Source organism: Impatiens glandulifera, chromosome 8 (genome assembly GCF_907164915.1).
Source record: "Impatiens glandulifera chromosome 8, dImpGla2.1, whole genome shotgun sequence".
Classification (NCBI taxonomy): domain Eukaryota; kingdom Viridiplantae; phylum Streptophyta; class Magnoliopsida; order Ericales; family Balsaminaceae; genus Impatiens; species Impatiens glandulifera.
This window is the reverse complement of record NC_061869.1, coordinates 45,182,033-45,254,121: the sequence shown is the minus strand read 5'-3', so window position 1 is coordinate 45,254,121 and position 72,089 is coordinate 45,182,033. Positions and strand designations below refer to the sequence as shown.

The 72,089-nt window shown below is 33.4% G+C and overlaps 1 pseudogene; it reads left to right on the top strand.

Moving 5' to 3' along the window:
* The first annotated feature begins 24,718 nt into the window (after positions 1–24,718).
* On the top strand, positions 24,719–47,268 carry LOC124913382 (annotated as a pseudogene).
* The last annotated feature ends 24,821 nt before the right edge of the window (positions 47,269–72,089 follow it).

The following is a 72,089-nucleotide window of genomic DNA, read 5'->3' as shown; positions in this document are numbered from 1 at the left end:
CGACAATATGAAATTTTATCTTACAAGATTATAGTAAGTCGTGATGTGGTGTTTGAAGAAGATGCAAGATGGCAATGAGATAAAAACAAGAAAAGGTTGCACTTATTGATTTAGAATGGGAAGAATAAGAATCAACTACTATTACACATGAAACAATTGTGCAAGTTGAAACTGTAGAAGAAACTACTAAAAGTACTTCACCATCAAGTTAGGCTTCAAGATCTAGTGAGAGTTCTCTTTCACCAATTGCTCAAATAAGAGAAAGAAGACAGCCAATGTGGATGGGAGATTACATTAGTGGAGAAGGTCTCTCAGATGAAGAACAAGATGCTGATGATGTGTTCTTTACAATGATGCAAACCTCAACTGATCATGTTTACTTTGAAGATGTTGTAAAGAGTGCATCATGGAGAGCTGTAATGGATACTAAGATTGTTGTTATTGAAAAAGAATACTTGGGAGTTGACTATTTTACCAGCTCATGCAAAGAAGGTGAGAGTAAAACGGGTGTACAAAACAAAGTTAAATGAACATGGAGAAGTGATAGCAAAAGGGTACACTCAAAATCATGGAGTGGATTATGATGAAGTATTTGCTCATGTGGCACGTTTGGAGACACTTCGTATGGTGATCTCTCTTGCAGCACAAAAGGAGTAGAACATTTTTCAACTTGATGTTAAATTAGTTATTCTAAATAGAGAGCTCAGTGAAGATGTTTTTGTAGCACAATCACCTGGTTATGTGGTAAAAGTAGAAAAACATAAAGTCTACAAACGAAAGCTCTGTATGGACTCAAGCAAGCTCTACGAGCCTTGTACAGTTGCATAAAAGCATTTTTTTAGTAGGGAAGGTTTTCTTCGATGTCCTTATGAACATACATTTTCTTTTTCAAGATGGGAGGTGAAGATAAATTCTCATTGTTTGTATCTATATTGATTATCTTCAATTCACTAGTAATGATAAAGTGGTGTTTGACAATTCAAGAGTTCGAATGATGCAAGAATTTGACATGACAGACCTTGGGAGGATAAAATATTTTCTTGGGATAGAAGTGATGTTGAAGATAAAAGGAAATTTTATATGTCAAAAAAGTACATAGAAGAGATACTAAAAATTTTGGAATGGATAGCAATACAGTTCAAAATCCAATTGTTTATAGTTCTCAACTTACTAAAGATGGGAGTGGAAATAAGGTTGATAGCAGTTAGTACAAACAATTAATTGACAGTCTCATGTATCTTACAACAACACAACCTACTATTATGTTTGTCGTAAGTCAACTTATTCAATATATGGACTGTCCTACAGAAGTTCATCACAATGCAACAAAAAGAGTATTACGGTATTTGAAAGGAACATATGATTATGGTATTCTCTACAAGAAGGGAGGAGATGTAAACTTGAAAATTACACAGATAATGACTATGTTGGTGATTTGGATGATCGTAAGAGTACATCAGGATATGTTTTTCAGCTGAGTTCTGGTGTTGTGTCTTAGTTATCAAAGAAACTGACAATTGTTACATTGTCCACAACTGAAGCAGAATTCATTGCAGAAACTCAGACAATCTGGTTACAAAGAATTCTATAGTATCTTCATCAGTTAGAGAATGATAAGTGCACAATTATACTCTACTATAACAGTTCAAGTATTGCTCTATTTAAGAATCCATTTTTACATGGTCGTAGCAAGCACATTGATGTTAGGTTTCATTTTATTCGCGATCTTACTAAAGAAGGAGTTGTTAAGTTAGTTCATTGTTCAAGTCAAAATCAAGTTGCTGATATAATGACAAAACCACTAAAACTAAACGTGTTTGTGAGACTTAGAGGTTTGCTTAGCATGTGTTCTGCATCATTTTTAAACTGAATTCCATTTTCAGTTTAAGGGAGGAAATGTTGAAGTGGTTAGTCTTAGTCAATTTTTACCTAGTATATCCTCTTAGAATTAGTTATGTTTAATTAGTTTTTTTTATGTAAACACCACTAAGTTAGTGTTAATGGTGATTTCTATTTTCTTGCTTTGATAAGTAACACCACTAAGTTAGTAGTGGGTTAGTAGTGATTCCTAATTTCTTGCTTTTGTAAGGCTATAAATAGTCTTATCTTTTCAGTTATTATTGATTAAAGAATATAGGCATTTCCTATACACTATTGTCTCTAGAAAGAGAGAAATCTTGTAATTCTTCAATCCCTTCTCCAATTGACACTCTTCAGTTGGTGTGTAAAAGAATCCAAATGTGTCATGATCATTCTGAAACTGGGCAGTGAATAACTTCATGTTCACCCAACTGGCTTTTAATTTCAGCATATGTGTGTAATTGAACAATGTAATTTGAATGATGTTAATATTCTTATGTAATGCACTATTTTTTTGTGTATGGTGATAGGTATGTTAGTTAATATGAATATCTGTGAAAAAGAATTGGTTTCCAAAGGGTATTAGGATTAATTTGTGCAGGTCTGTCTTTGATCCTAACCATTGCAGGTCTCAAATCTTTCATAATATATTCAACATGCTTTAGTTGGGTTGAAAATGATGAATTGAGATCCTATATAAAAAAAGGTATTTTTGTTTACCCGAAAGGTTATTGTATACCTCACTCGAGACTCGAGAAGAAGGTGAGTTATGGGCGCGACAATTGAGTAAAGAAAATCTCTTCTCGGGAAGGGTCAATTTTTGGCGTTACAGTAATATATAATAAAAAAGTAATAATTTTAAAAAAAATGTATTTAAATATTTTAATTGATAAATTAAGTGATGTGAATTTTAAGAGACAATAATTTTTTTATGGCTCAGCTATTAAGGACTATTTTTTATGAGGAATGATAGAGGAAAGAAATTTGGGAGAGGTAATGAGAGAATGACTGTCACCATTGAAAAATGATAAAAGGGAAGAAAGAGGTAATGAGAGAGAGAAGAAAGAGAAAATTTGTTAATTTTTTAGCGAATCAGATTGCGCCACGTAATTTACTCTCCCAATTTTTATCCAACAATCATTTCTCTTATTTTATGGCTCAACTATTAAGAGTTTGTTCAAATTTGGGTTATTTATAATAACTTAATTATTTGAAAAAATAATGATTGATGATAATTTTGAGTAAGTGAGTATTTATTTTGATAAAAAGAATTAAAGGGTATTAATAAATAATGATAAAATAAAATAATAATAATTTAAAATATAAAATATTTTAATTAATGAATTAAATTATGTAAGAAGAATGAGATAGAGACCAGGGTTATATTTGTTTTATTATGTTATTGAAAATCTAAAATGAACCTACCTAAAATATTAATGAACAATAAAGGGTTTAGGGAAAAGTACACAACCTTTGAATTGAAATTTAACAATACACTCCTTTGAATTCAAATTTAGCAAATGAGATTATCTAACCCATGCTCCCTTGTTCTTTCTCCGCGCACGGGGAGGGAAAAAAATATTTTTAAAAAAAATAATAATAATCTAATTTTACTTCTTGTCTGTTAAAACATCCCTATCAATAACTAATTTTTTGGTAATGATCATAGTCATGATCATAAAAAGAGCTTTATGACCAAGATTTTGGTCAAGGTGCTTATCCATGATAAAAAAATCTTAATCATGAATTAAAATATATTATTTTTATTTTTAAATTAAAAAAATAATAAATAATTTTTAAATATAATAATAATATTTAATTTCTAATTTTTATACATAATAATGTTTTTTAATTTTTAAAAATAATAATTAATTTTTAAATGATAATAAACACAAAATTAAAATACATTGTTAACATAGCGAAAATTACAAACTAAATATAATAGAAATCAAAACAGACGGCGATAATTAAGAGAACAACACCAACAACCATATTTCACATATCAGTCGCTCCATATAATTGCCATATGTTTTCGACCAAGTCTGATTTCAGTAGCAGGTGCGTGTTTTTATCTGCAACATCTTCCTTGTTGGCCAAATACGTATTGATATCCACAATGCGTTCACTCGAGAACTCAAAATCACCGTCTTGTTCAACATACAACCTGCTTAACTTCTTCTTTTTGTCGGTCTTACTTGCATGCCTCTGCGGTTTGTTTGCGGAATTATCTTCCACGAATTCATGCGGGTTATCATAACCATCATATGTGTCTCTTTCATCTTCAACTATCATGTTGTGCATAATGATACAAGCCATCATGATTTTGCTAATAAGTAATAACATCTCGATTCCATGCGAGCGATGACTTACGAATTATTGCAAATCGAGCTTGAAGCACCCCAAATGCACGCTCAACATCTTTTCTAGCAGCCTCTTGGTGTGTTGCAAACAATTTTTCTTTTGGTGTCTGGGGAAGGGTTATTGACTGGATGAATGTTCCTTTGTGGATAGATACCATCTGTGAGATAATATACCTTAACATAATAATTACCATTCACCACAAATTGGAATCTGGTACTCGACCTTCTAGAACATCATCGAACACCGGTGATCTATGAATGTCGTTAATGTCGTTATATGATCCTAGCATTCCAAAAAAAGCATGCCAAATTCACAAGTCTTAAGATGCAACTGCTTCTAATATTAGTGTCTTCGGGACTATGGTGTATGACTGGAAATAGCTATCTTCGGAATTCTAGTAATTTTGTGGGTAGGTATCGAAATTTGGTTGGGAGTTTTGATTGAAGTTTTGGGGCAAATTATGAGATATACCGTAATTATCTCCCGTCGACATCATATTTTTCCACCCGGTTGGATTATTACGCTTGAACTATTGAAAACTTTCATATTCAGGATCAAAATCAGCGGAAGTGTTTGGATTATTGTTGTAGTTATCCATAATAATTCAGTATTAATTATGGATAATTATAAATATAGGAGAATAATTAGTAAGAAATGGAAAAAATAATGATTTTTTTGTGCTCTTAAATATAGCAAGAGTGGTCTCTATTTATAGATCTCGAAAAATTATGAATTTTAGTATATTTTATTTATTTTTTAAAATTATAAATAATGTTAAAATCAGGTTTTAAAGTTAAGAGATAAAAAATTTTTGGGCAACCAATCAGATGCTGACAAATGACAACATTTTATTGGATGAGTTTGGTTGTGAATTTGACAAAAATCAAAACGCAATGAACAGATTGTGCTTTTGGTCATTGAATGACCAACCAATTGGTCATGATAAACTCACAAAATCAACGACAACCGGCATCATGACCCATTTTTTTGTCATGGATAGCCATGCTCTTAAAGGATATAGGATTAGGTGGTAGTAGAGAATTTCATTGGAAATTTAGTGGATTGAAAATATGCTCAGATGTATATAGAAATTAAAAATAGAAAAAAGTCTAAGGGATAAAATTAAAAAGAAAAAAATAAAATAAAAGAAGAACAAGCGCTTAAGCTTTTTCTAAAACAAAACTTAAGCTTTTTTTTTTTCGGAAAAAAGCTCACTTAGACGTATGTACTTGTACAACTAGCTCAATTAGACGTATGTACTAATAAAAGGTCATTTAAACATATGTACTATCAAAAATTGGCTCATTTAGCCTCTTTTAATAACAATGGTTAACTTTTATTTTTAAATTTATATATTTATTAATTAAATATTAATATATTTTCTCACTCCTTCTTTTTCATTAATTAAACTAAGTAATTTATTTATTCTTAAATTTTTTATTATTTTAATATTAATTTCTCTTTTATATTTTATTTTTTTTATTAGTTTTTATTTTTTATATTTTTTAAATTCTCATTTTTTTAAAACAATTTAACAACTTAATTATGAATTTTATGTTTTCCTGTAATATTTTTTTTGAAGAATTTTTTCTTATTTAATTTAATATAATAAAAATGAAAAAGGGTTTTTTTCTTATTTAGTTTAATATAAATAAAAATGAAATTAATATTTTTTATTTAATTTTTATTCACGACTTATATTAGTAGTAAATGAATTGTTTTGTCTAATATTTGATTATTACTCTTTTGGTGTTTGATTAATGAGTTTTTATTATTATTCAATTCTTAATTATTAATTAATTTATTTTTGTGTTGAAGGATTTTTATTGTTGAAAGAATTTTCATTGTTATATTCAATTATTGGGATCAAACAATTTTAAAATAATTAATAATTAATGTGAATATAAAAAAAATATATAAAAAAGAAGAAGAAATATAGAGTTCAAATAATTGATGATGAATGCTCATATATATATATATATATATATAAAAAATAAAATTAAAATAATCAATCATAAATACTCATATAGAAATAATAAAAAATTAGAAATAAAAATAAAAATAAAAGGTTCATTTATTAGTAATAAATGAAATAATAAATGAAAAGGAAAGAGAGATAAAATATATTAATATTTAATTAATAAATATATAAAATTAAAAATAAAAGTTAACCATGGTTACTAAAAGAGGCTAAATGAGCCAATTTTTGATAGTACGTACGTTTAAATGAACTTTTATTAGTACATACGTCTAAGTGAGCTAGTTGTACAAGTACATATGTCTAAGTGAGCTTTTTTCCTTTTTTTTCGGCAGGTAGCCGCGGCCTGAGGCTGCGACGCTGGGGGCGACCGAGGGAGAAGTGGCTGGAGATTGGAAAAGACTCGAACCGCGCCGAAACAACGGCATTTTTGGTAGTTCAGTATTTTCCTATCTCTAACCAAAATGGTGCCAGTTTGAGCTGATCTGGCAATCTGCGTGAAGAAAAATAAAAATGAAGAATTGGAGGTGAATCAACGGGAAGGGAAGAGCTGAGATTTTGTATAATAAGATGATCAGGATTACAAGTTTTAATTCCAGCTTTTCCAACTACTAGAGTTCTTCAATAGGAAGAAAAATTCACTTCATTTAAGAAGTTGGTCATTTTCGCAAATGGAGAATTCCATTTATTTTCTTTCAGAATAGAAGATAGAAATCCAGTCTCTTTCTCTATATGCTTCCAGTGATCGGAGAAAATGACGGCGTACTGTAGCTGTATAAAGCTATAAGACATTAAGACCAACGATCTCTTGTAAGCTTCTGCAGCTGCTAGCAGTTCTTCATCCAGGTTCTAATCAATTCCAATGTATTGATAATTTAAAGTGTATTTGAGTTTGTAATGCAAATGGGAGTTGATATTGAATTTTGCAATCTGATAGAGAAAAATCTGGAAATAAAATTGAGTTTTGATTCATCAAATCATGACTTATTCAAGCCTTAATATTGATTTAAAGATGGAAGAACAAAATAATTTCAAAAGCAAATGTAGCAGCCTAATTAATTTTAGAAAATCCTTATTTGCCATTATACTATGAAATCGATTTGAACTTGAGACTCAACTTGATGGTAGATCTAGGAATCAATTCTAAACTAGATTGTTGAGTTATGATTTGAATTATGAAAATCATTTTGACATTTGGACACATGGAGATTTCGAAAATGGACAAAATAATATCTTCCTTGTTCTTGATGATGCTTTAGGATTCCTTTCCTAGTTGTGCATCTATTGAGAATCAAAGTTCCAAATTACATAAGGTTGATTAACCAAATTTGGTTTAAATTGAATTTCATTTCTTTTGAAGTGGATTGGATTTGTGACTAGGTGTTCAAATGGTTTGAAATGAAATGAATTTGATGATGTGATTCACGATAATTCTAGATGCCTTTGAGTGATAAATGAACATGCTTAAATGCTTAGGTTTGCCAAGCTTGATTTCATACCTTGATATGATATTCATGTATGTTGCTAGGCTTTGATGATATTCCATGAGCATGTTTTGAGTGGTTTGATATTATGAACATGATTACTTTGATGGGATGAATCAATGATGCTGTTAGAACAGAACGCGTGAGAATGACGTAAACAATAAAAAGGACATAAATTTACTGTGGTTCATCAAGATAGAACTTGGCTACTTCCACCCATAAGAGAGAGATTATCATTGAAAAGATTGTTTACAGAGATGATATAACAAACAATGGTTATAACACAAGTTTATATATAACACTCGGTCCCCTGAAACCCTAACAAATAGAGAATTTGGGCCGGCCCATTAAGAAGGCCCTATTATTCAAGTCTATTCAACAAATCTTCACCTTGACTTGAATTATCTCAGATGTCCCATGTGCATTAGTCAATATCCATATCTCCCAAATACATTCGTCAATGTCAGATGGCCCAGATGCACTCGCCGGTTCTGGATGGCCTAGATGCACTTGCCAGTGTCGGATGGCCCAAATGCACTCACTGGTGTCGGATGGCCCAGATGCATTCATCAATACCAGATGGCCCAAATGCATTAGTCAATGCCCAGATGACCTAGATGCATTAGTCAATGCCCAGATGGCCTAGATACATTAGTCAATGCCCAGATGTTCAATCTTCTTTATCTCTCTCTTCTAAAGTTTCCCCTAGGGCAACTAACAGTTTCTGACGTTAAGAAAGTCCAAACAATGTTGGAACTTTCTACGAGGAACTGGCTTGGTGAACATATCAGCAGGATTGTCAACTATTCATACCTTTTTCACATTTATCCTCTTCTTAGTCCTTAGGAAATGATATCACACGTCAATATGCTTAGTCCGTTCATAATGAACTTGATCTTTGGCTAAGCATATAGTACTCAGACTGTCACAAAAGACAGTTGCTTGATCCTGATGTAGGCCCATATCACTAATTAATCCTTTCAGCTATCTTCCCTCTTTAGCAGCTTTTGTTAATGTCATGTACTTTGCTTCTGTTGTAGACAAAGTCATAGTAGGTCGTAAAGTCGCTTTTCAAATAACAACTGAGCCCCCAAAAGTAAATACATAACCAGTCATAGATCTCCTACTATCAACGTCTCTAGCATAATTAGAATCTGAATACCCAGTAATCAGACATTGTGTACCACCTCCATATATGAGACCAACATCAAAATTTCCCCGTAGATACCTGAATATCCTCTTCACAGCTTGTCAATGCTTCTTCCCTGGTTGTACCATAAATCTACTCACAACACTCACTTCTAGTGCCAGATCTGTTCTTGTACAAACCATAGCATACATCAAACTCCCTACCGCACTAGAATAAGGAACTTGAGTCATATACTTTTTCTCTTCATCTGTCTGAGGAGCAAACAAAGTAGTAAAATGAATATTAGCAACACAAGGTGTATCTATAAGTTTAGCTGATGACATCCCAAACCTTGACAGTACTTTCTCAATGTAACCTTTTTGTGATAAGAAAAGTTTCATCTGGCCTCTATTTCTAAGAATCTCCATTCCTAGAATTTTCCGAGCTACTCCTAGATTTTTCATCTCAGACTCAGCATTTAGAAGATCTTTTAGCTTTTGAACATATATTTTGCTCTTTGCTGCTACCAACATGTCATCTACATACATGACTAAGTAGATTAATGAGTCATCCTTCAACTTGTTGTAGTACACACAATAGTCAAATGCACTCTTCTTGTAGTTAAGAGACATCATAAAGTTGGCAAACCTCTTATACCACTGTCTTGGAGACTATTTAAGTCCGTATAAAGACTTCTTCAACTTACAAACATATTTTTCTTTCCTGAAACTTGGAAACCTTCTGTTTGAGTCATGTATATTTCTTCCTCTAACTCTCCATGTAGAAAGGTTGTTTTCACATCAAGTTGTTCGAGCTCTAAATCTTGATATGTCACTATTTCTAGTAACACCCTGATAGAAGTATGTTTGACTACTAGTGAGAAAATTTCGTTATAGTCTACTCCATCCTTCTGATTGAACCCCCTTGCAACAACTCGAGCCTTAAACTTGACTCCTTCAACAGCTGTTATACCTTCCTTTTTCTTGAAAACCCATTTGCAAGTAATAACCTTTCTTCCTGTAGACAAAGAGACTAACTCCCAAGTATGATTTTTTTGAAGTGATTCCATCTCATCTCTCATTGTTGTGAACCACTACGCAACTTCAAACCCGGATACAGCTTCTTTGTAAGTGGATGGTACAAACATATTCACTTCCTCCTCAGCAACCTGTAGTGCATAACCAACCATATCTTCATAACCGTATCTCTGAGGTGGTCTAACTCCAATCCTCCTTAACCGACCTTCAACTACACTCTCATGAATAAATTCAGACAATTGAGAATCTAATTGTATTGGTTTAGGGTTTTGTAAAGTAGTTTCTAACTCCACCTGTTTATTAGCACTACTACTTTCTACTGCAGATTTCTCAATAGAGTTAAGTATAGAATTCTCATCAAATATGACGTTTCTACTCAGATTAACTATTTTTTCAGATGGAGACCATATTTTGTATCATTTTACACCATCTCTATAGCCAACAAATACTCCTTTCTTCGCTCTTGGCTCTAGTTTACCGTCACTAACATGATAATAAATTGTGCAACCAAAGACTTTTAGACCCGAGTAATCAGCAGATTTTCTAGACCATACCTCGTAAGGTGTTTTGCAGTTAATCCCGGTGTAAGGCCCGAGATTTATCAAATAACATGATGTAGTCACCGCCGCTGCCCAAAAACTTTTATCAGGCTTTGCATTAGAGAGCATGCACCTTGCTCTTTCCAGTAATGTCTGATTCATTCTTTCAGCTATACCGTTCTGTTGTGGCGTATGCCTTACCGTGTGATGTCGATCAATCCCTGCATCTTTGCAGAACTGATTGAAATCAAATGAACAAAACTCCAAACCATTGTTAGTTCGCAACCTTTTGATTTTCTTTCTAGTTTGATTTTCCACCAACGTTTTCCATTCTTTGAAGTATCTAAAGGCTTCTCCTTTATTTCTCATGACAAACAACCAAGTCATCCTTGAGAAATCATCAATAATTGTCAAGAAGTATCTCTAACCTGCAATAGATTCAACGTTGGCTGGACCCCAACAATCTGAATGGATATAATCAAGTGTGTCTTTTGTCGTGTGAATAGCCTTTGGAAACTTGTTGCGATGTAGTTTCCCAAAAACACAATGCTCACAGAAGTCAAGACTCGTGAAGTAAACGACTTGTCACGTTTCTTCTCTTTCCCTCGCCCATTACTTTCGCTGGTAAACAACCCTGAAGCTTGACTATCTGTAATTGTACCAGATGCCATATGACATAGATCCCTTGAATGAAGGGTAGACCTAACATCTTCAAGACTTACCGTATCTTTCCCAACAATGAAAGAAATGACAAAATTTTCATATGATGGAGGCAAATATACTAACAAGATTAATGCAACATCTTCATCATCAACCTTAACATCGATATTTCTTAATTCTAACATAATAGAATTTAATTGATCTAGGTGTTCTCTGATTTGCATATCTTCATGCATTCATAAAGTGAATAAACGTTGTTTTAGAAGCAACTTGTTGGTGAGTGGCTTCGTCATATAGAGACTCTTTAACTTCAACCATAACCCATTGTCCTTCTCCTCCTCTAAGACATCGATAATAACATCGTCTACAAGACACAACATTATTGTTGAATGCGCCTTCTCCTCCAGAATGGTCATCTCATCGGTTATATCTGCTCCTGATGACACTTTCAGTGCCCCCCATAAGCCCTGTTGTTTCAGCAAAGCCTGCATCTTGATCTGTCATATGCTAAAACTCTTTCTCCCCGTGAACTTGTCGATTTTAATGTTCACTGTTGCCATCTCAGTTGAAGAACAAACAATCGAATAGCCTGAAGCTCTAATACCAGTTTGTTAGAACGGAACGCGTGAGAATGACGTAAACAATAAAAAGGACAGGGATTTAACGTGGTTCCCCAAGATAGAACTTGGCTACGTCCACCCAGAAGAGAGAGATTATTATTGAGAAGATTGTTTACAGAAATGATATAACAAATTAGGGGTTATAATACGAGTTTATATAACATTCGGTCCCCTAAAACCCTAATACAGAAACTCTAACAAATAGAGAATTTTGGCCGGCCCATTAAGAAGGCCTAACTATTCAAGTCTATTTAACAGATGCACTGAATGAAATGCATGCTTTGAGTGCTTTCATTAATTGATTGGTTGAAATTAATGTGTTCACCAAGTACTTTCTGAATTGATTGGTTAAAGTGAATGTGTTCAAATGATTAAGATGAGTTGATTCTAATGGAGTGAATATGTTTAGACATCTTAATTTGATAAACAATGTTTGAATGATGATCACGATGGATGTGCTTGCATGCTTAGAATTGATGAAATCACGATTGAAGTGACGAGCTAGCTTTGTACTTGTATTATTAATTGGGTTTACCTATTGATAAAAACAGTAAAACTCAAATGGGTGTTCTTTGAGTAATTTTTCAATCCTATATTTTTAGGAGATTTTGATTTTTCTTTTATACAATAACAACAAATTATAATTTCAATTTATCTGTCATTATTTTATGGTCAAATAAAACATAATGAATTAATTTAATCCATTTTTTTTATTATGTATTATTTTAAAATAAATTATTCTAGTAGTCTTATATACTACTCCTTTTCTCATACAAGAAGATTTCATGACAAGAAATTTGTAGAGAAAGATAGAGGAATGAGAGGAGAAGGACAAGATCATAGCATCAAATCTCCTCTAATTCTTCCAAACCTAGAACCAATCCTACATTACCATGGGGATGGATCAACAAAGAAGAGATCATTGTTGAAGCAAAGCAGCAGCTATTACTAGTTGGGCCTCTCATAGCAGTCAGTTTGCTTCAGTACTCCTTGCAGATCATCTCCATCATGTTCGTCGGTCGCCTCCGTCAGCTTTCCCTCACCGGCGCATCCCTCGCCACTTCCTTCGCTTCTGTCACCGGTTTCAGCTTCTTGGTACGTCCAATATCTCTTATAATATATCTCCTTAATTACATTCTGTTAAAAATGTTTATTTCATCAAATGCAATTGTGATGATCTTCCTTGTTTAAGAAATTTCAATTTTTATGTAATTAGGGTTGTCAAGTGCTTTGGAGCCTCTTGGTGGACAAGCCTATGGAGCAAATCAACTACATATGATTGGAATCCAAACCCAAAGAGGAATTCTAGCTCTTTTAGTCCTCAGTATTCCTCCAGCCCTCATTTGGTTCTACACCACCTCCATCCTCATCTTCTTTGGCCTAAGCCCCGAGATCTCAGTCGTGGCAGGGTCTTTCAATCGATGCATGATTCCCAGTCTGTTTGCCTACGCAATTATCCAATGTCTCAACAGGTTTTATGGCTAAAGTCAATCATTACCATGCAGAAAATACTTTTATATCAAGAACTGTTTTTTTTTTTTTTTTTTTTTTTTTTTTGTCCTTTTGGCAAAAGTATTTAGACTTTTTAAAAAGGAAATCTCTTTTACAAAGAAAGTGATTTATTTAAGTCAAATTACCAAAACATTTTAGTAGTTAATATTTTAAATATTGTAAATAATCTTTACTTCATTTGGATTATACAAGTCAAATTATTAAAATATTTTAGTAGTTAATATTTTAAATATTGTAGAAAGTAAATATATTAATATTTTAGTTGATAATTTGAATTGTTTGATAGAAGGAGTGATTAAATGTTATTAAGCAAGTCCCAAGTATAATCTATTTGTATTTAAAAGGAATAAACACATTTTGGATACCCAACTTGCATAAAATGTTTATTTTTCTTTCACACCTAAGTTGGCCTATTCTTCCTTCAGGAACTTTTATAAATTACAAGAATTATTTATCGTAATTCTTTCTTGGTTAAATCCGTTAAGTTCTTACCACGAATCTGCACAATTGATGTCTCAGCTCCTTAATCCTAATCATTGCACAACAATAACTTATTGGATTTAAAAATGAAATGATTACCATATATTAGTAGAGTAGGGAATTTCCCTCTTAATCAATCAAAAAACTAAGAAATATAAATGCAAGAAATCATAAAGAGTAAAACAATACAAGATTGATATTGGAGTTCAACCCAAAAATGTCTACGTCTCCGTCGAGCTCTGTTAGGAACTCGATTCCACTATCACAATCAAATGTTTCAGTTACACCCTTGTTCTTTATATATATCAATCACACATATATAAAATCTCTAACTATCTTGTGTGAATTACTTATCTATATATAATTAACTTGTCCTAACTAACTTAACAAACTTAAGCCTTAGACACTTTATTTAATTGGACCTATTTAATTGGGTCTGACCCATTCAACTCAATATCAACAATCTCCACATTGGGTTGAAGGGTCGTTCTCTTGTTCTAGTGAAATCGAATATGTTCATCACTTAATTGCTCGAAGCATTTATTGCACTACGTCTCTTGAACTCTAAGTAAATCCAAACAATGTCTGAATTTACTTAGAGGTAGTACCTTAGTTTTAACATCAGTTGTGTTATTTTCTATTCTAACTTAGCTGATTGAAACCACCACTTGTGCTATCTTCTCTCGAATGAAATGGTGCTTGATATCCACGTGTTTTGTTCTAACATGGAACACGGGATTCTTGCACAAGTGTAGTGCACTTTGACTTTCTGTGAACACTGTTGCAGGTTCTTCTAACACCTTCAGTTCTTGCAGCAGACCCTGAATTCACATTGCTTCCTTTACAACTTCAGTTGCTGCGATATATTTGTCTCCAACAGATACAGTTACCAATAACCAAAAAATAAAAAGTCGAAGTTGATTTCCTTGAGTCTTTATCTCCTACATAGTTTGAGTCCACGTAATAATTACACTAACCTCTGCACCACTTCTTTTCTTGTAACATATCCCCACATTAGTAGTTGAGGCTATGTATCTCAGTAACCACTTCATTGTGAGCCAATGTTTATGGCCTGGACTCGCCGTAAACCTGCTCAAGACACTAATCACATGTGCTAAGTCTGGCCTGGTACAGAACATTGAGTACATTACAAACCCAACTACACTTGAATACAGAACCTTTTCCATGTAAGTCTAATTTGACCTGGTTTTTGCCGAGTTCATAGTCGACATCCAATACTAATTTTTTATCGGCAACTTTGCTGGCTTGGCTCCTCGAATTTTGAACTTGTCAATCACCTTCTCGAGATAGCCATATTGGCTGAGAGTCATTACACCATTCTTCATGTCTCTGCTAATCCTTATCCCAAAAATCTTATCAACTTTTCCTAAGTCCTTCATATCGAACTCGAAACTTAAAATAGTCTTCAACTTCTTCACACTCGAAACTTAGCATATCATCTACATATAGTTGAAGATAATTAGCTTCAAGTATGTTCTTCCCTATGAAGTATAAGCAAGTATCATACTTGCTCCTCATAAAGCCTTGTTGAGTAATAAATGCATCAAATCTTAAGTAATATTGTCTTGGTTATTGTTTGAGTCCATACAACGACTTCCTAAGCAAACACACCATATTTTTATATTGCTGAACTTTGAACCCTTCTAGCTGCTCCATGAAAATGTTTTCCTCTAGATTTCCATGAAGAAACGCAGTCTTAACATCCATTTGTTCTAACTCAAGATCGAATTGAGTTACCAGTGAGAGCATGATCAGAATGGTTTTGTACTTGATAACTGATGAGTAGATTTCATTATATTCCACTCCTTCTTTTTGAGAGAACCCCTTAACAACTAATTTTGCTTTGTACTTGACCCCTTCCTAAATCGAAATACCTTCCTTGATCTTATATATCTATTTGCACTTGATCACATATTGCTTGATAGGCCTCGGAACAATCTATCAAGTTGAATTCTTATAAAGAGAATTCATTTCTCCCTTCATAGTTTCCATTCACTTGGATCTATCACTAGAACTCAAAACCACTTTGAAATCTTCCGGCTTAGTTTTGTCTAACTGAACTGCTGTCATAAACGAATATGCCAACATATCGATATAAGCTGAGAACCCATACCTCTAGATGAATTTTGGTTGCCTCCTTTCCATGTCCCTTGCGAGTTGATAACTAGCTTCCAATTAAGCTGTAACTTCCTCGTAGGTTCAACATTTGTACTAGTAAACTCCTCATGATTATCAGTAACCATTTTAGCGTCTTGATCTGAAACCAATGGCTCCACCTGACCATAATCCCCTGTATTACTCTCTATTTGACTAGTACCACTGACTTGCTGAAACATTAATGAAATTGAATATGCATTTGTCCCCTGCTCGCTTATACTCGCTTGGTTACTGGCTAAGAATTCGAGGTCTGGTTTGGCTTTCAATCGAAAAGCCTTCTTTATGTTTGTTCCTCCATTTGACTGAAGAATCTAGGCACGCGACCGACCATCGCGACCATCGTTGTGAGGGAAGAGTCCCTACTATACCCCCTTTTCCACTAAGTCCACCTATTTACCACACCTTAACTCGCCCTCGCCTAAGGATGTCAATTATAATCCACCCCGCAATTTCCGATCTGAATTGTCCCGATAGGGGCGGTTTTCTCTAGTTTGACCGATAATTGATTAGGGATGAGGCGATAATGATATTTGTATCCCCACCCCGATCTTATCTCAATTCTTCTCCAAACACTAATAAACATAATTAAATATATAACATCACCAATATATATTTTTCACATTTTATTAAAGTTCTTTAAGTTTATTTATTTAGAATAATATAAATTTTTAATATATTACAATATATATAATATTAATAAATAATAAGTTTTTTATTTTTTCTTAGAGAATATGGTATAACGGTGTCTCGCGTGGATTTCCCGAAATCGAATAGAGCGGTGATGGTTGTAAAAAAATAATCTCCAGAATAGTATGAAACGTGGATGGTAAATGCATTCTCCGTTTCGATCCGTCTATTGTCATCCCTACCTGTACCTTGCCGATTCAAACCGTCCCGAACTCGGCTCTACTAATAGATGTTCAACTCTAACCGCGACTGAAGATGCCTAATCCCAACTGTTTAGGCCCGTATATTTTTTTATTTTATTTTTTAAAGTTTTTATTTTATTTTATATTTAGGTGTCTTATTTTTATTTTAAAAGAAACATAAAACTTAAAAAATTATTGTAAAATTTGAAAAAATAAAATAAATAGTTTAAAAGGATTAATTATAAAATATTTTAAAATAACATAATTAATTAAATAAAGAAAGAAAAAAATTAAATTAAATTTTAAAGGTAGTAAAAAGAGATCTATTCTCCTATTAAGTTTACAAACTCGGTAGTGAGGTAAAATAACTAGATGTTGATTAATAATTCTTTTTATATTTTTTTTTTTCACATATAGAATTAAAACTTGTAATTTTGATTTTGTTTGTAGTAGGGCTGAAAAAAAACATTAATTAATAATAAAACAATATTTAAATATTAAATTTATTAATATTATAATACGTACCTATCTTGAATATGGATAATTTCATTCCTCATAGCGGATAATTACTCTCTTGACAAATACCAAAATCCCGAATATAATTAAATGCTTCTTTAGCTGAAGCTGTATAACAGCCTCGAACATCTACTTTTTTAGGATTTATTCTTAAAAAATCCAATAACTCCTGAGGAGCTAGCATTACAAGAGGTTTATCAGGATTTTTAATATTGTAACATGTCTCTACCACTGCCGATATTACTATAGCCTAGCAACAGTCTGAAAACAAAAGAGTAAGAATATTCATTTTCAAATTAATCTTTAATAATAATAAAAAATAAACTTACTGCATTTGTTTTGTAATCTGATATGACCAACCATGCAGATGCATCTTTCTCTCCAATCAACCTTCTAAAAACTAAAAATATAAATAAAATTAGTTAATTTAATTAAAGACGTGTATTTTATAATAAAATATAAATAAATAATTATGTACAAAAGTTATTAACAATTTATAAATGTCAATAATTAAAAACTATATATATAAACAAGTAATAATATATAAGGAATGATAAATTTATATAAATACTTGATAAAAAATTGAATAAAATGACTATAAATAAATTTTAAAAGTAAAAAATGAAAATATAATTTTGTGATATATACATATTATAATATACGATGATTAGATAATTATATTTCACAAAACTAGTGCATCTTTTGATTCTCACTTCTATTTTCAGTGTTGTGTGTTAGTAAATGAAATTATTTTACCTTAGAAATATCAGACATCTTATTATGAAAACAATGAAAAGAAATAAACTGAAGTTGAAATGAAAAAGTTAAAAGTGTGAATATTAAGATGGAGGGATGGTAGATATTTATAGTAAAATTTGGATAGAGATAGAAGAAAGAGAGTGAGAATGATATTTGAGAATGTGTAGAGCAGAATAGTTTATTAATTCATTTCAATTTGATTATATTTATTAAGAAATTATATTCATATACTGATAATTTGAATTTATAATATATAATATTGAGTGTTTTTTTTGAATAAATCTTATTTATCATAATATAATATAATCATAAATGCAACCATAGTATATTGTTAGGTTCGTATTATTTTCATATAATGGTTGTGTGGAAGTTAGATTGATTTAATTTATCAACCCAATCAAGTTGATTTATTTTGAAAAAATTAAAATTATGAACCGAAATAATTAAGTTTATCAAATAATAGAACCACCTATTAATGATTCTGATTCAAATAGGTTGAATACTAACCTATCTAAGGGTTCGTTTGTTTTTGTTTGATGTAGGGGTTAGGAAAAAAATTATATTTGATTAAATTTAAAAAAATAAAAATTAATTTTCTAATGGCAAAAGTCAATAATATTATTTAAATTTTTATAGATAAATTAATTTTATATAATAAAGAGAAATTTTAGAATTTAAATATATAAAATGAATGATTAGATAGTTGAAACGATAATAAAAAAATGGTTAAATTTTGAGATAAAATCCTTGAAAAATTCAAAAAAAACATATATCAAATTAGCCTAAGGTGTTGTTCGGATTCCGATTATTTTAAAAACCCAAAGTAATTATTACGAATAGGGCGCAGGTACTCTTTAATACTAAAATAATATTTTCTCTTTTTTTTCTTTATTTACCCTCATTGTTAATTGCAGTTTTCTTTTTTCCAAATTTAGATCTTCTTCTTTCGTATCATTTATCTTCTCTCTCAATCACTTCTCTCTTTATATTATTTGAATTTATTTTTAAGATTAAATATAATATAATAAATAAAAATAAGATGCATTTATAATAATATAATAAAATATACTAAAATAAATGAAACTAGGCCTTAGTAAAAAAAAATATAATAAAAATAAGATGTATTTATTAAATTAATATAGAAAAAAATAAATGGAATGAAAAAAATAATTTTTTTTATTATAATTTAATATGTAGTATTTAAAATGAAAGGAATATTTTAGTATTTTGTAAATTGTTTTAAGTGATGTAATGAATAAGATGGGATTGATTTGAAAAGTGATTCTATGGAAATTAAAAAAAAAATTACAGAAATCCGGCCTTAGTTAAAAATATAAACTTATACAATCTAGGTCTAATAATTCAAAATTATAACTGTACTCAGCATCGTCCACGAGTAAAGAGATGAGAAAACTGAATATTTCACAAAGGAGAGAATTCAATATATTTTTAAAAAATATATTATTTTTCTTTAAATGACTTGATATCTTTATAAAGGAAGATTTTGATTCAGATGGATCATCTTGTATAAGTTTGAATATTATAAAATATATTTTATGTTTAGTAAAAACAAAAAAAAATGGAAAAATACTGAATCAAATTATATATATTTATGAATTTAATTACAATAAAATAAAAGAAAAAATAAATTTATTTAACCGGACGATTTCTTTTCTTTTACTCTGACCACAAAGACTACAGAATTTTCCTTACATAGTAATTTTCTACACATCAATCATTTCTTACCCACTACACAATTTTGTGTAAAAAAATAATCAGTAACTCTAAAAAAAAAAAAAATAACGTGACATGTCATGAGAAAAAGAAAATAATGATTCTCCAATGGAATTATGGGATAAGGAGAGAATAAAATCAAAGATTAAAAAAAAAACACATGTACATCATGTCTCTTATTTTTTTAAATATTAGTTATATAATTAAAATTTTAAATATAATATATTTTCATTAATAATTAAATTTAAATATTAAATATTTGTTTGTACTCAATCCACCTAGATAATTCAAGTATTAAAAGTGTCTATCATTTAATTTTTACTAATACCAAATTAAATTAAAATGAGTTATTCTAGCTACCTAAATTATATATATATATATATATATATATATATATATATATATATATATATATATATTATAATTATTATCAATAATTTAATTTATGAACAAAAATAATTTTATAAAATATAATTTTTTTTATTATAAATCCATTAAAAACTAAAACATGGTCCATAAATAACTTAATATCAAATAATTTATGTTAAGAACTTGTTTGATGTTGAGTTATTTAAAGGTATTAGTTATTTTTTTTACCAAAGAATTGTTTGATAAAAAATAAGTTATTTAAAATTTTAACTTAATGAATTATTATAATATATATATTTTTTTTATTTAAAGTTTGTATAATTAAATTATTTTAATATTTTAATTAATTAAATAATTAAAAAGAAATATATAATGAAATGGTTGTGTTTTGGTAAGATCTAAAAAAACACAACAAACTTATATTAAAAGAATAAAAGCACAAAAACAAGATTAAAAATATCACATTATAAAATCAAATCACAAATCAATGATTTATTTTTGTATAATTTTGAACATGTAACAAACTTCATTCAATAAGTCAACAATATTAAAACATGTTAGATACATACAAACCAAATTAAATAATAACAAATGTAACATGATTTTTTGGTTAAAATTTTCAAATAAGCAAACTACAAAGCAGAAAATTACAATCATTTGTTATTTCTTCTAACAAGCTAACATTATACAATGTTGCTACATTAATAAAACATAAATTTATTGTGCTAACCGATTTCATGGTACTATGTATCAATTGTGATTTATTTAAACATAAACTTTAAATTCATTCTATAATTGAAATTGAAATTTAATAGAGTATTATAATATTAACACATAAATTTAAAAATAATAATAATAATAATAATAATAATAATGAAAGATATATTTACTCTTAAATTTGTGTCATTTAATTTATTAGATATCAACTATTTTCATTTGAGCTAATAAATGAAAAAAAAAAGTATAATACAAAACTGGCTTAAAATCACTGACAAGTAACGATATATCAATGTAGAATAAATTACTATTTTTGATAAATTATAATCCATGATTATTTTTAAATAATAAAATAATTGATGATATTTTAATAATGTAATAAAAATAACTATAAACATAAAATAGTTTATTATAATTGACTATTTGTTATTCTAAATAACATCATTTAATTCATACCTAAAATATTTGTTATAATTAGGGACGATAAAAATTACTAATATTAAAGGTATATCGAAAATACCCTACCGTAATATATCGAAAATATTGACTTTTAAGGTATACCGAAAAAAATGTAAGGTATGATACCGATACCATAATTATTGGTACGGTAAAGGTATGAGATTTTTAAAATTTTGGTATATCGAGATATACCGAAATACTGAAATAATTAAGTTAATATATATATATATATATATATATATAATACTTATAAGGAAATAATTAAATAGATTTGAAATTAATTTAATTATAGAAATATAATTTTTGAATAATATCAAAATATAATTATACTGAAATATTATTCAATATATTCAATATCTAATTTACCGATGTGATTGATTTTTTTTTAAAATCAATATATTTTTTAGGTATCAAATGTATAATATCGACCGTACAAAAAATAAGGTATACCGAAATTAAGGTAAGGTAAATGTATGAATTTTTTGTATACCGAAATTAAGGTATATCTAAACAAGGTATATCGAAATCAAGGTAAGGTAAATGTATGCATTTTTTGTATACCGAAATTTTAAGTAAGATATAAGGTGTGGATAAAATATTAAGGTATACCGTACCGACTCACCCCTAATTATAATTATCTATACCATTTTAAAATAAAAATAAAATAAAATCATGAATCAACTCATACCATTTTAATCAACCTGTCAAACAAATATTTAATAATAAAATAACACAATAATATGCAAAATAAAAAAAACCCATAAAAACTGATCATAACCAAATTGACCAGCAAAATAATAATTAAACAATATAATTCCCTCTAACTCTAAAAATAGTAGTTAAAAACAAGAAAAAATAATTTTAAAAAGTAGATAAACTTTCTAGAAGGTTGGGTCAAATTATTTTGACTAATGAAATTTTGATGATGTGTTAGTATAAAACTTAAATTAAGTCGTCTAATTGTTTTTGGTGCAGGTGTATCGAAAACATGTTATATTAGACTAAGTCTGAATGAAGCTCATTAGACTGATTGACTATTAGACGCATTGAGTTAGACGTGCAGTCTAACGTATACGTAGTTAGACGTGCAGTCTAACAGACGTAGTTAGACGTGCAGTCTAACGGATACATAGTTAGACGTGTAGTCTAACAGATACGTAGTTAGACGTGCAATAACAGATACGTAGTTAGACGTGCAGTCTAACAGACGTAGTTACACGTACCGTCTCACAGATGAGAGTTAGAAGTGCAGTCTAACTTCTTCAGATTAGTCTGAAGAGAAACGTAGTTAGACGTGTCGTCTAACAGATAAGAGTTAGACGTAGTTAGATGTGACGTCTAACAGATGAGAGTTAGACGTGCATTCTAACTCCTTCAGATTAGTCTGAAGGGAAACGTAGTTAGACGTGTCGTCTAACAAATGAGAGTTAAACGTGCAGTCTAACTCCTTCAGATTAGTCTGAAGGGAACCGTAATTAGACGTGTCGTCTAATCCCATTAGACCAAGTGGTCTAATAGATTTTGCTATTAGACGGGAGCGTCTAACTTCATTAGACTTGTCAGTCTAAGTGAAAATCGCCTAATGCCATGCTTAAGCAGTTGCTTGAAGCTAGCATCTGTCTACCCACGATCAACTAGTTGTATGCTACTCCTACTCTACTTTTCTGTGCAGATCAGTATGACAGCGAATTGCAACCAATCATCTAATGCCACGTAAGCAAATATTTTTATCACTACTTGTTTCTTGAAGGAATATCCTAGAAGAATATTTGACGCACTACCAGATTTGTACGGCCACGATCCTGATGCTCAGAGTCTACTGTACTTGTGTACTATGGAGGCGTTCTAATGGAAGTTTGCCACCTATTATTATAGAAGATTCGATCGTTGGTACTTACTCTTTATTTAATGATCTTCAAGGACAACGGAATAACAGCTGGACAAAATTGCTAAACACTGATAAATAGGCATACGAGAGATCTATTGAATTTACAATCTTAAGAACTACTTTTTTGCTTTACTGTGTGTTTATCAAAAGAGAGATAGAATCAAAGTATTGTCTAGTTGAGTGATATTCTTCAATATACTGTAAGTTGAACAGAGTCTGTTCTGTTCAACAGTGAGCTAGTCATGCAACTGTATTTGATTCTAATAAACGTATAGTGAATCCTTCTGGTGGTTGGAAGAAGGGTTGACGTATGAGAGTTTTGCTCCGAACATCCATAAACAAACTGCTGTGTCATTTATATTCTTTCATCTTCTCATTCTTTGGTTCTTAGCTTCAAACCTGAGCAAACGTTTCCGTACTTGAATCGTTCAAGATTTTGCAAGGGTTTGTGAAGAATAGAAAGTGATTTAAATCCCTAACATGATTTCTATCAAATCGTTTATCCGAAGCCGTCATCAATAGTCAGACCCCGTCTCTATCGATTACGCTGATCCTATCAATTGGTATCAGAGCTCTGTTTCTATTCACAAGCTTTCACTAAGAATGTTGACCATAACCAAAGATGCCAGTGCAACTATTATCCCCACATTCTCAAGAGAAAACTATATTGTGTGGAAAAAGAGAGTTCGTGCTCATCTCTCTTCTCTTCATGACGACATGTGGAGTGTTATCACAGATGGTCCCATCAAGATCGATAAGGAGAAATCCGAATGGACTAGTGAAGACAAGAGGAAGAACAATCTCAACAACATGGCATTAGACGTTTTGTACAGATCTCTTGATGATATCATGTTCAACAAAATCATCGAGTGTGATACTGTCAAGGAGATCTGGGACAGACTTACCCAACTGTGTGAGGGAAATGAGCAAACCAAGGAAAACAAGATTATAGTTGTCACTCAACAGTTTGACAGTTTAAAAATGCATCCCGGAGAAACGATGAACGAGTTCGACACAAGGTTCAGCCAAATTGTCTCCACTCTATCTATTCTTGGCAAGACGTATATCAATAGGGAGCTTGCTATCAAGGTCATGTGTGCTCTTCCAAGGGAATGAGACATAAAGACGATGGTTGTGAGGGAATCCAAAGACCTCAACAATATCTCGCTCTTCGGTTTGTTCGCTGATCTCAAGGCCTACGAGTTCGAGTTGAACTCTTGGATTGAAGAAGATCAATCCACATCCATTATCATTGTCAAAGCTTTGGTGACTTCTAAAGAGCCTCCCGCCGCTCCTGATGTGCAGACATCAGCTTAGCAGCGATGCTATGTCTCTCTTCGTGAAGAAGTTTGGCGACTTTATGAAGAAGAGAAACTTTAACTCAAGCTCTTTAAATTTTAATTATAATAAGAAATCCAAAATTAATGTTAAGTGTTATAATTGTGGCATTTTAGTTCATTACCAATCGGAATGTCAGAATCCGAAGCGTGAAGAGAAGAAAAATGACAATGAAAAGGAGCTGAAGGCTCTTATGGAAAGGGACGGGAAGAACAGACGAAACTATAGTGAATGAGAGGAGAAGGACAAGATCATATCATCCAATCTCCTCTAATTCTTTCGAACCAAGAACCAATCCTCCATTACCATGGGGATCAAAGGATCAACAAAGAAGAGATCATTGTTGAAGCAAAGCAGCAGCTATTACTAGCTGGGCCTCTCATAGCAGTCAGTTTGCTTCAGTACTCCTTGCAGATCATCTCCGTCATGTTCGTCGGTCGCCTCGGTCAGCTTCCTCTCTCCGGGCGCATCCCTCGCCACTTCCTTCGCTTCTGTCACCGGTTTCAGCTTCTTGGTGCGTCCAATATCTCTTATAATATATCTCCTTAATTACATTCTGTTAAAAATGTTTATTTAATCAAATGCAATTGTTATGATCTTCCTTGTTTAAGAAATTTCAATTTTTATGTAGTTAAGGTTGTCAAGTGCTTTGGAGACTCTTTGTGGACAAGCCTATGGAGCAAATCAAGTACATATGGTTGGAATCCAAACCCAAAGAGGAATTCTAGAACTTTTAGTCCTCAGCATTCCTCCATCCCTCATTTGGTTCTACACCACCTCCATCCTCGTCTTCTTTGGCCTAAGCCCCGAGATCTCAGTCGTGGCAGGGTCTTTCAATCGATGCATGATTCCCAGTCTGTTTGCCTAATGTCTCAACAGGTTTTATGGCTAAAGTCAATCATTAGCATGCAAAAATACTTTTATATCAAGAACTGTTTTTTTTTTGTCTTTTGTCAAAAGTATTTAGACTTTTCAAAAAAGGAAATCTCTTTTACAAAGAAAGTGATTTATCTAGGTCAAATTACCAAAACATTTTAGTAGTTAATATTTTAAATATTGTTCTTTACTTTATTTGGATTATACAAGTCAAATTATTTAAATATTTTAGTAGTTAATATTTTAAATATTGTAGAAAGTAAATATATTAATATTTTAGTTGATAATTGGAATTGTTTGATAGGAGGAGTGATTAAATGTTATCAAACAAGTCCTAAGTATAATCTACTATTTGTATTTGATAGGAATAAACTCATTTTGGATACCCAACTTGTATTAAATGCTTACTTTTCTTTCACACCTAAGTTGGCCTATTCTTCTTTCAGGAACTTTTATAAATTACAAGAATTATTTATCGTAATTCTTTCTGGGTTAAATCTGTTATGTTCTTACCACGAATCTACACAATTCATGTCTCAACTCCTTAATCTTAATCATTACACAACAATAACTTATTGGATTTAAAAATGAAATGATTACCAATATATTAGTAGTGTAGGGAATTTCTCTCCTAATCAATCAAAAAACTGAGAAATGTAAATGCAAGAAATCATAAAGAGTAAAACAGCACAAGATTGATATCGGAGTACGACCCAAAAATGTCTACGTCTTCGTCGAGCTCTATTAGGAACTCGATTCCACTATCACAATCAAATGTTTCAGTTACACCCTTGTTCTTTATATATATCAATCACACATATATAAAATCTCTAACTATCTTGTGTGAATTACTTATCTATATATAATTAACTTGTCCTAACTAACTTAACAAACTTAAGCCTTAGACACTTCATTTAATTGGACCTATTTAATTGGGCCTGACTCATTCAACTCAATATCAACTATCTCCACCTTGGGTTGAAGGGTCGTTCTCTTGTTTTAGTGAAATCGAATATGTTCATCACTTAATTGCTCGAAGCCTTTATTGCACTACATCTCTTGAACTCTAAGCAAATCCAAACAATGTCTAAATTTACTAAGAGGTAGTACCTTGGTTTCAACATCAGTTGGGTTATTTTCTGTTCTAACTTAGCTGATTGAAACCACCACTTGTGTTATTTTCTCTCGAATGAAATGGTTCTTGATATCCACGTGTTTTGTTCTATCATGGAACACGGGATTCTTGCACAATTGTAGTGCACTTTGACTTTTTGTTAACACTGTTGCAGGTTCTTCGAACACCTTCTGTTCTTGCAGCAGACCCTGAATCCACATTATTTCCTTTACAGCTTCAGTTACTGCGATATATTCGGCTCCAACTGATACAGTTACCAATAACCAAAAATTAGAAAGCTGAAGTTGATTTCCTTGAGTCTTTATCTCCTACATAGTTTGAGTCCACGTAATAATTACACTAACCTCTATACCACTTCTTTTCTTGTAACATATCCCCACATTAGTAGTTGAGGCTATGTATCTCAGTAACCACTTCATTGTGAGCCAATGTTCACGACCTGAACTCGCCGTAAACCTACTCAAGACACTAATCGCATGTGCTAAGTCTCGCCCGGTACAGACCATTGAGTACATCACAAACCCAACTACACTTGAATATAGAACCTTTTCCATGTAAGTCTCATTTGACCTGGTTTTTGCCGAGTTCATAGACGACATCCGATACTGATTTTTGATCGTCAACTTTGCTGGCTTGGCTCCTTGAATTTCGAACTTGTCAATCACCTTCTCGAGATAGCCCTACTAGCTGAGAGTCATTACACCATTCTTCATGTCTCTGCTAATCCTTATCCCAAATATCTTATCAACTTTGCCTAAGTCCTTCATATCGAACTCGAAACTTAGAATAGTCTTCAACTTTTTCACACTCGAAACTTAGCATATCATCTACATATAGCAAAAGATAATCAGCTTCAAGTATGCTCTTCCCTATGAAGTATAAGCAAGTATCATACATGCTCCTCATAAAGCCTTGTTGAGTAGTAAATGCATCAAGTCTTAAGTAATACTGTCTTAGTGATTGTTTGAGTCCATACAACGACTTCCTAAGCAAACACACCATGTTTTTCTATTGCTGAACTTTGAACCTTTATGGTTGCTCCATGAAAATGTTTTCCTCTAGATTTCCATGAAGAAACGCAGTTTTAACATCCATTTGTTCTAACTCAAGATCGAACTAAGTTACCAGCGAGAGCATGATCCGAATGATTTTGTACTTGACAAATGGTGAGAAGATTTCATTATAGTCCACTCCTTCTTTTTGAGAGAACTCCTTAACAACTAATTTTGCTTTGTACTTGACCCCTTCTTAAATCGAAATACCTTCCTTGATCTTATATATCCACTTGCACTTGATCACATATTGCTTGATAGGCCTCAGAATAATCTCTCAAGTTGAATTCTTATAAAGAGAATTCATTTCTTCCTTCAAAGTTTCCATTCACTTGGATCTATCACTAGAACTCAAAACCTCTTTGAAATCTTCCGGTTTAGTTTTGTCTAACTTAACTGTTGTCATAAACGAATATGTCAACATATCGGTATAAGCTGAGAACCCATACCTCTGGATGAGTTTTGGCTGCCTCCTTTCCATGTCCCTAGCGAGTTGATAACTAGCTTCCAATTGAGCTGTAACTTCCTCGTAGGTTCAACATATGTACTAGTAAACTCCTCATGATTATCAGCAACCATTTCAGCGTCTTTATCTGAAACCAATGGCTCCACCTGACCATAATCCCCTGTATTACTCTCTATTTGACTAGTACCACTAACTTGCTGAAACATTAATGAAATTAAATATGCATTTGTCCCCTGCTCGCTTATACCCGAGTCACCATGATTAGTTGTAGATTGATTTTGAGAGAGACACACAAACTTCTCTTCATTGAATATTACGTTTCTGCTGATTATGGTTTTAAAACCACCATATTGTCTCAACCACAACCTATAACCTTTCACTCCTTGAGGATAACCAAGGAACACACACTTCACCCTTCTTGGCTCTAACTTGCCTTCTTTTTTATGAGCAAAAGTTGTGCATCCAAATGGTCTAAGATGAGACAGATCTGGAGGCTCACCTGAAAAGTCCCTACTCATATAATATACCTACTGCTCTAACATTTATATCTATTTAACATTGAGATTCCTAGCTAAAGCTATATACAACTTGTCATGTTTAAAAGATATACTTTATATATACATTCTGCATTAAACAGCTACAAGAAGCTACAACAAGATAACCTATACTCCATCATACTAACATGTTTCTGTATAAGTCTTATATACATGCATCATTAGACAGTAGGAAAGGACCCAAAATAAAAGTCAAGTGTTTATACAAAAAGACATGTAAATCTAGCAGTATCGGTCCCTCCTCCCACACTCTCTCTAATAGCCTGCTCCTCTCCAAGCCTCATTTCCTTCAAGTGTACAAAAGCTAAGGTTGAGTACCTACACCACACATAAGCATAGTGAGTCTAATGACTCAGCAAGTAATTAAGTATTTTAAAACCTGCTGGAATGATTTGCTTTTAAAAGGAAGATATATGCATAAAATGTTCATCATTTAAAAAGAGATGATCAGTCCATAAAAAAAATCATTGGCATGTTTAGAAAATATGAGTTCATGGGGCCTGTACAGTAACATCTTGAGCCATGTTTGACCCTACACCATTCAGAGTTGATCCTGAAGGCAAGGAATCCGTTTGAGCTGTATTTGGAAAGGCACAATTAGGAGTCCATTCCTAAAAGCCCTTAACCTGTTTGGATCGTCTTTTAGTTGGGCAGCAATAAATAGAGCTCATGTTAAATACTCTGGTACCTTAAATAATCAGCCAGTACATTTAGAATCAACTTACAAGAGCTCATGCCAGCTAGTCTCCTTCTGTTTCCGTCAATACTCATTCATCAATAATATGCGCCCATGTATGCATAAATCATAAGGGTTTATGTTTTATAAAAGTATATACTTAACAAATCATGGAAACCCTATCATTTGTGGAAAACATGATGACCCTTGTCATACTTGAGAAAAATAGATTGTTTATAAACCAAGTTTGTAAATAAAACCATATTTTGCCATAGAAACATGTATTTCAAACATATATAAAAATTATACAGAAAGTACTTGAGATACATAGCTATGGGTGGAGTTTAAAGTGAATTTAAGAAAAGGCTTGCCTTAATTTCGAAACTGAAAAAAGAAGATGATCTTTGCTAGGGTTTGCTCTTGCTTTGAAGAAAAGCTCCTAAGTCTTGCTTAAATAGAGAGAGAACTGAATTTCCAAATGAATCAAGGTAATGGGGGTAAGGTGAGCTAATGGTTGCTATGCTAAGTGTGAAGCATGCAGCTGGGGCAAGTGGAGAACATGTAATGGGTTAGGATGGAATGTTATTAAGCTGCTAAGTGTTCAAATTAAATGATAAGCAAGTGGGTTTAATGTAAAGTTAAGTTATTTAAAATAATAATAAAAAAAATAAAGTAATGTGATTTTTGGATAAGATAAGGAATCTAAAGAAGTCAATGAGGATAGGCCACGTCATCACCTCTCTTGTTGTTAAATGGGTATGCAGGAAATTAAGCAAAGAGCTTTCCCTATGCCTTCTTTATCCTTCCATCAGTTTCTTCATCTTCAACATCGAGTAGTAGCATTCTTCATCTAATCATCTGTCCGTCTTCTTCATCAGATCCACGGTTCATTTATGTTCATCTTCTTTATCAATTAATTTCATTTGATCAGCAGGTCGTCTCCATCAACTTCATTTTTATTTGATTAGTTTATCTTATTAGCAGATCATCATTCCATCAACAGATCACCTCTTTCAATAAATTAATTCCTTCATCAATAACTCATTTGAATTAAAGGTAAGTAAATGGTGGATTTGATAAGGTTATGGATGAATTATGGTTTTAAATGAAATGGAGTTTGCTGGTAGAAATAATGAAGTTGATTTGTTTAATATGGTTGAATGATTTAAGGTTGTTTATTGTTTAGGAAGGAGGAAGAGAAAACAGAGAATGAAGGAATATGGATTATTTGGTTTTGGATAAACTTGAAGATGAGAAAAGGTATTTAGGGTTTATGTATAAATTTGAATGTTTATTGGAAGAAAATGAAAAGGATTATTGGATTTAAGAATGTTGGGTTAAGATTTTTAATTTTTAAACTAGTTTTGATAATTTAGCTTAAATAATCAAAAAGGGAGAAATTGTTGGGTTAAGATTTTTAATGTTTAAACTGGTTTTGATAAGTTAGTTTAAATAATCAAAAAGGGAGAAATTGTTGGGTGATTTTTTATTGATTTGAAGTAACTTAAAAATTTTGATTTGATGATTGATGAAATATTTTTTGATAATAAATGGATAAAACTAAGTTCAATAATTGTTAGTCATATGAAATATAAAAATAAATATTTAGATATCAACAAAGTATGTGGTGTAGTGATAAGTACATCTGCCTGTCATGCTGGTGACCTGGGTTTAATTCTCACCAGACACATAATTAATAATTGGATTTTTGTTAATTTGTAGGCACAACTAAAATCAACGCGCGCGAGCAAAGTCAACGCACGGTGTTAGACGTGCAGTCTAACTAGTGGGGTTAGACGTGGGGGTCTAACATGTGGTTAGACGTGTGGGTCTAATGTTAGATGGGGCATCTAATGCAGATTGCGTCTAATCAGATGAACGACTGAGATGAGGCATCTAATAGACTGTTAGATAGGGGCGTCTAAACAGATGGACGACCAAGATGATCAGATGGGCATCTGATGGCAGATGCTCTTCCAGACAGCTAGTAGCCGGCAGCAGAGTCTTCGAGCCAGTTGACAGTAGAGCTCAACAAATGAATAACCGCCACATATGCCATAATTCAAATTGCCTGTATTGAATTGTACTACCACGATCTCAAGAATATTTTTCTGTTGTACTACCTAGTACCTCATGGATAGTACATCCAACGGAAAGATGACATGTGTCCAAAAGAAGGATTTGACCGTTGAAGCTTTTCAAGAATAAATTGCTGCCAAAGACAACGGACAAATTGCTGGCTGAAAATACAAGAAAGAGAGAGCTGCTTCATTTTTCATTCAAGAAAGTTTCTGAAATGAAACATCTCACTTATCATCTAGCTGTGAATACATTGTATTACATACTGTCTTTTCTATGAGAAAACTTCAGTGCTGTAAGTTGAACAAAGGTTGTTTTGTTCAACAGAGAGTTAGCTAGATTAGTGAATTGTATTTGATTCAAAGAAGTATAGTGAATCCTTCCGGTGGTTGGAAGAATGGGTGACGTAGGAGAGTTTGCTCCGAACATCCATAAACAACTTCTTGTGTTCTTTACTTTCTACCACTCATCTTTCATTGGTTCAAAGCTTCAAATCCAATGAATATTTCTGCACTTGAATCTGTTTCAAGAGTTCGAAGGATTTGCGAAGAATAGAAAGAGATATTAATCTCTAACATAATTTCTATCAAACCGTTTATCCAAAGTCATCATCAATAGCCAGACTCCCATCTCTATTAGTGCCGCCAATACTATCAGTTGGTATCAAAGCCTCGTTTTCTATTCTCAAGCTTCTAAGGAATTTGAATCATGTATATGGCTGTCATCAACAATGTTCCTATGTTCTTAGAGGAAAACTACGTTGTGTGGAAGGCGAGAGTGCAAGCTCATCTAGCTGCCATAGATGATGACATGTGGTTTGTCATCACCGACGGTCCGATAAAGATTGAGAAGGCTAGATCTGAGTGGACCGGTGAAGATAAAAGAAAGAACAACCTCGACAACATAGCAAAAGACATCCTCTACAAGACATTGAATGACAACATGGTACGCAAGATCATCAAATGTCCCACTGCCAAAGATATTTGGGAGAAGCTGACTAAACTGTGTGAGGGAAACGAGTAAACCAAAGAAAACAGACTCATGGTTTCCACACAACAGTTCAATAACTTCAAAATGCGTCCTAGAGAGACGTTGACTGCGTTCGATGAAAGATTCAGTAATGTTATCACTTCTCTATCCACTTTGGGCAAGACTTACAGCAATAGAGAGGTTGTGATCAAGGTCATGCGTGCTCTTCCTAGAGAGTATGATATCAAGACGATGGCGATGAGGGAATCTAAAGACCTCAACAAGATGGAGCTCTATGATTTGTTATCCGATCTGAAGGCTTATGAGTTCGAGTTGAACTATAGAAATGAAGAGGAGCACCCCATATCCACCATCATAACAAAGGCATTGGTGACGGCTGAGGAGCCATCTACTACCACTGTTGTGAAGGTTGTTGCTATGCAGATTAGCAGCGATGCCATGGCTCTTTTCGTGAAGAAAGTCTGCAAATTCATGAAGAAGAGACACTTCAAGGAAGGAAACAGCAAGCCGAAGCGTGATGAGAAAAAGAAAGATGAGAAAAAGAACAAGAAAGAGCTGAAGACTCTCATGGCGGATGAAAACAAAGCCAAGTGGGCCGACAGCGACTCAGATGATTCATCATCCAACGTTAGTGATGATGAAGAGGTTACTTGCTTCATGGCAAAAGAAGAAGTTGACTCTGAGGTATTTGATTTCTCCTCTAAAAAATTCTCAAGAGATGCGTTAATTACTACACTCAATGACATGGTCATTGAGTACAAGAAATTGTCAGACTCTTTTGATGAACTAAAATTGAAAAACAAATCTGACAGTTCTTCTTCATCTCAAAATAATGATTCTGAAGTTTTTAAAAACAAAATGGTTGAGCTCCATCTTAGAATGAAAAGCTCAAGGAAAATGTTCAAACTATGTTTTCTAAAAGCCAACGTTTGACATATGTGGTCGATTCCTGGACGAAGTCTGGAGATGCAGTCAGACAGCAAATAAGTATGATGAGGCCTATCGGATGCAAATCCGGTTTAGGATTTGATGGCAATGACTCAGACAAGTCTTATGAAAAGTTAAACCCAAAAACTAACAAGTTTAAGTCTATAAACTTTGTCAAAGGGAGTTTAACTAAGAATGGAACTAATCCAAGTTGTGATGAGATAACCTTAAAGGATGAGATTACTTATGTTCCGCCAACTGTTGGCTGGATAAAACTTAAGATGGAAGCAGGCAGCAAGTCTGGCATATTAAAATCTGACAGGAAGTCAAGGAGTTTTAGACAAAAACCATCCTCTAAGGTTAAGAGTTCAGCTATTAGCAGGAAGACGTCTGTTAAGCCTAAATCATACGCACCGATCACAACGCAACATGGGAAATCTATAAAAATAATCAAATTATGGATTCCCAAGGGACTAATAAGCCATGGACCCAAAGAAAATTGGGAACCAAATTTATTGTTTTTAAATGCAGGTAAAACAGGAAAGCAGCTTGGAAGAGCAAGACGACATCTGGACAGCCGGCTGCTCAAACATAGCATATGACAAACAACAACCTGAAGTGGCTGACATCTCCATAAAGCCACTTCTCGAGTCTAAGTTTTCTTACCTTGGAAATAATTTTAGGATTGTTAGATTATGATAATGTCTAGATTATGTTTAAATCATTAACTCAACTAGTTTTCATAATTTAGCTTAAATAATCAAAAATGGAGAAATTGTTGGGTTAAGATTTTTAATGTTTAAACTAGTTTTGATAATTTAGCTTAAATAATCAAAAAGGGAGAAATTGTTGGGTTAAGATTTTTAATGTTTAAAATAGTTTTGATAATTTAGATTAAATAATCAAAAAGGGAGAAATTGTTGGGTTAAGATTTTTAATGTTAAAACTGGTTTTGATAAGTTAGTTTAAATAATCAAAAAGGGAGAAATTGTTAGGTTAAGATTTTTAATTGATTTAAAGTAACTTAACAATTTTGATTTGATGATTGATGATATAGTTTTTGATAATAAATGGATAAAACTAAGTTCAATAATTGTTAGTCATATCAAATATATAAATATATTTTTAAATATCAACATAGTATGTGATGTAGTGGTAAATACACTTGTCTGTCATGTTGGCGACCTAGGTCTAAATCTCACCAGACGCATGATTAATAATTTGATTTTTGTTAATTTGCAGACACAGCTAAAAGTCAACGCACGGTGTTAGACGTGCAGTCTAACTAGTGTGGTTAGACGTGGGGGGTCTAACGTGTGGTTAGATGCGGGGGTCTAATGTTAGATGGGGCATCTAATGCAGATTGCGTCTAATCAGATGAACGGCCGAGATGAGGCATCTAAGAGACTGTTAGATGGGGCGTCTAATAGACTGTTAGATGGGGGCGTCTAAACAGATGGACGGCCAAGATGATCAGATGGGCATCTGAAGGCAGATGCTCTTCTAGATAGCTGGTAGCAGAGTCTTCTAGGAAGCTGACAGCAAAGCTCAACAAATGAATAACCGTCACGTATGCCATAATTCAAATTGCATGTACTGCATTGTACTACCAAGATCTCAAGAATCTTTTTCTATTGTACTACCCAGTATCTCATGGATAGTACATCCAACGGAAAGATGACATGTGCCCAAAAGAAGGATTTGACCGTTGAAGCTTTTCAAAAATAAATTGTTTCCTAAGACAACGGACAAATTGCTAGCTAAAAAATACAAGAAAGAGAGAGCTGCTTCATTTTTCATTCAAGAAAGTTTCTGAAATCAAACATCTCACTTATCATCTAGATGTGAATACATTATATTACATACTGTCTTTTCTGTAAGAAAACTTCAGTGTTGTAAGTTGAACAAAGTTTGTTTTGTTCAACAGAGAGTTAGCTAGATTAGTGAACTGTATTTGAATCAAAGAATTATAGTGAATCCTTCCGGTGGTTGGAAGAAGGGGTGACGTAGGAGAGTTTGCTCCGAACATCCATAAACAACTTCTTGTATTCTTTACTTTCTGTCATTCATCTTTCATTGGTTCAAAGCTTCAAATCCAACGAACATTTCCGCACTTGAATCTGTTTCAAGAGTTCGAAGGATTTGCGAAGAATAGAAAGAGATATTAATCCCTAACAGGATTACTATTAAACCGTTTATCCGAAGTCGTCATCAATAGCCAGACCCCCTTCTCTATTGGTGCCGCCAATCCTATCAAAGGAAATAAATTATATGGATTATTAGTAAGTGGAAATATAAAGGCTAATTTGAGTTTAATTTGATAATTGAAGGAAGAAAGTGTCAAAGGCCCATTTGAAAATAGCAAAGGATATTTGGTAGAGCTTAAGAGTGGAAATAACTAGATATTGGGGGGTTAGGTAAGAAATCATACCTTCTTACAGTTTATTTTACTAAAATGTGATTATGTTGATAAAATAATTTTATTAAAATGTGTTTCTAAACTTATGGATCAAGTTGACATGGAGATGTTTTTATAAAAGGATTTGATAAAACCTTTGACAGAAATGACTTGATAATGTGATTTATAAATTGATTTGCGAAACTAGTTGATAAAGTATTTTTGATAAGCTTATGCTAAATGCTTTGTGAAAGAATGATACATATGTATGGATTTGATTATGTGAATAATACAAGAATGATTTTATTACTCTGGATAGGATTCTGTACTTATTTAGTTGATAATGGTTATTAATGCCTCGAGTTCTTATACCGGTAATGAGTCAACGCGTGACAGTCACGTCCGATTGATGGTTAATAAGTCAATGCAGGACCCCCAAATCCTGATTGATGGCTAATGAGTCAATGCAGGACCCCCAAATCCTCATTGATGGTTAATGAGTCAACACATGACATTAAAGTCCTAGTTGATGGTAATGAGTTATCACAATAATATAGTCATTATCACTATCCCAGAGTTATATAGAAAATGTATATTGGTTATTAACAGTACGTATTATATTTTTAATACAGGTTTGATCTTTATATACTTATATTAAATGTCTATTGATCCAACTGTAATGAGATAATGATTTTCTTACTAGGCAAGTTTAGCTCACCCATTTTAATGGGTCCCCTCTTCAGAGAATGATCCAAATCAAGTAATAGAAGCTGCTGGACAATGAAGACTTGGATATCGATCTACTTTTGGTAAAAAAAGTTAGTCCTCTCCTTAGAGTAGTGTATTAAGGGAGAATTAGAACGATGTATTTTGTAAACCTTAAGATGGTAGAATTGTCACCTTGTATTTTTGGACTTTTGATGAGGTGGCAAGAACATATTGTAGCTAAAAGAATTTTTGGTTAATGAAAGAAGGGTAGTATTTTGATTAAGAAAGTTAGTAAGAATTATGTTAGCTTTGCATGTTATATTTAAGTGTATTTCAAGGAGATGACATGCGGCGGCTGGTCACGCCGTCACGACTCGGTTCGGGGCGTGACATTTAATTAGTGACTAAAGAGGGAATTAAATTAGGATAATACTTATCCTAATTTTCTTCTACATATTGTGGAATAATTGACACAACATTTTAAATCTCAGCCCCTAATTATAATAACAAGTCTATTCCTAAAGATGACTTATAAGTGAGTATATAAGGGTGAACATTTCAGCAATGCACCCTTGACCCTACTAGCCTTTCATAACAGAAAAGGATGAGCTTGGGAATAACATTACCAGTCCACATTTTTTCATAAGTTTTGAACTCAATTGTTGTTGATGGACATCGATTCACCAAATATTCTATTGTCATTACCGCTTCACCCTAGAAGGACTTGGACAAACCTGCCCTGAAAAGCATGCACCGAGACTTATCCATCAAAGTTCGATTCATGAAAAGCTCAGCAACTCCGTTTTGCTAGGTTGTGGATCGAACTGTTCTATGCCTTTGAACCCCTAGCTCACAACAGTGACTATCAAACACTTTGTTACAAAACTCTAACCCATTATATGTTCTCAAGGTCTTTAACTTTCTATCTATCAGATTTCAACCAAAGTTTTCCATGCTTTGAACTTTTCAAATGCATCACTTTTGTGTTTTAAGAGATAAACTCAAAATTTATGAGAATAATCATCTACAATTGACAATAAGTATGAGTTACCTCCATGCGTAGATGTTTTCTCAGGACCCCATAGGTCTGAATGGACATACTCTAACATGTCCTTGGACTTGTGAATCTCGGTCTTAAATTTATGTCGATGTTGCTCCCCTAACCCGCAATGCTTGCAAAAGTTTAGACCTTTTACTCTATCTGAGCCTAATTTATTCTTGTCACTGAATCCGCAAAACTTTTTCACTGATGTGACCGAGCCTCCGATGCCACATCGTGGCCTTCTTGTCTTTATCTGAAACTACCAGTGCATAGTCTCACCACTCAGTTGATACAAACCATCTTGCTTGATGCCTTGCATCACTAACCTTTTTTCATTCATGATCTTCATCTTCCCATACACTATTTGATTTGTGTATCCCAAGTCATCAAGAACCCTAAGAGAGATGAGGTTTCGTGACAACTGAGGCACGAACCTGACTTATTTCAGAACCCTCACAACACCATCGAATATTTTTATGCTGACATCTCCAATTCCTTCCATTTGACATCCATTGTTATTTCACATTAACACCCTGCAACCACTCAGATTCTAAAATTTAGAAATCCATTCTTTTATGTATGTCATGTGAAAAGTGCAACCAGAATCAAGAACCCAGTCTCTCTTAACATCTTCTATTGACGCCATTAAGACCTCTCCACTATCATAACCATCACCATAATTCACAAATTCTTTAGTCTCCACTTGCTTTTTCTTGTTATCTCTCAGCAAAATATAATAGTGGTTTCAAAGATGACCAACCTTACCACAATGATAGCACTTTCTTGTTTTCGTGGATTCTGATTGTGATGTTTTACTTTTATTCTCTTTCGAGTTGTTGTTGGTGCGAGGTTGCCCTTTGTAATTGTTTTTCCCTTTGGCCATGTAATTTTCACCATTCGAGCTCGCTTTCTTGTTTGTCCTTAATTCCAACTCTCTCGACTTCAATTCTGAAACCACCTCTTCAAGAGTGATACTTATTCGTCCATACTTGATCGCATTACAGACTTCCTTGTAGGATTTGGGAAGAGAGTTGATGATGATTATTGCCTGGTTTTCATTGATCATTGCTCTGTTCTCTCCTGAGTTTGCCAACTCGATATTTTGTTTTAAGAACTAATCAAGATTCTGAGTAAGAGTCTATCCTGGCATCATCTTATAACTGAACAGCTTCTCCTTCATGTAAATCTTGTTGATCAGAGATTTGGATTGGAACAGCTCGTCTAAGCGCCTCCACATCGATATCAGAGTCTTCTCATTGTCTATCAACCGGATCATAGAATCTGAGAGATGAAAAATGATTGTGTCAATCGCTGTCTTTGTCATCTCGATCTTTACTCATCTCTAGTGGTCACGAGACTGGTTCTTCTAGAGTTCGTAAAAGATACTGTTGTGCAAAGACAGCCCTGATTTTCCGCTGCCAAATGCGAAAATCTCCATTGCCATCGAACTTGTCATTGTCAGTCTTCATGCTTGAGATTGGCCGCCACTAGAATTCCCAAGGTGCGTATTTCCTGTGTTGTTCTCTTTCTTGTATATTGTTGAACCTTGTCAACTTTGTCTCTACCTGCGTTTGAGCCGGACTCTTCCTTATTCGTATCACTAGCCAGTATTAAAGACTTTTCCAAGATTTTTAAAATTTTTTAAGATTGATTTTAATCTTGCCCAAACCGAGCTCTGACACCACTGTAGGGAATTTCCTTCCTAATCAATCAAAGAACTGAGAAATATAGCAGCAATAAACCATAAAGATTAAACAACACAAGATTTGATATCGGAGTTCGACCAAAAATGGTCTATGTCTCCGTCGAGCTCTGTTAGGAACTCGATTCCACTATCACAATCTAATGTTTCAGTTACACCCTTATTCTTTATATATATCACTCACACATATATAAAATCTCTAACTATCTAGTGTGAATTACTTATCTATATATAAACAACTTATCCTAACTAACTTAACAAACTTAAGTCTTGACATTTAGTTAGTTGGGCCTATTTAATTGAGAAAAAAAATTGATGTATGTTAAGGGGAGTTGTTTTCTATATAAAAGACTAAGTCCCATAAGAATATGGTTTAATTGGCTTAGTCTCTCAGCCCTTCATACATAATTAATATTTTGAAGAACTTTAAAAACTACAGAAAAAAAACAGAAATTAAAATTTTTTTTTTCTAATGGAATGAATTTATTTTATGTTTGTAAAATGGTCCGGCTTCGAAGACTCGAATCCATGACCTTAAGGACATGAGTGTTTGCGCCTCTAACATTATTCAAATGAATTTATTATTATAAAATTAACAGGTTCTTGCAATCGCAGAACATTGTGATTCTTCTCATGGTCTGCTCTGCAATCACGGCTTTGTTTCACATTGTGGTGTGTTGGGTTCTAGTTTTTGAGATAGGTTTGGAGACTAGAGTGTTGGGTTTTGCAACAACAAAACTATGGATCTTCTTCAAAATTAAACCTGTAACAAATCAGTTTCCAAATCGTTTATGACGACAAACAGATTACGAAGACTGAAATAGCATAAAGCAATAAACGACAACACAATATACGTGGTTCGGTCAAAATCGACATACGTCCACGGGAGGGATAAGTTTCACTAAATCAAAGAAATGTCAATAGTAGAAACTTACATGCCCTGCTCTCAAATGAAAGAAATGATTACACTAGGAATGATTGGACTACTCCACAATCAAAAGCTCCCCCAATCTTTCTCTCTAGATCAGCCAAAGAACAAGAAGAAGAAGGAAACTAGAAAATCCCAGATCTGTAATTCACTCTTTCTCAACCTTACTGTATTTTATGAGAAAATACCCAAAAGAAAGTATTTATGCTCTAACCCGTTTTCATAACAGAAAACCCTGACCCGTTTACCCGGAATTTAAAAAACCCGCCCGCAATGGCAAGGAACACCTCAACAGTTCTCCCCCTTCCGAGCCATAGGAGAATGTTACTATAAACATTCATCATCGTGAAGCTTCTGCCAGAACCATTCCGGCTTTGGTACAACATATCTCATGCTTGCCTCTTGGCAAGCCCTTTATCATCATATCTGACATGTTCTCATTTGTATGCACTTTCTCCAAGTATAACTCCTTCTTCTCGAGCACTTCACGGATCCAATGGTACCTTCTTTGGATGTGTTTTGAATGTGAATGGAAACTTGGATTCTTGCTCACATGTATAACACTTTGTGAGTCACTAAACACCACAAACTTGTCTTGTGCAATGCTTATTTCTTTCAACAATTCTTTCATCCATCTCATTTCCTTACAACATTCAGTAATGGAAATATATTCAGCTTCTGTAGTAGACAAAGCAACACATTTCTGTAGACGAGACTGCCATGATACAGCTCCTCCTCCAAAGGTAAACAAATACCCTCAAGTTGATCTCATAGTGTCAATATCACCACTCATATCTGAATCAGAAAACCCTTCAACATGTGGCTTTCCAGTACCATAACACAAAGCGTATTTGGAGGTCCCTCGAAGATATCTCATTAGTCACTTAACCGCTTCCCAGTGTGTCTTACCGGGATTTGAAAGGAAACGACTAAGTACTCGAACCGCATGAGCTATATCCGGGCTTGTACAGACCATTGCATACATCAGACTGCCTATTGTTGAAGCATATGGAACACTGCACATTTCTTGTCTTTCCTCTTCATCCTTGGGAGATATTGTCTTGTTTATTTTCAAGTGTGTAGCCAATGGACAAGCAACTGGCTTTGCCTTGTCCATACAGAATCATTTTAGAATCTTATCTATATCTCTCTTGAGACAACCATAGCCTTTTCTTCACCCGATCACGAATGACCTGCATTCCAAGAATTTGTCTTGCTTGACCCAAGTCTTTCATCTCAAAATACTTAGCCAAATCCTTTTTCAACTTGGGAATCTTGAGTTTGTCTCTCCCAACAATCAGCATGTCATCAACATATAAGAGAAGTATAATAAAATCATTAGAAGCAAACTTTTGCACAAAGACACAGTGATCTGTAGACGTCTTAATTCACCCATGGATGGTCATCAACGACTCAAACTTAAGATACCACTGCTTTGGTGCTTGCTTCAAACCGTACAGACTTTTGACAAGTTTGCACACCTTGTTTTCCTCACCTTTCGTATTATAACCTTTAGGTTGCTCCATATAAACATCTTCATCCAAATCACCATAGAGAAATACAGTCTTGACATCAATCTTTTCAACCTCAAGATCCATACAAGCATCTAGACTTAACACCACCCGAATAGAAGTCATCTTCACTACCGGTGAGAAAATCTCATCATAATCGATTCCATGTCTCTGACCAAAACCTTTGACAACCAGCCTAGCCTTGTATCTTGTCTTGCTATCATCACCTTCTTGCTTGATCTTGTATACCCATTTATTTTGTAATACTTTTCTGTTCTTTGGTCTTTGAATCAGTTCATATGTGCCATTTTTCAGCAATGACTTCATCTCTTCATCCATGGCAGCAATCCATTCTTCCTCATGAGCATCCTCAAGAGCCTCCTTATAGCATATAGGCTCCCCACAATTAGTTAGAAGGACATACTCTATAGCAGGGTACTTAGAACTTGATATTTTCTCCCTAGTATACCTCCTAAGTACCTCTATTTGTTGATTCTGTTGATTTTTATCTTCTTGTTGAACTTCAAAATCAACCTCAATATTATCACCAAGATCAGTTGTTGTATCATTTCCATGGCCTATAGCTTGACCCTGAGGAACATCATCATCACTATCTGAGTCTGAAGCTACATGTGGCCTTGTCTCCTCAACATCATGTGACAACTCAAGACCAGAAATGTCACGTATGTATGCATCAAACTTTTCACCATCTTCAAAATTCTCAATAGTCTAATCTTAAGAAATACCACATCTCGGCTTCTCAAAACCTTCTTATCAACTGGGTTATAACACTTGTATCCCCACTTTTCATCACCATACCCAAAAATATGCATTGTCTGGTTTTTTCATCTAGCTTAGATCTCTCATCTTTTGGAACATGCACAAAAGCTCTACAACCAAAAACACGTAAATAGTCATAATTAACATCTTTACCTGACCAAACGCTTTCTGTACACTTATTATTAAATGGCTTGGAGGGAGAACGGTTGATCACATACACTGCAGTGCTCATGGCTTCAGCCCAGAAATGCTTAGCCAACCTGGCATGGGAGAGCATACTCCTCATCCATTCTAACATTGTTCTGTTCATCCTCTCTGCCACACCATTTTGTTGTGGAGTTTTGGGCACAGTTTGTTCATGTCGAATACCCTACTCTTTGCAATAATCATCAAATGAGCCTGTGTACTCTCCCCTGTTATCTGATCGCACCCTCAACAGTTTTCTTCTTGTTTCTCTTTCAACCAGCTTGTGAAAGACCTCAAACTTTGCTGCAACCTCATCCTTGGACTTTATAGCATAGGCCCAAACTTTCCTAGATGCATTGTCTATGAAGGTTACAAAATAGGAAGCACCACCTATGGATTTAATCTTCATAGGACCACAAACATCTGTATGGACCAGTTCAAGGACATTCTTTTTTAGTTCCACTTTTGACTTACTGAAGGAGACTCTGTTCTGCTTACCCTTCAAGCAATGCTCACAATTTTCAAGATGAGCATCCTATAGATTCAACAGCTCATTCCTCTTGATCAAAACATTCGGCCCCTTTTCACTAATGTGACCTAGTCTCTTGTGCCACAACTCAGAGAATGACTCCATCACAACAGAATATGCTGCATCATAGACAATTTTCAAATTTGTCTTGTATAAGGAACAACATTTCTTACCTCGTGCAACAACCAATGAACCCTTGCTTAGCTTCCATGCTCCACCACTGAAAACATTATGGTAGCCTCCATCATCGAGCTTACCTGCTGAAATCAAGTTCATTCTCAAATCAGGAACATGTCTTACATCTCTTAATGTCAGGAAACAACCCATGTTTGTCTCGATTCTAACATCACCAAGACCAACTATCTTGGATACACCACTGTTACCCATGCGAACCTCACCATAATCACCAGCTTTGTAGGACTGGAAGTAACCTTTGTGTGGACTAATATGGAATGAGGCACCTGTGTCAACAATCCATGTTGTTTCATTTGAAGATGTGCTAAGACAGAAGTCTAGACAGTTAGAAGCATATGTCAGTTCACCATCTGAAGTATAAGCAGATGTATCTGCACTCTGTTCTTTCTTTTCTCTGGGTTTCACTGTACCCTTTGCTTTATCATTTTTAAATTTTCAGCACTCGTTTTTCTAGTGACCCATTTTGCCACAGTAATGGCAAGCACCATCCTTCTTTGGAGCTCTTGACTTGCTTCTAGACTTTCCCCTGCTCGAACCACTTCTATTATTTTTTGATCTTCCTCTATCAGCCACCAACATATCAGACTTAGAGGGTTTATCCCCCTTTCGATTCTCCCCATCAAGTAAGGAATTGGTGACAAATGCCATGTTGACTTTACCATTTGGTGCTGAGTTGCTGAGAGTGATAATAAGTGTCTCCCAACTTGCAGGCAAAGATCCAAGGACTAAAAGTGCTTGCACCTCATCATCAAAGTTTATATTCATATTACTTAACTAATTCAAAATATTTTGAAATTCATTCAAGTGCTCAGCAATTGATTTATTATCAATATACTTCAGATTTACCAGCCTTCGTACCAATGTTGCTTTATTCCCTGCTGACCTCCCAGCATAGAGAGCTTCAAGTTTGCTCCATACACCATACGCCGTAGTCTCATTCTCAACATGGTGCACAACATTTACACCAACTCAGGAACGAATAAATTTGCAGGCCTTTCTATCTATCTTTTTCCAATCAGCCTCTTTTGTAGTCTCAGGTCTAACACCCTCATTTTCAGTTGCTTCATTCAAATCATTTGAAACTAACATATCACTAATCATCAGTTTTCATTGCCTGTAGTTTGTACCATTCAGACTCACCATATCAGGTCTAGATTTCCCCATTATTACTGCCTCAACAATTGACAAAAAACACCAGCAAAGAAACCACTTGATCTCTTCTATGAATTTTGCCAAATAACCAGCAGAGCACTCTGCTCCAAAGTTAAAACAGATAACCAATCAATACTGCTCTGATACCACTGTTGGGTTTTGCAACAGCAAAATTATGGATCTTCTTCGAAATCAAACCTGTAACAAATCAGTTTCCAAATCGTCTATGACGACAAACAGATTACGAAGACTGAAATAGCACAAAGCAATAAACGACAATACAATATACGTGGTTCGGTCAAAATCGACATACGTCCACGGGAGGAATAAGTTTCACTAAATCAAAGAAATGTCAATAGTATAAACTTACATGTTCTGCTCTCAAATGAAAGAAGTGATTACACTAGAAATGATTGGACTACTCCACAATCAAAAGCTCTCCCAATCTTTCTCTCTGGATCAACCAAAGAACAAGAAGAAGAAGGAAACTAGAAAACCCTAGATCTGTAATTCACTCTCTCTCAACCTTATTGTATTTTATGAGAAAATACCCAAAAAAGTATTTATACTCTAACCCGTTTTCATAACAGAAAACTCTGACCCGTTTACCCGGAATTTAAAAAAACCCACCCGTGATGGCAAGGAACACCTCAACACAGAGGAGCTGCCATGGCGAATGTGGTCTCGAACTGGGTGAATGCTCTTCTGTTGGTCCTCTATGTAACAAGGATCTCCCCTCACTGCTCGGAGAAATGGACAGGATTCTCCAGCCAAGCTTTTCATGGGATTGTTGCCATTACTTCTGCATTCATGATATGGTGAGTAGAAGAAGATGCTTTCTTTTTCTTTTGTTTGTTTCATTAGTTAAATTAATGTTTACACAAGACATAATTTGGCTACATGTCTACAGTTTGGAGTATTGGTCATATGAAATGATTGTTCTTTTGTCTGGCCTTCTCCCGAATCCTCAACTTGAGACTTCTGTTTTGTCCATAAGGTACATATTTCATCAATCATTTCAAGTTATCTAAGTCTAATTGGAATTGGCTTCTCATCATTTATTTGGTCACAGCCTCTATACATGTTGGATGGTGTACATGATATCCGTTGGCCTTGGTGGTGCAATAAGGTGAGATCAAAATCCTCAACTTGAGACTTCATATATGTACATATATCTCAATAATTATTCTGTGTTCACAAAAATAATTGGATAGATATAGGATCTTTCTCAAAAGGGACAACTATATATGCATGATCCCTTCAGCTACTTTAATTAGTGCAAAATACACAAATATTTTTATTTTTGTTACTAATCTGTTTTGATAAAGACAATTAAGTGTAGCTCAGTGGTTAGAATGTTTCTTTTGCAAGTTGTTTTAATGAAAAAACTTAACAACCATCCCCTAACATCCAAACCCTTTAATTAAGGATGATGTTTGACTAATATGTATTTTAACAAATGGAAATTATAGAACCAAAAAGTCTGGAGAAGAAAGAGAAGCCTACAACGTCTTCACGCCCGGATCATGTACAAAAGAAAAAAACGTATCAACTTCGGCATTGATATGGGCTCTTTCGCTTTTTGAGGGCACGAGGGAACATCATTTCCCCAACTTTTGAGTGTTTCTTATTTTCATTTTCTCTTGAGATTTTTTCTTTGAAACTTATAATCATGTCATATCTTGTAACAAATTGTTTTGATGGGTTTTTTCACAGTATGTTTTGCACTCAAATACGTGAATTAATGATATGGGTTTATCCTTTCAAAAACAATTAATTAAAATTAATATCACATTGGTTTGCTCTAGTTAAAATAGTTGCTATAGTTGCTTTTTACGTGTTTATGCAAAAATATACTGCCTTTTGGAAAAGTTCATGCCTATAAAATATATATCAAAATACATTAACAATAAACTAGCAAATTATAAATCTTCAGCATTCTCTAAATAGTGTTTTTGCAAATGCAGCATTGGAGTATCAAATGAATTGGGTGCAGGTTCTGCACCAAGGGCGTGTCTTGCTCTTGTTGTTGTGGTGGTGAAAGCTATTACTCAGGGTGTCATAGTGGTGATGACAACTATCGCAATTAGACATGTTTTGGGGAGGATTTATAGCAATCGAGAACAAGTGATAACTTGTGTTGCCAAGATGATACCTTTACTTGCTTTATCCAATTTCTTGGATGGTTATAAGGGCTCGACCCATAATCTTCTTATTTGCAGGTGCTGCAAGAGGATGTGGATGGCAAAAACTGTGCGTGATCATTAATCTTGGGGCATACAGATTAGGGACTTTGGATGGGAATGATATGTGGACTTTTGGTGCAAGTAGTGGCTCTGGTGGCTATCAATCTGCATACAGATTGGGAGAATGAGGTTCTTATCAAAATTATTCACAACACTATTAGGGTTTAGGTTTAGATTTTGTCCCGGGCCTCAGTCAAAATCTGGTCCGGTCATCATGACCTTAACACTGATATTTATATTTACAATCTACAAGTTTTGATGATGAGATAATTGAACTGAAATTATATGATAGTTCTTTTTTTATTATAATCTAGATATGGATCTGGATCTGACAGATAAATCACAAACAAATTTCTGAATGTGTAGTATTATTTTTTCATTTCCAAATGTGAAGTCTAGAAAAGAAAATGATATATTTAAATGAAACAAATAGCTAGTCTTTCCATACTCATGGCCGAAGTCATTAGTTCAGCACTTCAAGTTATGATGAGTTATTTATCATATGTGAGTTTAGAATAATTGTGTTATCCATATCTAAAAATATTATTGAGGGTATTCCTTTTTTATGACTAATAAGGTTTATATCGAACTGGCAATTAAAATGTATTCATTATCTTTGTAGGCTAAGAAGGCTTTAACTGTGCATTGAGTGAAAGAGAGTAAGGGTACAGTGTTTCAATAACAAGATAATGAGAAGAAGAAGAAGACAAAGGCTTTTAGTTTGAAGATTTGAATGGAGTTACTCATTCTTGAAGTATTCTAAGTAGTCTTGAGAATTACTTCCTATGTTTTTAACCTTTTCGGATGGTTTTTTTTTTTTTGTGCTTTAATTCAAACCACATTCTTATTCTTGTTTGAATGATTTTGAGAGAGAAAAATAGTTGTGTTGTGTGAAAAAATAGTTATATAAATATGAAAAATAAATTCAACGAAAATATCAGAGAAAAAATGTCCTGAAATGCAGGTAGATATGAGAGAGAAAATTAAAAATATCCCAAAATACACGTGGATAGAAGAAAGAAAATTAAAAATATCTTGAAACGGTCATTTGGGGACAAAAATAAATATGGTTCCGAAATTATCGTTTTGAGACCCAAAATGAGCGTTTTCGGGACCCAAAATATGTGTTTCGGGACATGAGGGCAACATCGAATTCGTGGTCTTATTTGGGTTGCCCTTTCGTTGAGTTTATCAATCCTCTATAAATATTAATGCATATTCTTATATAACTTTCTTTTTTCAATACTTTTTCATTTAAAGAGAAATTGTGATTTTTTTTATTAATTTATATTTCTAATTACTGTTGCAAAAGCAACCAAATATTTTGCAACAAAATATAAACAAAGTTATGATATTCATTTTTGAAAAGTTAGAAACTTTGATTGGAATGCAGTGGAAATCATGTCTCCCAGGGATTAAAACAATTGAAAATAGAGATTCATGCACAATCACAAATTAGATTGGATCAGTTTGTTTTTTTTTTAAATAAATTTAAATATGAATTTACTTTCAAATCAACTTTCTAGTTATAAGCAAAACAAAAAAAATATAAATTAACTATAATACATATGTATGGTAATATATCAACTTTTGTTATATTAAAATTTTATATATAAATGATGAAGTATTTTTTGGGTTGAATTAAGTTGGTTTAACAATATAATATTTTATATCCATTTAAATGTTTTCATCTTTAACCATGAATATATTTAAATACAAAATCATCTAGCCTAAAATATGAAACAAATATTTTTTAAAATAGGGAACTTTTAGTAAACTTTGTAACTTTTCTTTTTGCTGGGAATAATTAACTTTACAATTTGAAAATAAAAAATATATATATATATATATATACAATTTAAGTATAAACATGACTTTCTTTTTTAGTCTTTCCTTTTCACATGGCCCCAAAAGATCAAAAAAGGGGCTGCAGAAGATATAAATAAAAAATAGAAAATAAAAATAAAAAATTAAGAAGATCTAGCTAGATAATAGAAGTGGCAGAAAGCAGATGGCATTGAAGTCAATCAGTTCCCCTTTAATCGGTCGGTCATGGTAAACGACACAGTTTTGTCGGAGAAGAAGAACAATAAGAGCTTGTTTGATTTTGGGTTATGTAACCCTTTTTTATTTTAAAAAAAAATTGTCAAAAAGAAAATATTTTAGTTCATCAATCTAGTAAATATATTGTTGAAAGGAAATAAGATAAAATAATTTTTTTTATTTAAGAGATTAAATGTCTATATATTCATATTTTTACTATAATGACTCCAATTTAAAGATTTTATAAATGTATGAAATTGTGATAGTTATTGAATAACTCCTGTCTTATTTGGATTGGGGTTATTATAATAACATAGAGTAAATAAGTAATGATTAGGGATGATTTTTATGAGATAAAAATATTTTTGATAAAATTATTTAAAAGATATTAATTGATATATAATAATTAATAAAAAAATAATAATTTAAAATAGATAATATTTTAATATTTTAGGTAATGAATTAAATTATATGATCGATCATAAAAAAAAATGAAATGATGTTTGAATGGTTTGAGTTATTTAAATAACCCAAACCAAACCAGGCCTCAATCATAAAACTAAAATAAAATAAAAAGTGAGATAGGGTGTAGGAGAAAAGGGGTAGATACAGAAATAAAATTTAAAACCTGGGTTTTTTTATTATATGATGAAACAATGGTTATTTGGGAAACACTCAGATAAAATAAAACTAAAATAAAATAAAAAAAAAGAGAAAGTGTCTAGGAGAAAAGGGTAGATACATAAATAAAATTTAATACAGTTTTTTTTTTTTTTTTTTTTGTTATTTGATGAAACAGGGGTTATTTGGGAAACATCAAGATAAAATTTAAATAACTCCTTCATCAAACAAGCTCCAAATGAAATGGTAATAGAAAAGAGTAGAGCTTGTACATTAAACTTAGACCTATGCAATTTTTTTTTTCTTTTATTCATCATTTCAATTATTTAATTACTCTTTTATATATTTAAATACTATAATTATATTTTATAAAACTAATTTATCTTTCATGAGAAAAGAAAGGATATTTTTAACTTTTCACCATAAAAATAAGTTTTTTTACCAAATTTAATTAATAGAAAATAAACAAGAAAAACTGAAATGACTAGCCCTTAGACTATCTATGCTTACCCATTATTATGTTATATTAAATTCCAGTAGACAGCGCCCATTAATGCTTCTATTCGTTTTTGACTGTCTATTTTAAAATGTCAACATGCATGTTTGCCTAAATATATGTACAAAAGCATTCTGCAGGAAAATGACAAAACACTGACCCTATGTAAACAATTCATTATTATTATTATTATTATTATTGTCTAATTAATAAAATAATAACGGTTCAAAATTCGATAATTAATTTTGCATGCAGAAGCAATATAATTTATGTATTTATAAGAAGATTCCACAAATCAAGGTACAACAACCCTTCTTCTTCTTCTCTTCTTCTCCAGTTTCTCTTTCTATGCAAATGAGAGCTCAACCAGACAAACGGGGTCTTTTCAGATTAGGGTTAAATGGAAGACCAGTTATAACTAGCTATTTCTTACTCTGGCTACTCGTCTTTCTTACCCTGGGTCGTCTTTCTTCAGCTGCAGGTCCAAGAAAACTTCTGTTCTTTAGAAACATCACCGCCGTAGCCACCTCATTTCCGGTAGGTCCAAGTCCATCAAAGATCGTCGTAGCCGGCTCCACCGACAACTCAACTTCTTTATATGATGAAGATAAGAGACTAGTTCATACCGGCCCAAATCCTCTTCATAATTGATGAACATATATATATATATATATATTATTTGTTATTGATCAAGATTCAAGATCCATATAAGAAAGAGAGTCATTAACATTATTAACCACTAATAAGTTATGTTGATTCTGTTATCAGCTCTTTTTCTTTGTTCATGGTAGAAAAAAATGGTAGTTAGAGAAAGGGAGGAAAAAATGTAGTTCTTTAGCTTGCTTCCATGTACTCTTTAGAGAATTGATTGCAGACTCTTAGCCTGTTGTAGTAGCTTGTAGCAATTAATTATTTAATTAAATGGGTGCAGTTATTAAATGCTGTGTTTTAAATTATTGTATTAGACTCTTGTTTTAATGAATTTTTATAATAAATAAAGCAATCAATACGTCCTTGTTTGGCTAAAGTTTTTTCTTTAATTTATACCAAAATAAATTTTCAATCAATCATTAATCACTGATTTCATAAATCAAAATACTAAAATACTTTATATTTTAAATTATTATTTTTTATTTTATTTATATATCAATGCCCTTTAAATATTTTTTATCAAAAATAATCATCAAACTTTCAAAATCATCAACCATCATTATTTTTTTTTTCAGTCTAAGTTATTGAAATAACTTCAATCCAAACCAACAGGTCTAAGTTATTCAAATAATTTCAATCCAAACCAACCGGTGTAATAAATGTTAATAACAACTCAAATGAAGAGAAAAGAGTTAAATATGCCTTGACACGAAGACCGTGCCCTACTTTCCAATGTCCTTTTACCTATTCCATGGCTGATATAGTTCAATATAAGTCATGATTTACCTAGAACACAATTTGTGGTCATTGAGATTGTAGTTTGTTCCGATCTGAGTTATTTTAATAATTTAGCGGAAAAAAAAGAACGATGATCGATTATTTTGAGTTAGTAATGATTATTTTTTAGGAAAGAAAATTAAAAATATTAATATATATAACTAAAATAAAGACTATATAATATTTTGATTAATGAATTTAGTGATATAATTGATAAAAATAATAAAATATTGTTTAATTTTATTTGAGTTATTAAAATAACTCAAACCAATAACAAAGCCATAATGAGCATGAGTAAGACTATTTAGCATATCCATGTTCATAAGGAATAAGGTAGTGCCTGTTGTAAAACATCCTATATATAAGAATCTGTATTTCTATAAGGTCTATTAGCTATTTAATGATTATCTTCTATATGGTCTACTAAGTAGAGTGCAATAAGATTATGTGGAATTTTTAAGCTGGAAGGCATCTCTTATATCTCATAAATATTTCATATATATTAGTATATATATGTATATTCTCTAAATTTCTGGTCTAACTGGCTTAGATCATTCTTTTATAATCTCCTCTTAAATTTAATTATGTCATCTCCTTCTAGTTGTTACATTTTCTCATGTGGCCAAAAAAGTATTGATGCTTCTATATAAGGATTGGAAATTCATATCTCTTCAATTTAAAAAAATGGAGTGAAATAAAGATAATACCACCACTAATAATTATGAGGTACTTTTATGTTTGGAAATTCTAGAGTGAATTAATCAAATGCATACATAGTTATTTGTGACAACTAGAGGCCTGATTAATTTTGAATTTTAGAAATTAATTCAAATGTTTCGACGAGATTAAAAATAATATCGAGAGAAACATAAAGTCAAATATTGAACTGCAGTCTTTTGGGTGATGTTTGAGAAACACTTTCTGTGCTTTTAAGTACTGTTCTTTTTAGTTTTATTATATATATTAATTTGAGTTTTGGTTTTTTGATAATTCATGACAGCTCTATCCTAATTTGTAATAAATTATTTTTATTTTGTTGTTTCTTTTTAACATGATTAATTTATAACATTTTTTTATAAACTTTCTTTTGACATATGTTTTTAAAAATAAAATTAACAAATATATCATTATATAAGCATTATTTTGTTTGTATTTGCTTTGTGTAAGTTTTTGTGGGGGTTGTTTTGTTTTCATAGCTTTCATTAAATTGCTAACAAAATATAAAATACATAAAACCCCAAAAACATAAAACAAAACAAAATTATTTCTCAAACTTTGCATAAAAACATCTTTCATAATATTTATATAACAATATGAGGTTAATAATATTGTTGAAATCATGATGACATTTTTCTATCCAGCATTAAACTCTCATGGATTTTTTCTAAAACACATTGGATTTTATACCCTTTAGATGGATTTTATAGATTTTTCTAAGATATGTATGTTAAAATTATCCTAATTAAATCATAATATAATTTATGAAAAATTAAAATATGAACGAGGAAACGTACCTTAATTCATATTGTGAATCTTCTCTTTCTTAAACTTTGCATGAATGAAATGATTATTTAATGTTCTCTTTCCTTAGACTTTATTTAGGTGGAATGGTTATTCCAATTTCATGAGTACGTCAATAATTTTCTCTCTCTGTTGATAGGGACGCAGATGAGAATTGTCCGTACTTCAAATGAGGATCATTACCGTTACATATAACCAACCTTAAGTTAGTTATTATAGTTAGGTCATTTCTAATTTAACTTCTTCATAAAATTAGAATTGTCACTTAGGTGTCATTACTTTATATTCATAAAAAATACACTTATAAGCCATAAACTTAATTTCACATTAAATCACATTATTTTGACTTATATTAAATATGACATTTGTACAATTATTTATTATACTAGTGACCCTATAAATTTGAACAGTTTTTTATATACTTGTATATTCTTGTGTTTTCTTTACTTGTACTTGTCTATTCTTTCTAAATAAAAAAAAAAAATCAAAGTCGACACAAATGTGGATGATTATCAAGAACTCAAAAATGTTAAACAGAAAAAATATAAAAAAATGGTAAAGCATAACGATATGTTTTAGAAGACCAAAATTGTTATAGTAGAGACTTTCGGGGAGTCGTGAGATAAAACGCTTTTAGCCCTATACCACACATTACCAAGCACCAAACTAATAAAGAATCTCTTATTGTGGCGTGTATTCGCTTAAATTAATTTTTTAACTTTAAAAATTAGGTGTCGACTCTCTAATCGTGAGGCTGTATTAAATCAAGAAACTTTTAAAAAAAACTTACCATTAATTCCTAAACTCATGGATATGTGATTGGAATGGGAAGATGAATGTTGCCTCACAACTTGTCACAAGTGAGAAGTATTCAATCAAAGCAATCTCTCCGTCGACAAACTAATGATCTTCAAACAAAAATAGAAGCTCAATAAACGGAAATAAAAAGTCTTATAGCCGAGAGATTAGATATAGCCGAGAGATTAGATGATAAACTAAAATAGAAAATAATCGAGCTTTGAAGTTAAAAAATAATTTGAAATGGATTATAAAATTCCACATTTGATAGTAAATTTTTTTTGAACTTCCTCTACTAACTACACCTAATATAAGTCAATTATGAATTTGAATTGTTTATGTGAATGCAAATTATTTGATCATTTTTATATTTTATAGATACGTTAAATTTGGATGACAAATAAATTAATTAAGAAATGAAGAAAAATAGTTTTTTGTATTATCTTGTGTAGGACACAAGTGATTATAATTAGTTAGACATACTATTTTGGGATGATTTAATTTGTAGATGATGAGATTAACTAGTTTTGTTTGTAATTTTACAAAAAAAAATGTTGAATTATTTACTGAATGATGTTGGAATGCTCTAGTTTAAAGTTAAAATTTGATTTTTAGCTTTATTATTTTTGAATTTCTAGAAGTTTTTTAGTTTTTTTTTTTTTTTTTAATTCTAATCATATCAACTAGTTAAAATAGACCTAAACACCTCTTTAGAACCCATTTTACAATACTATATAGAAAAGACCTCATGTTATTCAACAATTCTGATTAAATCTTTATATGTGTCTCTCTTGTAATAGTTAAATTTTAGAGAGAGAACTCATGTAGATTTAAGCTTGAATAATTACAAATATTTAAAGTGCAAATCAAAGATAAATATTCTTCATTACAATAATAAATATAGGATAGTTCATTATCACAAGGTAACTTACGTTTTATTATTTTTCAAATTGACCTACATTTTATTTTTCTTAAACTAACTATATATTTAAACTTACTCACCATATTTTTCTATTTTATATATTTTTTTTATTAATATTATAATTTATTATTAAATATATTTTAAATTTAATTAGTTATATTTTTATATACATATCTATACACAACTAAATTATTAATTTTATATAATTTAATTATTATCACAATTTTAATTATATTTAATGTCTATCTTTTATATTTTTATATTTGTAAAATTTTAAATATATAATTTTAAATATTATATTAAATTATATTAATATTATAAAATCAATATATAACTTTTTAACATTGTCATATCTAGTTTTAATAAATAATAGTATTTGATTGTATTTTGTAAATAGCTATCAAAGTCAGTTTACTCAATCTAAAATAATAACTTAAGGAAAATTATATTGGTGAGATGTATGGTAAAGAAAGTTATAAAAGTTTAACAAGATCGTTAATATTTTAAAATAAAATAGTTTAAGTGACAAAAATATCACTTTTGTAATTAAACCAACTTAAATTTAAAAGATATGTCAGACCATTGTGAAAGATTATTTTAGTATTTTATATTTAAAAATAGTATTCATTATTAAAATATTATTATTAAAATATTTTAAATCAATTATGTATTAAGAAAGTATTTATAAAAACATAAAAATATTATAATAGATAAAATAACTGAGTTTAAACAATAAAATAAATTAATTTTAAAAAAAATCAACAAATTAAATGTATTAATTTGATCAAACTAGATTATTTAAAAATCCTGCCTTGTTATATATATATCCCATAAGCAATTATAATAATTAAATATTTGTATGTATGCCAACTAATTAAGTAAATTATGTGCATCGAACCCATGCATACCTAATAAAACATGTAAGAAACTTCAATGCGATCATGACTTTTGGCATCTTCAAGAAGACAGACCCCACATTGGGAATATATAAGAAAGATCGAAGCAACTATTTCTTCAAACCCTAGCTTCGATGTGTCAATCAAAAAAAATAAAAATAAATATATTCTTTAGTCATAAAGAAAATTATTAAATATTAAATAAAAGTAATAATACATATATCACCCTTATACAACACCTTTATACATCACCTACCTTATTTAGAAAAAAAGAAAAAATATATCTTAAAAAAAAAAAAAAAAAAAATATTTTCTCTTTCTTTCCAAATGAAGTAAGTTGTATACGAAGATGCTGTATATATCATTACTCATTAAATAATATTCAAATATTTACTCAAATTTTATGAAAATAATGAGTGATATAATCATTTAAAAATAATTATTAATACATATTGAATTAATAATATCCTTATGGATATATAAATGCAATGTAGATTCTTATTGAGGTTACTAAGTTAAAAATCCATTAATCCTAATAACTTTGGTAATCACCACAACATTAACAAAATTTTTGTCTTTCCTTTTCGTAAACTAAGAATTTTAAATTCTTATTTTAATTAGCCAAAATTTCAACTGGTTGAATTTTCCTAGTATTCCTACTATAATCTCTCAAATGGTTCACTTTACATGAACAAAAAAAACCAAGACTAAGACTATCAATATTGCTGCATCAAAATTAATCTGTATGGAGACGGTCTTATCCAATCGGTACAACAAAGATTGAGTTATTACTTCTAGATCGAGCTTTAGATAGAACTACAAATTCAAATCCTTAAAACTTGGCCCATCCACCATTGACCACGATTATTCTTATTCTTAAAACGTCATCGATCAACAAATTTTTAAGCAAAACCAAATATTTAAGCACAAGATCAATATTTCTGTCATCTAAAATCTCAACCCACCCCTCTCAAAACAAGTTTAAAAAATGTACTCTCCCAATACTACATTCAACCCAACTAGCTGACAATAATACGAGAGAGATAAATTATGATGAAAGGAGATTCCAATAATACATTTTTTTCTCGCATAACTCAAAATTTGTCGAGATTCTCAATTTTTGAGTTGCGAAAATTACAAATCGAATCTTTGGAGAACAAAAAATATTTATGGTTAAATATGTGAAATGAGATGTTTGGTTAACCGAAGTGTGAAAGTGATGTTACGAGATGAGAGGTCAATTGAATTGGTGGTTGGTTTGCCGAAGTAGGAGTAAGAAGCTGCGGTAATGATATGAGAGGATTGAAGTACAAAATCCTCGAAATTAGGTCATGAGATTAATATGAGAGGATCATTGGAGAACACAAAATATTGGTGGTTAAATATGTGAATAAGATGGTTGGTTGACCGAAGAAGTGAAAATAAAAGAGGTTAGTGATGATAAAGATTATTGGTTTGCCAAAAGTGAGTGTAAAAGATGTTTGTAATATTGAGATGGTTGGGTGTAGAAGTGAGGTCACAAGATTATTAATATGAGAGGCCTATATTAGGGAATAAATGATATTCGTGGTTAAATAAGATTTTGTTGGTTGACCGAAGAGAGGGTAGAAGAAGTAATAGAGGAAGATATCAATGAGATATTGAGAAAAAAATTAATTAAAAGTCTCCTTGACAAATTTGTTATAATTTCTTTCACTCTTAATGATGACGAAGACAATAATGAATGATAAAAGGAAGACGATCACTAGGTTACCCCAACCACTACAACCCCTCATGTTTAGACCATAAATGTTGATGACGAAAAGAATGATGAACGCGATGTAGACGATGATATGATGATGTCGACGATGATAAAGAGGTGAGTATTGTATATTCAACTTTTTATATGTTGTGGGAAAATAACTTAGTGTCATTTCATTAAAAAAACCCAAAAGAGAGAAAAAAATACAAAAGTTTACGATCAAATCTAGACAATTTCTAGATTTGACAGTGAAACAAAAACTGAATTACAGACATCAACAACAACAACAATTAATTAGCGCCTATACGTTCTTTACTTTGATTCTACTTGTGACTTTCTCAAACGAAATAACCCATATTTGAAAGAACTTTCTATTCTCTTCATTACTTTCGATTCCTCTTTAGGATTGAATGAGTGCATTTCCATCTGAAGTTTTATCTCCCCAAATATTTTCAGCAGTTCTACTTCTTTCATTGTGAGTTCTTGAATTTTTTTTATCCAGATATTGTAAATTACTACTTCAAAGTAACATTTCAGCATACTTACATAGAAGGATATTATTTTTGCTTTAATCTTCTTTCACTCTTGGATTTCTTCCCATGTTCCTAGAAAGTTGATGATGTTCATGTTTGCAGCATACCTCCTCTAGATTTGTATTACAAAAGAGCATTCCATAAATACATGGTTTATTCTTTCCTCAACTCCCAAACAAAGGACACAATTGATATCAGGAATTTTTATGTATTTTTGAATGTTGTGTTTTGTTGTCAACCTTTTCTTGTATAACAGCCAGAGAATAAATTGGTGACGATGAATAATATTTGGAGACCATACCACATTATGCCAATCTACCTCATGTCCTCTTGTTCTAACCATTTCCCATGCATTTCCTGTAATGAACTTCTTGTTGCTTTCTGTTTTCCAGCATATTTCATCATTTCTTTCATTGAGCTGCTTCTACCTCACTAGGTTTAAGATTCTATCACCTTCTAGAATACGCCTTAAAAGTGAATCACATTTATCTTCATAAACGTCTCTAAATGAGTACTTGATGCATTCTCTTCTAACTCTACTTCATTGCATTTCTTCTTTGAACATAATGGAGATATTATCCAGCCAAAGATTATGCTAGAATAGTACCTCCCTTCCATTTCCAATTGTGATTTGCACTATTTAAAATGCATCTTTTCTTATTTTTAGGATCTTCTTCAATGACAATGATATTCTTTCATTGATGCTTCGTGTCTAGATACTTTGCTCTTCTTTTATAAATCTTGTAGGCACCCATTTGACCCATAGGGAGTCCACTTTCTACTCTAATGCCCATAAGTTCCTGATGGTGAGAGTTTTGTTCCATTCACCAGAGGTTGTTCACCTTGGAGACCTGATGTGGTTATGAGTACGACCAGGCGTGGGAGGCACTCGGTCCTCCAGATTTTCAAGGGTCGCTGGGGGCGCAACGGACACCACACGACGTGTGGTGCCTTTCTAGCCGCTGCACCCTACCTCTGGCTAAACCATTTCCAGGGTGGGAAGACTGTTAAACAGAAAAGATAACTCTTCTCGAGGCCCCCACATCTCTGGACTTCTTAACGTTGCCGTCATCCGCCACGTCCCGATTTAGGAGTTTTAACCCGATTCCCTTTCGTAGTACGCACGAAATGCGCTATCTATCGGGGTTTCCCTGACCCTTATGATCGACTAACCCATGTACAAGTGTCATTCACATGGAACCTTTCCCCTCTTTGGCCTTCAATATAAGTCCGCCCAAGCTCACGCCTTAGGTTTTGCGCCCTCATACTCATCGGGGCCTAACACTTGCCCCGACGGACGAGTATAGGTCACACGCTTAAGCACCATCCATTTTCGAGGCTAGTTGATTCGGTAGGTGAGTTGTTACACACTCCTTAGCGGATTTCGACTTCCATGACCACCGTCTTGATGTCTTAATCGACCAACACCCTTTGTGGGATCAAGATTAGCACGCAGTTGGGCACCGTAACTCAACTTCCAGTTCATCCCGCATCGCTAGTTTTGCTTACCAAAAATGGCCCACTTGGAGCTCTCGATTCCGTGACACGACTCAACAAAGAAGTCGTACCGTCCTACCTATTTAAAGTTTGAGAATATGTCGAGGGTGTTACGCCCCCGTTGCCTCTAATCATTGGCTTTACCTGATAGAACTCCCATTCGAGCTCCAACTATCCTAAGGGAAACTTCTGAGGGAACCAACTACTAGATGGTTCAATTAGTCTTTCGCCCCTATACCCAAGTCAGACGAACGATTTGCACGTTCGTATCGCTTCTGGCCTCCACTAGAGTTTTCTCTGGCTTCGCCCCGCTCAGGCATAGTTCACCATCTTTCGGGTCCCGATAGACTTGCTCACACTCGAACCCTTATCAAAAGATCAAGGTCGGTTGGCGGTGCAACCCACAAGGGGATCTCGTCAATCAGTTTCCTTACGCCTTACGGGTTTATTCGCCCGTTGATTCACACACATGTTAGACTCCTTGGTCTGTGTTTCAAGAAAGGTCAAATGGGGAGCCCATAGGCCAATGCTTGAAGCGTGAAGATGTCAAGGCACGCCAAAAGGCTCACGTTGCAAAAACGATCGAGACGAAGACGTGTCCACGAGCGTATAGGATTATCTGTTCTAAATTAAAACATGCTCTTTCATCCGCCAACTCCTTGAAGCTTTTCTTGTATGTATATCTCCATGTACACGGTCTAAGTTGTTGTAAGTTTCTGCGATTAAATAATTCATGAAGTATCAGTAATATGAAATTTATGGTGTATAGGTATTCTGAAACTTCTGATTTGAATATTCTCCTTTAACCATAATGTACCATTTTATAGGTTTGCCAATGTAAAAATGACACCTATGTAATGGGAGCTATCTTCACGTTGATGTTATCGGTTAAGGTATTTCCGAAAAACTATTACTATTGGAAGTCTTCCTTTTTTAGTCATGACTTTTACTTGTAATCATGACTAAAATTGGGGAACCCAAATACATTGCATCTAAAATATTCTAATAATTTTGATAAACTAGTAAATTGAAGTCGCCCATCTAATTTAAGTTTACAAATGTGTTTTATAAAAAATCGAACTATTTTTTATAAATGAGTTTAAATTTCTATTTTCTATTTTGAAATGGGCTTTCCAGCCCCCATTGACTAAATTAGCTTGTACAAGAGTTCAGTCCTCAAATTAAATTCGATAAAAAGTCTGAGAATGAAATCAAACAATAAAATATTTGGCGGCTTTTCATCTCGCAGCATATTTGAAACGACGCCGGTTTGAAGAAATACGTTGAATATAAGCATAGGTTGAAGAAATAGTGGAAACTAGAGAAAGAAAACGAAGATTTTCCGATGGACTTACGACGACGAATAGCAACCGTCTCCGACCGACTGTTAATACTGGCTCACGATCCAGACAAGATAGTCGACTCCAATGAGTTCTACGACCTCTACCACACCCTCGCTAGGTTACATCTACTTAAATCCGATTGTGAATGCTCTATTGCTTACTTTTCCTGTATCTTGCTTGCATTGTTCTCGTCTTTTGACGAGAAAGTTCATCCCCTAGCTTTTTCTTAGTTCTTCAGGTGGTGATTGACTAAACAAGAGGTTGATCTAGGGTTTTAAAAGTATACCGTACTTACGTTTTCTTATTTAGTATCTTCTCATATGATACATGCTAACTGATATACTCAAACCAGTCAAGTACTTATTTGTATAAATTTACTAGAGAAATCCTCATTGTGAAACCCTAGTTGGTTGTGTTCTTCTAATTACGTTTCTTTTGGATTTATTTGATGAGGATGATATCAAACTTCTAAATTGCTTAGGGAGTTATATCAAACTGACTATTCAGTATTTAATATTCAGTTATGTATGTTCTTTATAAGCCACGAATGTATAACCCTTTTCGTTGTAAAACTGTTTTTAGGTTCTATTACAGTTAAATCTATTTCTCAACGACTTTATCAGTATGTTTGAGCGCAATATAGAGACAAGATTCGAGTTTGGGTTACTCTAAAACGCTGTGAGTTATGATCATTTTTATGTTTTTGCTTCTTAAATTACTTTGTACGATGTTGATACATTTTGACTCTCTTTTCTTATGCTACTGAAACATCTATAAAGTCAAAGGTGAAGAGGAATAAGTTGTCCTCAGCTGGGAGGACATAGAGTATAGAGAAGGTTTTAATCGAATTTCTCAGACAAGTGTTGGCCGCCGTCAACACTCTGTTGCCTTTGATTGCTTCATATTTGAGATGAACCATCACGTTCACCTAAGGTTCGGTTTGCTTTTGCTTAAGCTGCTCTTTATTATCTTAATTGTTTCGTTCTCAGTTTGTATTCGAACAAAGCATCCGTCCTCAATTACTCTTGGCGTATTTAGCTATCATGTGTTGAATTACTTGACTAGGAAACGACTGTATCGTATTCATTTGTGGAGATTTAATTCATTCATCAATCTATTTTGCTGATTAATATATGACTTGTTCATTCTTGGACAAATTGGTGAATTGTTTTTTAGGTTTTGTTTCAGCAATCTATGTAATTTGTTACAGCTATATCTAGATCACTCTAACTTGAAAAAAATTGTTTCAGCTAAATTTCTTTAGGGACACTAGCCTGCTGCAATATGTGTCATGTTTGGGAGGAAGAGATTCTAAATGGAAACATCAATATCCCTGTTTACATCTAGTACAAATTAAGAAAAGTCACTTACAAAATAAAGATGCTAATTATTACAAGAAGAAACAGTAAACTTAATATGACTGAAAAGTGAAAAAGTTTGAAGGAAAAAAAGATTTTATAAGGCAAACCTCATGGTATTCTATCATTATTTCCCAAATATCACTGGGAATTAGGATTATGTAGGGGCAATGAGTCTTAAGTAAGTCTGTACTCATACTCCATTCTTTGCACAGAAGATCGTTAGTACGAATTTTGGATTATTTTCCAGCTTCTACTTTGTAAATCACAACATATTATAATCAACTTTTCATATTTGTTTATTCTGTTTGCTTGGCCTCCTACTCTTAGTTAAATTTTACATAAATCAATATATCTAATCCTCTTTGTTCACATTTCAAACTCTTAAGTCCATGTGGTAAATTGGTCATCCATCTGATCATGAGTAAAATACATGTTCCTCCTCGGGTTTGAAAATTGGTACTTGTCTTGTCTTACCCAATGATTTTTTGTGACACTGTTGTGTAAATCTTTCTCAATATATAATATGCCCTGCCCCATTTGGGAACACTTTTATTTTTTGTTTATGTATCTGGATCAAATGAGAAACAACCCCATAAAATTTTAATTTGTTTTGTATGCTTAAGTATAGTATCCAAATGTAAAACAAAAAATAAAAACATGTGTTTCTTAATGGGGCATAGTCTCCTATATGGTCTACCTAACTTCATCTCTTATTTAACATTTAGCTTTTTTGACATGCTTAGTTTGGTTCTTGTTTGTAAGTAAAAGAAAAATTATAAATGAGAAATATTTCAAGAAAAAGTTTCCTACTGTATCAAAACTGTTTGGCATTCTTAACTAACCTGTAAAAGAAAATAATTACACAGGCTCAGATTAAAAAGACAATACAAGCAGATAAAGATGTTGGACAGATTGCTATGGCAGTCCCTGTTCTAGTTGATAAGTTGTTTACGGATCTTTCAGATTATTTTAATTATTTTCTGTATTTAGTAATTTTGTCTGGGATGATAATGTAGCAAAAGCTTTGGAATTGTTTCTGCAAAATCTCTGTGATCGTACTTACGACATAACAGTTCAAAGAGGTGCAACGGCGATGAGTTCGCTGAACTTGTAAGTAATATATATAGTTCTGTTAGTTGATATATTAGTATTTTATGTTTTCCGTACTAGATTTGATTGTTTTGCATTTATCAAAATCACATACAAGAACCTCATCAATTGGTATTTTCATTTTGTTCCGTTGATAATGTGTTCAAAATACATTAAGGCCTTGTTTAATAGAATAACCCAAATATTATTTTCAAATAACATTGTTTGATGTAGGTTATTGAAAATCAGCTTATTTTAGTAAAATGACGGGTATGAATATATAATGAAAAATAGAGGATATTTTGGTTGATAATCACAGGATTGACGAGTAGATTTTGGCATCAGAAGTGTTGGTAGAACAGTTAGGTTGCTATAATATTTTATTCTACATAGGCTGTTGTTGTTAGGATATTAGTCTATGCACAATAATAATTCTTGCAATTATTTTCGTCTAGTTTCGACTCACTGATATCCTGGTTAATATCACTTTTTTCCCACAGCGCAGAACATCAAGGTGTTTTTGGAAGATAAAATATCGGTGAGTTCAGCAGCTTTTGATGCCTTGCAAGATCAGCTGATATCATTATTGGTTAAACTGAAGTCCTCCTAAGAAGCGATTCAAAATTGTAAGTTGTCCTCAGTTTTTCACTTAAACTACTACGGTGTCACAAGGATCATCGAATACAATTCTCTTAACTAAAACTTAGTGATAAACAGACTGTAATTTGATGATAAACAACAAAGTCCATGCGTAGACTAAAGGAGAAAAAAAATATTGAAAAATCTTTCAGAGAGGAACAGTTTCGTGATGCCAAGCTGTTTAAAGAAAAAAGTATTCATTCCTATGAAATAAATTGAGGAATTCCATGATGATTCATTGACAATGCATCATAAATTTCTTTAGGGACAAAAGCCTGCTGTCGATATGTGTCATGTTAGGGAGGAAAATATTCTAAATGGAAATATCAATATCCCTGTTGTACAAATTATACAAAGTCAAGATGCTAATTATTAGAAGAAGAAAAAGTGAAAAAAGTTTGAAGGAAAACAAAATTTTAAAAGGAAAACCTCATGGCATTCTATCATATTTCCCAAATAGTACTAGGAATTAGGATTATGTAGGAGCGACCAGTCTGTACTCGTACTCCATTCTTTGCACAGAAGCCTCGTTAGTACGATTGTTGGATTATTTCTCCAGTTTCTACTCTGTAAATCACAGCATATTATAATCAACTTTTCATATTTGTTTATTCTATTTGCTTGGCCTCCTACTCCTAGTTAAATTTTATATAAATCAATATATCTAATCCTCTCTGTTCATATTTCAAACTCTTAAGTCCATGTGGTTAATTAGTCATCCATCTGATCATGAGTAAAATACTTGTTCTTCGGGTTTGAAAATTGGTATTTGTCTTGTCTTATAAAATAATTTTTTGTGAGACTATTGACTTATACACTGAAAGCCTAGATCGCCAGGTCTGAATCACTGAACCTCTGCTCAACCAACCAAATTCAAGAAAATGAAATGTGACCGTTGACACATTTCACCTATAAAAGAAGGAGCTCAAGAGGAATAAATGCGGCTCTAAAAAAACAAGTTACAAGCGGCTACAAGTTCTAAAAGTTTCAACAACCGAAGTTACAAATTGTGTTTTATCTCTCTAAGATTTAGAGCTTGAGTGCTTATTTGAAGTGTGATTATAATTTCGATTAAAATTGTACGAGTGTTATTGAGCAAAAAATAAGTCTCGATCGGATTGTGTTTGTGTATTCCTTAGTGAATATCCTTCTCGCGGTTTCGAGAGGAAGGGGTGACGTAGGAGTTTCATCTCCGAACATCCATAAAAACCTGTCTTGTTTTTTACTTTCTACCGGTTTTACATTTTAACCGATCTGTACTAACCTATTCACACAGTTCTAACCGACTCAACATCACTTAAACCGACTAACTGAATCCCAAAATCGACCCAGCAAACTCCAAACCTATCGGTTCTATTCATCCTGTGTGTGTGCTGCTTCAACCTGAAACAAACCACTTCCGCACTTGAACTAGGTTCAAGGGTTTGTGACAGTTTGTGTAGTATTGAAACCCGGTGTTAATCTCTAACCGGATTAAACACCAACCGTTGAGTGAAGGCGCTAACCGGTCAGACCCTGGTCCCCCAGCCGCGACCTAGATCCTAACAATTGGTATCAGAACAGTTAGTTTCAATACTTAAGCAATCATGTCGTTTGATAGGCCTCCAATGCTAGAAGGCGACGACTTTGCCAACTGGAAGGCACGCATGCACCTGCTCTTAATCACCATGGATGACGAGATGCAGTTCATCCTGACTGAAGGACTGGTAAAGATTGATAAAGACAGAAAAGACTGGACAGCTGAAGACAAGAGAAGAAACAATCTGGACAACCATGCCAGAAACTGCATCACTAACGGTTTGGACATGAATACGTTTTGCAAGGTCAGAGATTACAAAACCGCAAAGGAAATATGGGAAGTAGTGATTTAAATTGATGAGGGAAATGAAAGAACCAAGGAAAACAAGATAATGGTGGCTACCCAAAAGTTTGAAAACATTAAGATGAGACCGGGAGAAACAATGAGAGAATACAGTGACCGGTTCACAGATGTGATAGACGAGCTATCAACTCTTGGCAAGAAGTATGACAACAAGGAAGTCATCATGAAAGCGCTAAGATCTCTTCCAAGTGCATGGGACATAAAGACAATGGTGATGAGGGAATCAAACTGTCTAAGCAAGATGAAGCTACACGACGTATTCGAAGATCTTAAGGCATATGAGTTTGAAATGAGATCAAGAACTGAAGATGAAGTCTCAGCCTCAACCTCAACCAGAGCATTGGTCACATCCACAGAACCGATTGCTCCTGCACCGATCAGAACCGCTGAACAGTTCACCGAGGATGCCATGGCAATGCTTGCACAGAAATTTGGCAGATTAATGAAGAGAAGCCAACCGACAAACAACAACAACTATAACTACGGTGATAAATCTAATATTAGATGTTATAACTGCAATTGTTTGGGACATTTCAGGTGGGAATGTAGAAAATCAAGACGGGATGATCGGAAATCGGACGATCAGAATCAACGAAATAACTATCAACAAACCGGTGAAGAAAGTGAAGTTCAGAAATCACTGATAGCCGATGACGGAGAAAGCTTATGGGCTCACAGTGACGGTGATGATGAACTAACATGCCTCATGACAAATGAGGAACAGATATTTAACTCTCCCTGTGAAGAAATTAGTTATTTAATACACTAAATGATATGGTAGCAGAATATAAGAACCTATTAACATTAATACTTACTCAACTCAACTTTAGAACTGACCCCATAACACCTACCTTGACCGAACCAAAAATCATCCAACCTGATAAAACCCTGGAAACCGAGATAGCACCTGAAATACCCTCTAAGACCAAACAGTTCAAGGAGTCAGTCCAAGAGCCGACCGAAGAGGATGATGCCCGAACCCAGTATCGAATAGCCGCATTGAAAAGATCCAGTGACATGGTGAACCAGATGTCTAAGTACAAAAGACATCCCAAATGCAAATTTGGTCTTGGGTACAATGACAACGACCCCGCCAATCGGAACCATTTGGACAAAATAAAGCTTACAAAAGGCAACTTTCCCTTTGTAAAGTTTGTCAAGAGCTCATTAACCAACGATGAGGAACAAAGTGCCTTATATCCAGAAAACGAACTAATCTATGTAAGTCCATCTAGCTCTAAAACATGGCTTCACCCTGAGAAAAGGATAGCCAACCGGCCCAAAGGTAAGAAAGCCGAACCACATAGGTTAAACCAAAGACCACCTCCGAATAAGGCACTTTTAAGAAAAAAGAAAGACTTCAAACCGAGTGCAGGAAAAGTAGCTAGAACTATAATTGGGAAAGTTGTCCGACTTATTAATGTCTGGATACCTAAGGGACTAATCGCTTGTGGACCCAAGTAATGTGGGTACCAAATAGTTGTAAATATGTATATTTTGCAGGATATGAAGAAACGGCTAGGAAATTCCAAGTGGTACCTAGATAGCGGTTGCTCTAGACACATGACTGGAAAACAACAATCTTCTAACCGACATCAAAATAGAAATCGGTGCAGTGATTACCTTCGGTGACAACTCAAAAGGTAGAACTGTGGGCAATGGTAAGATTGTCCATGGTAATTTAACAATTGATAATGTACTCTTAGTTGAAAATCTACATTTTAACCTGTTAAACATTAGCCAGATGTGTGATGCTGGATACACTGTAGAATTTCTTAAACATGCATGCCTAGTTAAAAATTCTCAAGGTATCATACTGCTAACCGGAAATAGGTTATGAAATATTTACAAGGTAGATTGGAAAAATACCCTATTTGCATGGTGGCTAAAACCGATCAAACCTGGCTGTGGCATAAAAGGTTAAACCACTTAAACCTGAAAACCTTATACTATACCTACGATAAAAAGTTAGTTGAAGGAATTCTTGATATAGTATTTGTTAGATAAATTCAGACCGGTTCAAATAAACCTAACTTAAATAAACTTTCCATGCAGGAATAAGGAACCGGACCGGATGAACAAGAGAACCGACTGAAGAAACCTAACCGGTCAAGCTACCAAACCGATCAAGAGTATTCGGAACGTGACCGCACAAAGGAAGGATCGGCCAAAGCTCAAAACTGGAACCATCAAACAGCCGATCATCCACAAGACAAGAATAACCGGAAGAAGTCCGGTTACATCACTACCAAAGACATTCGGCCAAGTCAAATGACCGACCAGTACAAGAAGACATTTCGGGTATTTGTTGAGAATGATACCAAAGGAACAGACTGAATATTTCCATATCCATGCAAGTCTGAGGAAAGACTGTAGGCTGCAGAAAAACAGTACTACCGGATCCTTCTACTTCGGGATAAGCCAGAAAGGAAATCTTCAAAGTACAGACAACTGTCCAAACAGACAGTGCCTATATCAAGTAAAAGACAAACCCGGCAGGCTTGTCCTACACACCGAATGAACAGACCGCCTGAGACATAATGCCAGGTCTGAGATTGACCATCAGGTCTGAGGAGACGACCGCAGGTCTGAACTTCTGAAACACTGAATCACTGCACTTCTGATCAGCCAATCAAATTCAAGGTAGTGAAATATGACCGTTGACATATTTCACCTATAAAAGGAGGCAGTTGCAGAAGAGTAAATGCGGGACATACATTGGGATAACGAGCGCTAAGAGCATTTACTACAAGTGATAAGAGTGTGCTGTTTTAGAAAGCATAAGTGTTGAAAGTTAAAGTGTGTTTTACAATTTCGGTGTAAATTGTAAGAGTGTTATCGAGCAGGAAATAAGTCTCGATCGGCTTGTACTTGTATTCCTTAGTAAATATCCTTCTCGCGGTTTCGAGAGGAAGGGGTGACGTAGGAGTTTTATCTCCGAACATCCATAAAATCTGTTGTGTTATTTATTACTTTCTGCCGGCTTCATTATATAACCGACTAACTTAACCATACCGCTCCAAACCGACTTTATACTAACCATACCGAATATCCAGACTACCGAAACCGATCCACCATTTCCAAATCTCCATCATCCGAAACCGACCGTGCCTATCATACAAGCGTGCCGCTTCAACCTGAAAGCAAACCTCTTCCGCGCTTGAACCTAGTTCAAGGGTTTGTGACAGGTTGTGTAGTATTGAAACCCCGGTGTTAATCTCTAACCGGATTAACCACCACCCTACGAGTGAGAACCGCTAACCGGTCCAACCCCCGGTCCACCAGCGGCGACCTAGATCCTAACAATTGGTATCAGAGCAGTTAGTTTCAATATTCAAGCAAACATGTATCAGGATAGGCCTCCAATGGTAGAAGGTGATGACTTTGCCAACTGGAAGGCACGCATACACCTGCACCTAGTCACCTTGGATGATGAAATGGAATCCATTCTGACCGAAGGACCGATATTCATTGATAAAGATAGAAAAGAATGGACGGCTGAAGATAAGAGAAGGAACAATCTGGACAACCATGCAAGAAACCGGATCTCCAACAGCGTAGACAGAAACACATATTGCAAGATCAGAGATTGCAAGACCGCGAAGGAGACATGGAACACGGTCATCCAGATTTTTGAAGGAAATGAAAGAACAAGGGAGAACAAAATAATGATGGCCACACAGAAGTTTGAAAGCATCAAAATGAAACTAGGAGAAACTATGAAGGAATACAGTGACCGGTTCACTGGTGTGTTAGATGAGTTAGCTACACTGGGCAAGAAGTATGACAACAAAGAGGTAGTTATGAAGGCTTTGAGATCTCTTCCAAGTGCCTGGGATATAAAGACGATGGTAATGAGGGAATCAAAGAGCCTACGTAAGATGAAACTATACGACGTATTCGAAGATCTAAAGGCATACGAGTTCGAGATGAGATCCAGAACTGAAGAGGAAGTTTCGGCCTCAACATCAACCAGAGCACTAATCACATCTACAGAATCGGCTGCACCTGCTCCTGCACCTGCACCGATACCGGTTCCTGCACCCGCACCGATCAGAACCGCCGAACAGTTTACTGAGGACGCCATGGCTATGCTCGCACAGAAATTTGGGAGGTTAATGAAGAGAAGCCAACCAACGAACAACTACTATGGTGACAAATCCAATATAAGATGCTACAACTGTAACTGTTTGGGACACTTTAAGTGAGAATGCAGGAAACCAAGAAGGGATACCCAGAAACTGGACTATCAAAATGACAGAAACAATTACCAACAAGCCGGTGAAGGAAGTGAGGTACCGAAAGCACTGATAGCCGACGATGGAGGAAGTCTATGGGCTCGCAGTGATAGTGACGATGAACTCACATGTCTCATGGCCAATGAGGAACAGGTATTTGACTTTCCCTATGATGAATTTACTAAAGACGAGCTATATGAAGCATTGAATGACATTGTAGAAGAATATAAGAACCTACTGACCATGCTACCTAAGCACCTCAACATCAGAACCGATCCCACAGTACCTATTTCAATAGAATAGAGGTACCCATCATAACCGAACCGGAGGTCATACAATCTGACGACACCCATACCATAGAAACCGAGTTAGATCTTAAGACCGAACAACCTAGTGAACCGACTAGAGAACTAACCGAGGAAGAGAATGCCCGATTTCAATATACGATGGCCGCCTATAAGAGATCTAGCGATATAGTAAAGAATATGAATAAACACTACAGGCATCCTCGTTGTAAGCGTGGCCTAGGATACACAGAGAATAGCTCTAAAGACCGAAAACCCATAGAGAAAGCAAGACTTACAAAAGGAAACCTTCCTTTTATAAAATTTCTTAAGAGCACCTGGACAGCTGAAGAAGAGGAAACCGCATATTATAGGGAAGAGAAGCTAAAATACGATTATGTTGGCCCAACCGATTCATGGCTTGACCTTGAGAAAAGAAAAGCCGAAATCCTCAGATATAAGAAAAACTTTCCTGAACCGCGTAGGACAAACCATAAATCACCGAACCAAAGACCATCACCATTTAGGACTTTTGAAGGAAAACCGAAATACACCAGACCAAGTGCCAAAAGGACAGTTAAAACCCTAGCAAAGAAGACCGTCCGGTTTATCAAAGTTTGGGTACCTAAGGGACTAATCGCATGTGGACCCAAGTAAATGTGGGTACCAAACAGTTGTAAAAATGTACATTTTGCAGGATCCAAGGAAACGGCTAGGAAACTCCGAATGGTTCTTGGACAGCGGTTGCTCCAAGCATATGACCGGAAATAGCAATTTGCTAACCGACATCAGATCAGTAACCGGTGCTCTAATTACCTTTGGTGACAACTCAAAAGGTAAAACTGTGGGTAAGGGTAAGATTGTCCATGGTAATCTAACTATTGATAATGTACTTTTAGTTGAAAACCTAAGTTTTAACCTACTTAGTATTAGTCAGATGTGTGATGCTGGATACACGGTAGAATTCCTTAAACATGCATGTTTAGTTAAGAACTCTCAAGGCATCGTACTACTAACCGGAAATAGGATAGGTAACATTTACAAGGTAGACTGGAAAACCAGAGTAGAATATCCTATATGCATGATAGCTAAGACTGATCAAACCTGGCTGTGGCATAAGAGACTCAACCATCTAAACATGAAGACCTTAAACTACATTCGCGGTAAAAAGCTAGTTGAAGGTATTCCTGATATAGTATTTAACCAGGATAAAGTCTGTTCAGCATGACAAATGGGTAAACAAACTAGGTCATCTTTTAAGAGTAAAGGAAATATTCAATCTAGCCGATGCCTAGATCTTCTTCACATGGATTTATTTGGACCGATTCAGGTCATTAGCCTAGGAGGTATGCTCTATACCATGGTAGTTATTGATGATTATTTTAGATATACATGGGTAATATTTCTACCATCTAAACGTGAAACTGTATCAAACCTGATCACACTTCTTAAGCGTTTGCAAAATGAAAAATCAACTCGTATTAATAGCATTCGAAGTGATCGAGGTACCGAATTTACCAATAGTACATTAACTGCATATCTTGATGAATCCGGCATTAGACACGAGTTGTCTATTGCTAGGACTCCTCAACAAAATGGCCTGGCGGAGAGAAGAAACCGGACTCTCAAGGAAGCCGCACGGTCCATGATAGCCGACTCCGGCATTGCTCAGAAATTTTGGGCTGAGGCTATCAACACTGCATGCTATACACAAAACCGGTCTTTGATAAACAGATTTCACAACAAAACACCATATGAAGTTTATTTTAACAGAGTTCCTAAACTCAAGTACCTCAGGATTTTCGGTTGTAAATATTATATTCATATAAATGGTAAAACCCAACTCACCGCTTTTGATGCAAAAACCGATACCGGCATCATGTTAGGGTAGTCGGCAGTAAGTAAAGCATATAGAGTATATAATAATAGAACTGCAACCATGGAGGAAACAATTCACGTTGTTTTCGATGAATCGGTTGAAAGCAATACTGCTTCATGTTTTGATCTACACAACAGATTGGAAAATAACGATATTCATTCTGATAGTGAAGATGAGACTCCGGTCTTCAGGCGGTTTGTCCATGACCAAATGGGTAATATTGATACCCAGCCGGATCAAGCTATTTTACAATAGGAAG